Source organism: Erpetoichthys calabaricus, chromosome 11 (assembly GCF_900747795.2).
Source record: "Erpetoichthys calabaricus chromosome 11, fErpCal1.3, whole genome shotgun sequence".
NCBI lineage: Eukaryota > Metazoa > Chordata > Cladistia > Polypteriformes > Polypteridae > Erpetoichthys > Erpetoichthys calabaricus.
Window position 1 is genome coordinate 139113257 of NC_041404.2, and position 72089 is coordinate 139185345.

At 41.9% G+C, this 72089-nt stretch overlaps 2 protein-coding genes across 4 annotated transcripts in view; both read right to left on the minus strand.

Moving 5' to 3' along the window:
• Positions 1 to 5116: 5116 nt before the first annotated feature.
• On the minus strand, positions 5117 to 46004 carry rsl1d1 (ribosomal L1 domain containing 1). Of its 2 annotated transcripts, none has more exons than XM_028814106.2 (9): positions 45885 to 46004; positions 32594 to 32733; positions 27321 to 27459; positions 26556 to 26704; positions 26094 to 26195; positions 19238 to 19331; positions 18700 to 18828; positions 11878 to 11962; positions 5117 to 5626 (listed from the first exon to the last, which is right to left on the minus strand). In XM_028814106.2, the coding sequence occupies exons 1-9, from the start codon at positions 45927 to 45929 to the stop codon at positions 5292 to 5294; spliced, it is 1218 nt and encodes a 405-aa protein (XP_028669939.1). In that variant the 5' UTR covers positions 45930 to 46004; the 3' UTR covers positions 5117 to 5291. The 2 variants fall into 2 exon arrangements, with proteins under 2 accessions (XP_028669939.1, XP_028669938.1); XM_028814105.2 differs by having other exon boundaries at positions 11851 to 11962.
• An 18336-nt stretch (positions 46005 to 64340) lies between these two features.
• LOC114661021 (eukaryotic peptide chain release factor GTP-binding subunit ERF3A) overlaps positions 64341 to 72089 on the minus strand; it is a 67167-nt gene continuing 59418 nt past the window's right edge. For both annotated transcript variants that reach the window (XM_028814107.2, XM_028814108.2), the window contains 4 exons: positions 68788 to 68961; positions 68503 to 68592; positions 68105 to 68273; positions 64341 to 64952 (listed from right to left, as the gene is read on the minus strand). In XM_028814107.2, coding sequence (XP_028669940.1) covers positions 64900 to 64952; positions 68105 to 68273; positions 68503 to 68592; positions 68788 to 68961 — 486 coding nt within the window. In that variant the 3' untranslated portion in view covers positions 64341 to 64899. The remainder of the gene's footprint in view (positions 64953 to 68104; positions 68274 to 68502; positions 68593 to 68787; positions 68962 to 72089) is intronic.

Sequence of the window (72089 nt, forward strand, 5' to 3'; positions counted from 1 at the left end):
GTTAAAAAGTGCAAACATACCCTCCACACATCAGGGTGCTATATAACCAAACATCCTATCAGCCGTCTTGATCGCTTCTGTCCACCGTCAGACAGATGAAAGTGACCAGTCCACTGTGACTCGCTGGTCCTTCTCATAAGCCATCCTTTCAAGTTTCAGACTTCCCCGACATTTTAACGTCCTGTGTTAATACTTCACACATCTACTGGCCTTAGATTTGCATGCTGTACGAGTCCCTCCGTGACTGAGGGTGGTTGTGTGTCGGACGTGTGGCCCAGAGGTGACCTGCCATCCCATCCAGGACAGTTTCCTGACCTCTGAATTTCACGTAGTGCTGCTGCCTCTCAACAACAAGATCAGGGTTCAAGTCCCGGGTGCCCCCTGCCTGTTCTCCTCATGTCTACAAACCAGACGACGTCAGATTGGCATTACTAAACTGGCCCCTGGTGCGTGTGTGTGTTTACCCCGTGATGGACTGGCACCCCATCCAGGAATTGTTCCTGCCTTGTGCCCAATAATTGTTGGGAAAGGCTCCAGCTGCCCTGTATAACAAAATGGATGGATGACACTTTGCTGCATGTATTCACGTCCCCTGTTCATATTTTAAAATGTTGACAGCATGTGGGCCATCGCATTTAAACCCGTTTGGGGGTCTCGTTTTAAAGTGTGTTGAGGACGACACACAGATGAACAGCCGACAAAGACGAGAGGATCAGTTTTCAGTAACAAAGCCTTGAACAAAAAACCCCGCAGAGAGCGCGTCATTGTTCTGTAGTCGGTGCAGCTGCCTTATGTCAACTCAACTGCGTGGCTGCAAATAATAACAAGAATAATAATAGTAATAATAATGATGGAGTCGGGCTGGTACAGGTGGGTATTGTTAGGTCACCCAGCTGCTCCAAACAAAGGCATCTTGAGTGGTGTCCATTAGATTAGATTCGGTGATCGTGGGGTGGTTGGTGGTCCTGAGGTGGATGAGGTTTGACCTTTAGGTATCTAAGCTAAAATAACTAATCTTGATTATTATTTTAATTTTTGTTAATGACCCTTACAATTAAATAAATAGAGACTTTCATGTCTCATAGCAGAAAAGACTTCCATTTTTGTAAGACAAAGCAATAAATACTGGGTGACGGGTGAACATCAGGAAAGAGCCAGGAGGAGGACACAAATATCACGCGAGGCTGCCCAAGGCATTGGACCTACTGTGATTACATTTTAAATGTAAAACAAACCCAACTACACACTTTAAACGTTCTGTAACATGTGAAGAGCGGCACAATTTATTTTGCATTTTGTGTTACTAATTGAATTTTTCAAATGGAGACGCACCATGACATGCATTTATTTATTTAATGAGGATGGACTGTCTGTGGCATTTACTTATTCATTTAAACCGTATTTTGATGTTGTTTTGAAAGGTTTCGGGATCGGTGAAGTTGCATGTGGGTGAATGGGCGTAATAGAAGGGTCTCTGCATATAAAAAGGCTCTTAAATATTTGCTACATGTAAACCAGTGGCGGACCGTGCATTTCACACCGAGGCCTTCAGTAGTGCTCCGTCTGAATCAACCCGCCCCTCAAAAACTAATTTATGGTTATAAAAACCATCTTAATCTTCAGAAATACAGTATAAAGAGCCGTTGCATCGCAGATAGATAACTCCTATAGCCACAATAAATGCCTTTATTGAATAGACAAACCAGGGGTGAACAAGTTCCTTTCTACTGCAGCTACAGCCCACGACACACATAAAAAACATCAATAATAACTCATAAACTTGCAATATTATTTAGGAAAATCGCAACATTTTACTCACCAAAAATTCGGATTATTTGTAAACAAAATCCATCCTCCTCTCTTTCCTCAAAAACATTTCAATTACTCTGTCGTACAGATTATCCGTGCGCTTCAGTTCCATCACGAAGTCCCTTTCTATCGCCATCGAAGCTAATGCTGAAAGTCGAACCTGCCCTGTCGTATTTCTGGCATAAGTTTTAATTCACTTTAGGGCTGAAAATGTCCGCTCGACAGAAGCAGTGGACACGGGAATGCTCACCGCCAAACATACCAATGTGTACAGCTGCCCCATGATGCTCTCATTCAGATTTTTCTATTACACCATCTTATCCAATCAACGGGTCTGAATACGGTGACGTTGCCGTACGCCTGCTAGAGGGCCCTAGTGACAGCAACTCAAAATCTGATTGGTTGAAGCAACAGTTTAATCGACATTCATTCTGTGTTAGACAGCCTGCAGAACAGATTGTGAAGGCCTCCGGGCAGACTTCTTTGACTTTGACCCTGCCTGCCAACAAATGATGGCTGAAATGTGATTGGTTAAATGCTTCAATACGAAAATACACGTCTGGAAGCAGCAAAACCATCGGAAAAGCTATGAAAGGAAGCAGACAGACTATTTGGAATTATTTAATAAGTATTCATGGACAAAATATAATTAACATCAGTTTGTGATTCAGATATTTTTTCAGGCCAGCAGAGAAGGCCTTGCAGGCCCTGACGGGCCCACCACTGATGTAAACATGCTGTGGAAGGACTAATGAAAGGGCTTTGTGATGGTGCATCACCAACTCCCAGCCCCAGCCCAAAGATCCAACTACCTGCGTTACCAACACACAACCCCTACCTAAACATCCAGCTATGTGTGTCTTCATACTGCAGCCCCTCCACAAATGTCCAACCCCACCACACGTTACCAGTGCTCAGCACCACCCTAAACTTCCCGCTCTGTGCGTCACCAACCTCCAGCTACTTGCATTACCAATGTCTAGTTCAAGGCCAAACATCCAGCTACAAGCATCAATGTTCTGCCCCGCCCTAAATATCCTCCCCAAACACCAGGCTACTTGCATAACTAACATCCAGCATCAATGTCCAGCCTGGCCTCAAACATCCTCCTCAAACACAGAAATACTTGCATAACCAACATCCAGCTTCTGCCTAAACATCCAGCAACAGGCATCATCAATGTCCAGCCCCACCCTAAACATCCTTCCCAAACACCAGGCTACTTGCATAAACAACATCCAGCATCAATGTCCAGCCTGGCCTCAAACACAGAAATACTTGCGTACCCAACATCCAGCTTCTGCCTAAACATCCAGCTACATCCATCATCAACGTCCAGCCCTGCCCTAAACATCCTCCCCAAACACCACGCTACTTGCATACCCGATGTCCAGCTCCACCCTAAACATTCCAAACCCCCCTCATCACCAGTGCCCTGTCCCACCCCAAACATCCAGCATTACCCTGCTCCACAAGCTGCAGTGAGGTGTTTCAGTTTCACCGACCTGCACATCGTTCAAAATATGTAAGACAAGTCCATGCAGGCAGAGGGAGAGCGTTCAGATTCTCTACAGACAACCATGAGATTAAACGTGTGAGGTACCAGGGCTAATACTGTGCCCCTCAGTTTCACCAGGTTTCTCCCTTAAATTTGCAGCTCACACCGTCCCCCCCCCCAACCCCGATTCCACACATTGCACTTCATTGCCTTTCGGTTGATACTTTTGTATATTTAGAAGTATTTGGTCTTATTTACCCATAAATTATGCCCTCCTATTCAGCTGGCAGTGCCCGGTGTGGAGTCTGTATGTTCTGAGGATGTTCCGTCGGGTTGTTCTAGTGAGCGTGTGAGTGAGTTATGAGTGTGTGCTGTGATGGCCTGGTGACACACTTCAGGTTTGTACCCACAATGCAGGCAACAGGGTGATGGATGTTTAAAAGTACTGGGGAATGCCCAGTAGCTCCCTTTTTTAACATTTATGTAGCCATGTCCACAGCAGGACAGGGGGTGCCTACCCCTCATTTTTTGTTTTTTTTGCAGAGCTCTTGCGCATCACATTTCCTACCCTGAAAGTGGCATGATATCTACTGTAACATTAAACCAGCTGGTCTAGTGTGTGCTGCTGTCCAGCACCCAGTGATTGGTGGCACAGGCTGCAGCTGCCCTGGCTAAGCAGGTCAGGGAGATGGAAGGATGGCATGGCTCCTAAGAGATTCAGCCCGAGACTCATCTGCAGTATTCCACACTGTACTTTGGAATGTGCACCTTCGCCATCTGAATAATGATGTGCTCTCTGGTAACAATAAAAAGTTATTATAATAAAAACAATTGTACTTCTCAGCTTCCCCACCCATAAATCTCATTGTCACATTTGCTGGGCAGCATGCCGTTTCATTTTGCTGGTGCCTCTTCCCATGCACTCAGCTCTTTCCTATTTGTTCTGATGCCCCATTCCTCATACACATTATGGCTTTGTTTTAGTGACTTCTGCTTGGCACCCACGTTGGCCCTTGCCAGCTCTTTAAATCAGAAACGTGGGGATGAAGCCAAAAGGCTGACGGATAAGGATGAGGTATGCGACACGCCGGGCTGCTTAGCATCAAACTGCAGAATAAGTCGAAGTGAGATCTCTCTGCGCTGCCAGGGACACAGCTGACCCAACGGGGTGGTCCCCTCATGTACTGGTTGAACGGTTGGGGGGGTGGTTTAGGAGAGGGTGGATTTGTGTCCAACCTGACCAAGGGTGCATGAAGAGGATCGAATTGGAAATTCGACAGATGGGAGGTGGGTGAACGGAATTGCAACACCGCAGAACAATCCTGTGTGGCAGAGGGGTCTTACCAACAAAATAAAGTAACTACATGCGATTTGAGGCGGCTTTGCAGAGTCTTTTACAGAAAGCAGATGTACGGGGGTTTAGCATATTTAGCAAGACGCCACTAAAAACCTCGGCACTCAGTGAAACCACAAGAGACTTTCAGGCACAAAGCTGAACAGAAGCCCCACTTGGTTCACACCATTAAATAAGCCCCATGAAGCCACGGCCAAAAACATACAAACTCCAGGACAACACACATCCACCGAAGGAGGAAAGCATCGGCGAGTCTCAGAGAGGTGTACACACGGGCTGAAGCATTTACACAGACGGGGCACAACAAGCACGGCTCAGGTCGCAGGACTCCAGTGGCGGCACATATCTAATCGTTGATAATATTTTACAAAGGTGACATTAAGCTTGGTTATGAAAGGCAAAAATAGTTAACGTTTTGGAAATAACGTTATCTTGCTAAAAAAAATAACCTCACGTTTCAATTTTAATATACATTTATTTATATTGCTAGAAAGGCCAAAAAAGACCTTCTATAAGGCAAACAAGCAACGCACACACTGGCTGTGCTGCTTTCTTGTACAAAGTCCAACCTCCATATTACACGCCGGCCGGTCTTCACAGAATTTTGCTTCGGCCCAACGTGTAAGGGGATCAGCAAGTCTGGGGGACGACGAGCTCCTGCACTTTCCGCTTGGGTGTTTTTGGAGCCTTTTTTGCTGACGTGGTCACATTTGTGCCAGCTGGTGCTCCCCTTTTCGGCTTCCCCGATTCTGTTTTTGGCTTAGCCTCCCGTTTTGGTGTCTTTGGATTTTTTGTCTCCTTTAGGGAGGTCACAACTTCAGCCCACCTGGGGGTTTTGGGGGAATTCAGTGCACTGTTAGAAGTCAGCCTCGCCTTTTTGGCCAGTGGAGTTTTTTCTTTGATTTTGGGATCACTTCTGGGTGACTTCTTAGCAGGTCCACAGGGAGTTTCTTGTTGCTTGTTTTCTTAATAAAAGAAAGAAGGCAAAAAAAAAAAAAAAAAACAACAAAGAAATCAATGGTGAGGGATGTATACAGTAATGGATGTTTTGTCTTCTGTAATCAAGCAACCAGGATAACACCAACTGCAGGACTTCAATGAAATTACTAGCTAGACTCCTGCGATGGACTGACAACTTCTCTAAGGCAGTTTCTGTGTTATATTCAAAGCTTATGGGTCTGTGATTGGGTCTGCACCCCCCCCCCCCCCCCAAAAAAAACTGTGAACAAGTGGTGTTACATGGCACGAGAGAACGAGTGTGTTGAATTTCAATTTACCTCCATGTGATGACACCACCACCCTCAATTGGATTGATCAAGTTTGAAAACTATGCTGAGTTACTTTAATGGCCGTTTTTGTGTTAATCTGTGATAAGTGAATCATCTATGCAGGGTGCTACATATAATACATCTTTCCATTTATCCCATCCATTTTCTTAATTTTGTTAATGCAGGTACAGTGGAACCTCGGGTCACAACCATAATTCGTTCCAAAACTCTGGTCGTAAACCGATTTGGTCGTGAACTGAAGCAATTTCCCCCATAGGATTGTATGTAAATACAATTAATCCGTTCCAGACCATACAAACTGTATGTATATATATTTTGTAAGTATTTAAGCACAAATATAGTTAATTAAACCATAGAATCTGTGGTGGGTTGGCACCCTGCCCAGGATTGGTTCCTGCCTTGTGCCCTGTGTTGGCTGGGATTGGCTCCTGCAGACCCCCGTGACCCTGTGTTCGGATTCAGCGGGTTGGACAATGGATGGATGGATAAACCACAGAATGCACAGCGTAATAGTAAACTAAATGTAAAAACATTGAATAACACTGAGAAAACCTTGAACAACAGAGAAAACTAACACTGCAATAGTTCGCACTATAGCGCTACCAACTGCTGGCTAAAAACACTTATTTTTTTTAATGAGTTTTAAGCACAGAAAAAAAAATGAACATTTGAAAACATTCATAATTTAATAAACCACCAAGAAAAGCAACATTGCAACAATACGCTATGAACTGATCGCTGTAAACAGAAGTGAAAACAAAATCAAGCCCAGTGCATTCTTTAACTGCCTTCCTACCTTAAGAGTCCAGCCCTCTCTCTCGTGTGTTTGTGTGTGTGTATCCTTTAATAAGGGCGCGTAAATAAACGCGAGCTTCAAAAGGGCAACCTCAATTGGGTGCAGCGAATAAAGGCAAACGCAACAAAATTATTACAAAAAATTTATTAGATAAAGGCAATGATTGAACGTATAAAAAAGCGAAAGCAAGAATATTAAAACATTCTTGTTTCGATCTTCGCCACATCTGGAACATGGTTGTGCGTAGATGGTCTCTTGACGAATAATCCATTTTTGGTATGACAGCGAGACGAACATTTTCCAATCCTATATTCAGTGCATTTCCAGATGTGTTTCCCGTTGATAGTTTTCTCCTTTCTGAATGTGTAGCCTTCGACTACGAGTAGATCTGCACCTTTGTTGCTCTTCACATATTCCAGAGCCATTTGAACTAAGTTATCTACGAACGCCTTTATTCGCCGCGCCCAATTGAGGGCGCCCTTTTGAAGCTCGCCTTCTTGTGCACGCCCTTATTGAATAGAGCCATGTGTGTGTGTGTGTGTGTGTGTCTCTCGCTCGCTGCACAGGAAATGCACAATGAGAGACTGAACATGTACAAACCAAAAGGGAAACTGGCCTGTTTGTATACCGAGGCAAAAGTTTGGCAAACTTTTTGGTCGTAAACTGATTTGTACGTGACGTTCGTGAACCGAGGTTCCACTGTATCAGGGAGCTGTAAACAACCCAACTAGACCTGGGGATAGGCCACACCGGTCCTGAAGGGCCACAGCAGCTGCAGGTTTTCGTTCCAACCCAACTGCTTAATTAGAAGCCAATCCTTGCCAGACCTCATACCTTATTTAATTAAATGGCTTGTTAGTTTGAAATGTTAAGTTCTTACATTATAGATTTTTTTTTCCCTTTCCAAGGATATCATCTAAACAATTTGAAGCCTAAAACGGATCTTTTTCAGCCTGTCACATTTTTCTCTTAAGTGTTTTATTAAAACAAATAGTGCATGGTGAACACACACACATGTAAATGGAAATAAGTGAAATAGAGAACTGCTGGCTCCTTTGTCCTTTGCATCTTATTGCTAATAAGGAGCAATTAAAAACAGGGAATGCAGCTACTTAAGACTAAAATAAGCAATTAAGGGCAGGGAAAATACTATAAGGAAGCATCAAAGTGTCACTTTAACAATAAGTGCTTCATCAGCAATAACTGACCTCTCATTAAGAAATTCGAGATGGAACAAAAACCTGCAACCACTGCGGCCCTTCAGGGCCAAAACTGCCTACCCTGAACTAGACTAACAGAAAGGCACCATTTTTGCTTTACTGCTGCCACCATATGGTTACATTAGGTAATGCAGTCACAATGAATGTCAATGTAGAGTCCGGTTCTATTCTTCTGTATGCCACAGCTATTTCTTTCACTTTCCCTGCATATTCTGTACGTGTATTATTATCATCATCACCACCATCAGTATTATATAGTGTATATAGATATAGGGAAAGCACTGTGACCGAGTCACAATACTCTATCATTATCATGCATCTAATTAACATATATATATATATTTACATTATATATATATATATATATATTTACATTTATATATATATATATATATATATATATATATATATATATATATATATATATATATATATATATATATATATATATATATAGAACTGCGACAGTATTGTAGGGGCGGCACGGTGGCGCAGTGGGTAGCGCTGCTGCCTCGCAGTTAGGAGACCCAGGTTCACTTCCCGGGTCCTCTCTGCGTGGAGTTTGCATGTTCTCCCCGTGTCTGCATGGGTTTCCCCCCCACAGTCCAAAGACATGCAGGTTAGGTGCATTGGCGATCCGAAATTGTCCCTAGTGTGTGCTTGGTGTGTGGGTGTGCCCTGTGCTGGGCTGGCGCCCTGCCCAGGGATTTGTTCCTGCTTTGCGCCCTGTCCTGGCTGGGATTGGCTCCGGTGACCCTGTAGTTAGGATATAGCAGGTTGGATAATAGATGGATGGATGGGACAGTATCGTTACAGTGCATCTGGAAAGTATTCACAGCGCATCACTTTTTCCACATTTTGTTCTGTCACAGCCTTATTCCAAAATGGATTCAATTCATTTTTTCCCTCAGAATTCTACACATAACACCCCATAATGACAACGTGAAAAAAGTTTGAGATTTTTGCAAATTTATTAAAAAATAAAAAAAACTGAGGCAGCACATGTACGTAAGTATTCACAGCCTTTGCCATGAAGCTCGAAATTGAGCTCAGGTGCATCCTGTTTCCCCTGATCATCCTTGAGATGTTTCTGCAGCTTCATTGGAGTCCACCTGTGGTAAATTCAGTTGACTGGACATGATTTGGAAGGCACACACCTGTCTATAGAAGGTCCCACAGTTGACAGTTCATGTCACAGCACAAACCAAGAATGAAGTCAAAGGAATTGTCTGTAGAAATCCGAGACAGGATTGTCTCGAGTCACAAATCTGGGGAAGGTTACAGAAAAATTTCTGCTGCTTTGAAGGTCCCAATGAGCACAGTGGCCTCCATCATCCGTAAGTGGAAGAAGTTCGAAACCACCAGGACTCTTCCTAGAGCTGGCCGGCCATCTAAACTGAGTGATCGGGGGAGAAGGGCCTTAGTCAGGGAGGTGACCAAGAACCAGATGGTCACTCTGTCAGAGCTCCAGAGGTCCTCTGTGGAGAGAGGAGAACCTTCCAGAAGGACAACCATCTCTGCAGCAATCCACCAATCAGGCCAGTATGGTAGAGTGGCCAGATGGAAGCCACTCCTTAGTAAAAGGCACATGGCAGCCCGCCTGGAGTTTGCCAAAAGGCACCTGAAGGACCACCTGAAGGACTCTCAGACCATGAGAAAGAAAATTCTCTGGTCTGATGAGACAAAGATTGAACTCTTTGGTGTGAATGCCAGGCGTCACGTTTGGAGGAAACCAGGCACCGCTCATCACCAGGCCAATACCATCCCTACAGTGAAGCATGCCGTGAGGATGTTTTTCAGCGGCAGGGACTGGGAGACTAGTCAGGATAAAGGGAAAGATGACTACAGCAATGTACAGAGACATCCTGGATGAAAACCTGCTCCAGAGCGCTCTTGACCTCAGACTGGGGCGACGGTTCATCTTTCAGCAGGACAACGACCCTAAGCACACAGCCAAGATATCAAAGGAGTGGCTTCAGGACAACTCTGTGAATGTCCTTGAGTGGCCCAGCCAGAGCCCAGACTTGAATCTGATTGAACATCTCTGGAGAGATCTTAAAATGGCTGTGCACCGACGCTTCCCATCCAACCTGATGGAGCTTGAGAGGTGCTGCAAAGAGGAATGGGCGGAACTGGCCAAGGATAGGTGTGCCAAGCTTGTGGCATCATATTCAAAAAGACTTGAGGCTGGAATTGCTGCCAAAGGTGCATCGACAAAGTATTGAGCAAAGGCTGTGAATACTTATGGACATGGGATTTCTCAGTTTTTTTATTTTTAATAAATTTGCAAAAACCTCAAGTAATTTTTTTTCACGTTGTCATTATGGGGTGTTGTGTGTAGAATTCTGAGGAAGAAAATGAATTTAATCCATTTTGGAATAAGGCTGTAACATAACAAAATGTGGAAAAAGTGATGAAGCGCTGGGAATACTTTCTGGATGCACTGTATATGATCAAAATTTCAACTAAGTTTTTGTTAGATTTATATATTTTCAGCATTCCTGAACATGATTTGACCATTTCTGGGGTGCTGTTTTTCCATGTGTGTGTCTGGGCAAATACAAAACTGTGAAGGATCACTAATAAAGAATCTCTTAATCTGAATGGCAATGCAAAATGCTGGAAACACATTGATTTTGAGGAACATTGCTTTTACTCTACAGACACAATGATTTAACATTTTTGTATACAATAGTCCTCTGCAATACTTGGCAGGTAAAACTACAGCATTTAACTGGAAAAGTTAGGCAATGGACATAAAATTCTATTTCTAGTATGTGACTTTAATATACAACATAATGAAATAAAAAAAATTGTTCATATGAGATAGATGAATAAATAACTGGGGAGATTTTCCTGTCTTGTGTCAGTCAGCCAGCTTTGGCTCAGCAGCGGCAACAGATAGAACTGGCATGGAAGGCACTGACTTGTCTAAGTTGTGTGCCATAAAATGACCAGATGGTGAACTTGCCAATCACAGATCACCAATAAGCCATCATAAGGTAACTGCTGGAAGTCACGTTACTGTCATTCCAGGGTGTTCCCTCAATGTCCACTGATCACAGTCTCGGGCGGTTTCAGCTACCTCTACCAAAGGGGAAACCGCAGCCGTGACAAACTGCTGTAATGTCAACAGGTGATCACGACAGTATCGGTGCCCCATGGATTATTTTTAAGTGGAAGGGTGTTTTGAAATAAAAAGTAGCAAATAATGTCACTCCCAACTGCATATCATAAATCTGGAGCATATCACACTGAAAAAATAATTTTTCATAATTCTGGGATGTATTGGGGCGGGGCGGGGGGAGGTCTAGTGGTGGTTATTAAACATTTATTTATTGAGCTTCTGTAAAAGCTAAATATCCCCCTTGGAACAAATGGACATCTACCTATTGTCACACAGGATGAAGCTGAAGCGACCATGAGAAGGTAATTCCACGCCAGGCCAGGGGGTGGCAGGGTGCACTAAACCTAATTCTGTTATCTCTGCAGACCAAACACGGGAAATCCGGTCAGATTCCACTTCGATGATGCCACTTCCAGTTCAGGCACCAAGATGACGTCACTTCCGGTGCAGACCCTTTAAAGCTGCCATCTTTCTTGCCTGAGTTAGTTCGAATCAGGACTCCATTCAAATCACGAGTGCCATTTCAAAACCCATTTGCACTCGGGGACAATATGTGGGTGGCTGCCCCAAACCTTTTTGTGTGTGTCGAGGCTGTTCATTTCATACTATCTAAAACTAACAATCCCAACCCACCTAATGTGGTATTCATGGCCTTCACTCGTAACACAACCAGCTCTCGAACCTGCTGGACAGTCGCTGGGTTACCCCATCTCAACGAGTGGTGAAACTGCTAACACGTTTAGGTAGTTAGCCATACCTGAGGTCCACTCAGATTTGCCCTTACTTGTGTCTAATGGAAGTAGCTCCGGAATTAGCTCTTCGTCCTTCTTCGCCAACGTCTCTGCAGTTTTCTTGGCCTTGTCTGCTTCCTGTTATGAAATAAGAGCAAGTGCTTTAGCAAATGTTTCTGGGCATGTAAAACCGGATTGATTTTTATTTCAATCTGATAAACAGTTCTGATTTCACACCAAAGCAGTACGCTGGGTAATCATTGGATGACGGTCCAGCACAATCCAGAACAAAAGTGAAATCCTCATCCTCATCCTTACTTTGACATCCTTAGTGGAAGCCTTCAAGGGAACAAGACTAACATACACTTACCTTCCACAGGAATGGACTTATTAGCTTTCACCAGGGTTGTGGAGTCGGTAGATAAATCCTTCGACTCCTTAGTTTCCGGTACTCCTCTGTATTTAATACGCTAATGTATTTTCCATGTTGATTGAAGGAAGTCAACATCCACATCATTTAACCACAGAACTACTGGCTAAGAAGCGGACTCTCTACCGTATTGGCCAGTTTAAACAAAAGACAAGAACCCCTGAACACACATCAGGCCGTAGCACACACCTCCACCTACGTCATTATACTTGTTCACACTCAAATGAACTTGTTAAACACATTACATCTGAAATAAAATGAAAACACTTTTTGTAATGTGCCATAATCCAGATTACAATATTTTGATGTCAGGTTGTATAATAGCTCCGCTGAACTTCACACTAGTCGTAACACAACTATGCACTGGGCTTTATTCTTACATCAGAGAAGTACTTAATTAGGACTATTGTTTGTGAAATGAGACATTTGAACTTGCTGCATTTTTTTTCATTACAATTTAAATGTATTAGGAGTCAGAATCAGTACATTTTTGCAGACTCTGACTCCAGGTACCCAAAATTGTCTCAGACTCCTCAGCCCTGGCTTTCAATACCGCAAAGATCTGAGAAAATCTGCTGCAAATCACATGTAGTTATCGTATTTCAGGATGCAAGTGATGTTCCATGACATACAGCATTTACCGTCTAACGTATATACTCGCGGATAAGTTGTCCCGTGGATAAGTCGGGAGTTGATTTTACCACATGAATTTCTGAAATTTTATAATGTCTGTCGTATAAGTCGAATGCGGAAAACTCACGCTGTTGGTCCAAGAGATTACGATATGCTAACACCCACCTGAGTGAGGAACCACAGAGCACACGGACGTTTTCTTTTTTCTATGTATTGTGCCTACGTGACCACACGGTAATACCCACCCATCCATCCATCCTCTTCCGCTTATCCGAGGTCGGGTCGCGAGGGCAGCAGCTTGAGCAGTAATACCCAAACTATTCTATTCCAAAGCGACTGTTTTGTCTTGGTACAGTAATATATTGCTCTACTTTCCCCTTTTGTATTATTAATATGTAGCCTCTGTCAGAACACCTCAAATCCCATAGACTTACCACTGTTTATAAGGTATTATACTATATAACTTCTCCCCACCTTCCCTTCTACATCTATAACCTCAGGAAATTAGGTATAGTAAAAGACGAGCAGGAGTTAAATTACAATTTAAACAATGTATTTTTGGTAATATTCATAGAAACACTCGCCAAACTGGTTTAAGGCACTTCCTTCCCCAATTCTGTCATAAAATTCAAAGAGACCCATTCCTGGTTATGGGGTTGTAAACATGAATGCTTTTCACATAATGTAACATTAATATCCTCTTTAATAAAATCCCAGTGTGCGTCCAGGTGTCCGTGTGTGTGTGTCTTCTGATGAAGTGTGCATGCGCGGGGCACGGTGCGATGCGCGATATTACTGTCAGAGAAAGTTACAAGCGTTTTACGGAAATACAAACCAGTATTACTGCGAGAGGAAATTAAAGGTACACAATACAGTGACTTATATTACAGCCACATACAAGCCAGTATTACTGTCAGAGGAAATTAAAGGCATATTACCGACGTGCACTCCTGTATTAGCGCCAGAGAAAATTAAAGGTATATTACGGGCGTACAAGACAGTATTACTGTCACAGAAAATTAAAGACACACAATACACGGCGGCAGCCCACGAAGAACGGTCAGCTCAGCAAGTAAACATCAATAAAAGAAAGGCTGAAAGACAAAGAAAAATACGACCAACAAACAGAATAAGGTCAAGGTCCCTTGCCATTTAATATAGACTGTTCCTACTAATGTTTATGCACTACTGTTCTAGCATCCGTTATTGTTACGGGCTAAATGACTAGTTGCATTATAAAGACATACAAAATATTTATCAAGTTATATGCAAAATCTTACATCACAACAGCGACGTTTGCACTGTTTTGTGTTTTTGTATCTCACATCCTCATACACCTTTATCGTAAGAGCATCCCTTATCTACGGATGCAGCGTTCGATCAGAAGAAAATACGAAGCTGGTTTTAAGTTAAATGTCGTTGAAGTGGGGAAAGAAATTGGTAACTACGCTGCTGCAGCAAAATTCGATGTGTCTGAAAGACTGGTGCATGATTGGAGGAAACAGGAAGATGTTAAAAAAAATAATTAAAATTAAGGGTCGCATATTTGAACAGGCATATAAGTCGGGTCTGATTTTATGATCGATTTTTCAGGTTTCAAGACCCAACTTATACACGAGTATATACGGTAGTGATTTACAGGATTTCCAAAAAGCATGAAAAATAAATTTGCTAAATTCATTCCATCATCTTACTCAGGCAGACACATCTCCAAAACACAACCCCACGCAACAATCCAAGCTTCAGCCCCAAGGCCTCAACAGCACAACGAGCCCATCTTTTCACCACAAGGCAGCCGACCCACCTGGCTGTTAAAGAGACGCTCAGCACTGCTAAAAGCTTTTAGTCGAGCATGACATCAGTTTGGACTGGAGCCAGCAGAGACGTGCACCTGCCGAGGTACTGAAACAACGAATCCTGCATAGTAAGGTAACACCAAGACTCTGATTTCAAAATGAACAGGGTGGAGCTCAATGGATAGAAGACAATAAAGAACGCACAGAGCTCGGAGGCCCGATGTTCGACTTTGATCTCCCCTCACCTTTCAACCTTCAAATGTCTCATTTGTGTGGCCAACTAGAATTTTCAACTGAAACCCTTGTGTGTCTCTGGATCAGTCACCTCACTCATTCACGCTGCGCCCTGACGAGTTGTGTCATCCGACCATATTACATACAGTTTTTAAACATTTCTTTTGTTTCAGTATTTTTGTGAGAACTTACAGCACTGCGACTCTGAATATGGAGGTTCAGTTCCCTTGATGCTGTTGCCAGCATCCATTTGGTGTGGGGTTACAAATACGAATGAGCATATGTTAGTTTGCACTGCACAAGAACAGAAAAGTGCTCTGCAATTTTTGTGCTCAGAATTTGCTAAAGGACTTGAAACTTTACACTTCTTCATGCACCCTCTGATGAGAAATGAGAATCAGCCAGGACTGCTACTGTCACCAAAAGAGGAGGAATGACAGGGGAAAATCGCAATAAGACTAGAAGAGCTTATGGTTATAACAACTGGCTTGGCAACTGACCACAAAAAATTTATTTTGGAGGTACCTTGCCTTGCAATCACTTCCAGGGTCTGCTTCATGCATGCAGTCAACGCTTTTGGTCACTCGTTTCCAAGTAAAGCTCTACCCAGTCCTCCAGAGAATTGTCTGCCATTACTTTTAACACCCGCATTTCCCATACAGTTAAGCGCTTAGTCATTTTTGATACAAAATTTTACACATACTGTAGGTTTTGGCCAGATGAACTCTGATATTCACACCTACCTTGTGGTTGTCCTTTCTGGCTTTATTTCAATGTACCACAAGCAGTGAATAAAACCAGTTTCACTGATAAAAATGTGATGGTACTCTATTCTTGGGGTGATGGTAGCAAGCCATAATGAAGAATTCTTAAATGTTCAAACTTGGGCGGCATGGTGGCACAGTGGGTAGCGCTGCTGCCTCGCAGTTAGGAGACCTGGGTTTGCTTCCCGGGTCCTCCCTGCGTGGAGTTTGCATGCTCTCCCCGTGTCTGCGTGGGTTTCCTCCCACAGTCCAAAGACATGCAGGTTACGTGCATTGGCGATTCTAGATTGCCCCTAGTGTGTGCCCTGTGGTGGGCTGGTGCCCTGCCCGGGGTTTGTTTCCTGCCTCGCGCCCTGTGCTGGCTGGGATTGGCTCCAGCAGACCCCCGTGACCCTGTAGTTGGGATATAGCAGGTTGAAAAATGGATGGATGTTTACAACGATTTTATGGATATTTATTGAAACATTTTTGGAACACTGCACTTTGGACACAGTTTGATTTGTTTTGGATTTTGTAATAAAAGCACTTTACACCTTCTCCTTGCTTCATTTGGTGTTCTCATTGTCCAGCTCATCCGGTTACATTACTGACGTTGTTGTGTTCAAGAGCTCCCAAAAAGGAAGTGGAGGCGGGAAGCAGAACCCACACCGTCACATGAAGATGAAGGGCCGCACTTCGTGCCGTATCACTCTTCATAGTGGGCTCCATGGTGCACAGAGCCACGCACTGCATCAAAGTCTCCTGTGAAATCCCGCACGCCCCTCTATTTGCACTCTTTGTCGACTGCTACATATTTTGCATAAAGGTTACACAGTTCCTGTAGTGCAGAGGGAATGCAACACCTGAAAGAGGCCAGGGCCTACATCCTACAGGAACTCACTGGTTCCTGCTGTGGGAAAGCACCTATACACACCTACATAGCGTAGGAGAACCAAAACTACGAATAGAGAACTTGAATGATAATATAATTCTACAATAAATATACAAGATGAATCATCAGATGGTTAAGAGTCATCAGATTGGATGGCTAGGGCAGACACCACTATACAGGTGCTGGTCATAAAATTAGAATATCATGACAAAGTTGATTTATTTCAGTAATTCCATTCAAAAAGTGAAACTTGTATATTAGATTCATTCATTACACACAGACTGATGTATTTCAAATGTTTATTTCTTTTAATGTTGATGATTATAACTGACAAATAATGAAAGTCCCAAATTCAGTATCTCGGAAAATTAGAATATTGTGAAAAGGTTCAATATTGAAGACACCTGGTGCCACACTCTAATCAGCTAATGAACTCAAAAGCCTTTAAATGGTCTCTCAGTCGAGTTCTGTAGGCTACACAATCATGGGGAAGACTGCTGACTTGACAGTTGTCCAAAAGACGACCATTGACACCTCGCACAAGGAGGGCAAGACACAAAAGGTCATTGCTAAAGAGGCTGGCTGTTCACAGAGCTCTGTGTCCAAGCACATTAATAGAGAGGCGAAGGGAAGGACCAGCTGTGGTAGAAAAAAGTGTACAAGCAATAGGGATAACCGCACCCTGGAGAGGATTGTGAAACAAAAATGTGGGGGAGATTCACAAAGAGTGGACTGCAGCTGGAGTCAGTGCTTCAAGAACCACCACACACAGACGTATGCAAGACATGGGTTTCAGCTGTCGCATTCCTTGTGTCAAGCCACTCTGGAACAAGAGACAGCGTCAGAAGCGTCTCGCCTTTGGACTGCTGCTGAGTGGTCCAAAGTTATGTTCTCTGATGAAAGTAAATTTTGCATTTCCTTTGGAAATCAAGGTCCCAGAGTCTGGAGGAAGAGAGGAGAGGCACAGAATCCATGTTGCGTGAGGTCCAGTGTAAAGTTTCCACAGTCAGTGATGGCTTGGGGTGCCATGTCATCTGCTGGTGTTGGTCCATTGTGTTTTCTGAGGTCCAAGGTCAACGCAGCCGTCTTACAGGAAGTTTTAGAGCACTTCATGCTTCCTGCTGCTGACGAACTTTATGGAGATGCAGATTTCATTTTCCAACAGGACCTGGCACCTGCACACAGTGCCAAAGCTACCAGTACCTGGTTTAAGGACCATGGTATCCCTGTTCTTGATTGGCCAGCAAACTCACCTGACCTTAACCCCATAGAAAATCTATGGGGTATTGTGAAGAGGAAGATGCAATACGCCAGACCCAACAATTCAGAAGAGCTGAAGGCCACTATCAGAGCAACATGGGATCTCATAACACCTGAGCAGTGCCACAGACTGATCGACTCCATGCCACGTCGCATTGCTGCAGTAATCCAGGCCAAAGGAGCCCCAACTAAATATTGAGTGCTGTACATGCTCATACTTTTCATGTTCATACCGTTCAGTTGGCCAACATTTCTAAAAATCCTTTTTTTGCATTGGTCTTAATTGATATTCTAATTTTCCGAGATACTGAATTTGGGACTTTCATTAGTTGTCAGTTATAATCATCAACATTAAAAGAAATAAACATTTGAAATACATGAGTATGTGTGTAATGAATGAATCTAATATACAAGTTTCACTTTTTGAATGGAATTACTGAAATAAATCAACTTTGTCATGATATTCTAATTTTATGACCAGCACCTGTAGAAAACGCAGGAGAGAGTAGGCAGCCAGTTGGCCGAGGTCTCCAGGATTGAGGCTTTGTTTTTAGACGTTTTACAATTTTAATCTCCATCTTTGCCCACTGTCCACAGTTCATCGATTAATTAACGGACAGATTGTGTTGATTTCCATTTATCTTTAATCGGTTTCTACCTTGTCCTTTGTTTATTTTAAGAAATCTGCATTTGTGTGTGTACTAGCTCTGTATTTAGTAATTAGATATTTTAAATGGAGAATTGCTCAAAGGGCTCTGTCCCTTCCCTCGGTGATGTTAAGTTGTATTGTACTTAGTGTACCCTCCTCCCAAAAAAAAAAAAAAATCACTGTAATACCCAAGAAGCAGCAGGAATCCAACAAAGAAGCGGAGTTGAACTGTACAAACCTTTCTTTCTTTCCGCTGTTTCAATATCTCACTGTCCAGATCATCCAGGTGGTGAAGAGGTGATGTGTAGACAGGCAGAGCTATCGAGGAGCTGCTCTTTAAATGGATGATTTTTATATTTGTTGCTTTCTGCAACACAAAACATCACAATCACTTAAACATGAAAGCAGATAACACAATGCCCATGTAACTGTTAATCTGTGAGCCGATGCCCAGGAATGCAATTGATTTGGTAAATTTGACAAGAACTGTTTCAAGCAACAACTAACTAAAGCACTGGACGTGCTCGGCTAACTGAAGAATAAGACGTCTTAATGTGTCCCCCTGTGTGTGAAGTGTGTGTGTCTGCTCCACAGAGAGGAAAGCAAACCATGGCACTGAAGGTATGAAAACACGGATTATTTTATTAAAATGGTATCTGGCTTTGGTCCACACTGATACAACACGGCCCCGCTCCATCATTTTTAGATGAAACACTAGCTATGGGCAAGCTTAAACAAAAAACATGAGAACTGGAAGAAGGCCAACAAGGACTTACTTTGTAAAGCTTTGCAGCAATGACACCAACTACCACACAGATATTCTCTACCACCTGTTCAATCGTCATCCTAGAATGGGCCACCTTGACGTTACTGTAAGAGACACAAAGGCATTCTGGGTCAGTGTGATTTTTTTAACTTTATTCCCACCCACTGATTCACCGAGACATGATCAGCTTGGATGGGCACAGACAGAAATGACACTGAAAGACAAGACAGAAGGAGATTCATTTGCTTCTACAGCAATAGAGAACATAAAATTAGCAAAAATGGAAAAAACGTCAAAGCTACCGTGGCTGTCCGTTTGTCTGTCCAGGATTTTAAAATTGACCTACTGACTTGAAATTTGGTACACGTATACTACGTGACATCTACTATCTGCTTTCGGGGTGATGATTGACCTCCAAAGTTATTCCTTTTTATTTTTTGTAGAATTAACTCTTGGCAACAGGCAGCGCATGTGTACAGGCGCCGTACTCATTCCTACCACCTTCGCCGTCACTTCCTCTACCTCTTCATATCTTAAATCATTCTTGAGGCAGATTGAAGACTTAAGTGCTAGCTTAAGTGAAAAATGAAAGAAAATGTACTAAGTAATTGCAACAAAAACTCTTCACGTTAAAACTAATTAAGTCAAAGATGCTGACGAAAGAAGAGAAGAAGCGGGCCGCTAGGGCGGAGAAAAGAAGAGCCGCTCATTTAGGAACAAGTGCATCAACCTCTGAGCACACGAATGGTAAACGTACAGAGAAAGAAAGAGGAGGAAAACTAGGAACGCTCACGTCAAGTGTATTCACTGCACGTTATTGTTATAGCAGTGCGTCGTTACAAGTAACTAATAATCCCACAACCATACAGTGCATCTGGAAAGTATTCACAGCGCTTCATCACTTTTTCCACATTTTGTTATCTTACAGCCTTATTCCAAAATGGATTAAATTCATTTTTTCCTCAGAATTCTACACACAACACCCCATAATGACAACGTGAAAAAAGTTTACTTGAGGTTTTTGCAAAGTTATTAAAAATAATAAAATTGAGAAAGCACATGTACATAAATATTCACAGCCTTTGCCATGAAGCTCCAAATTGAGCTCAGGTGCATCCTGTTTCTCCTGATCATCCTTGAGATGTTTCTGCAGCTTCATTGGAGTCCACCTGTGGTCAATTCAGTTGACTGGACCTGATTTGGAAAGGCACACACCTGTCTATAGAAGGTCCCACAGTTGACAGTTCATGTCAGAGCACAAACCAAGCATGAAGTCAAAGGAATTGTCTGTAGACCTCCGAGACAGGATTGTCACGAGGCACAAATCTGGAGAAGGTTACAGAAAAATTTCTGCTGCTTTGAAGGTCCCAATGAGCACAGTGGCCTCCATTATCCATACGTGGAAGAATTTTGAAACCCCCAGGACTCTTCCTAGAGCTGGCCGGCCATCTAAACTGAGCAAAAATCATATCACGATCCTTTTAACACAAAATCACGATCCACAATGTGAATTGCAATCTCTCTTTTCAATGTGGCATACACTTAAGAGAATATCCGGACTCAAACTCATCAAGATCTAAGTAACACTTTATTTTAAATATCAAACAAAGTTGAATTCAACTGTTATCTTGTTCACTAGCTAAGTGGAGTTAAGGATCACGTCCTGAAGCTGGCGAGTGAGTGAGGAAGGCCCCTCCCCTCGGCCCGTTGCGTGTTTCTCGGAGTTGCGCACATAAATCGGTACCGCAAGCGAAATGTGATGCATAGCGAAATGAGAGAAGTCACAAAATCACCTGGAATGTTCAAGCAAATTATAGAAAAAAACCCGATCTAAATCTGTTAAGTAGTTCTCTCATGAAAAGCGGACAGACAGACAGACATTGGATTTTATATATTATATATTAGTAGACCTTCAAAATGATGTGCAGTTAAAGTCTCAACAGCATTTTCAGAATTTCTGGAGCTTAGTAGAGCCAGATAACTATAAGAATCTTCACCAAGCAGCTCTGAAAATGTCTGCTTTGTTTGGGTCTCCATACCTCTGTGAGTCTGACATGAATGTCATGAAATCAAAGTTCAGAACAAGACAGACAGACAGACGAACATTTAAATGACTCCAGAAGAGTCAACCTGAGTGGCTCCACTCCACCACACACCTCAGTGCCAGTCATCCGACTAACTAAAAAACACGACTGGACATGTGAATAAAGTGACACAGTGACATATGACAAATGAAGAAGTCGTATCTGTGGATTTGGTAATTGCATTGTTTTGTTTTGACAGCTTTCATGTTTTAATTCAATAGTGTGAGATACACTAGAAAATGCACACAGACGTACAAAATGCAGTTGCAGGTGAACTCAATTTTTTTTTTGTGATGTTTTAATGCAAATGAGCTGTGCACACCAACATTTTGTAAATGTTCAGGCAAAACAAGCTTATTCAGTTTGTTTGGGTTGAAATAAGCGATGAGAATAAACGTTAGAAAACATGAGGAGCTCTCTGCCATTTTCATTTTGTAAAAGTAGCTCTCAGGCCAAAAAAGGTTGGAGACCCCTGATCTAGAGACTAAAGGTGGACATGATGTCATGGACAGGACAGGCAGCAATAGCCATGATGCCCTCTAATTTTGCCCAAATTCCCTTTTTCAGCATGGATTCCAGCGAGCAGAGGGGTCGCTCTTGTAATACAGCTGGCCCTTCCTGATCAGTTTGATCAGTCATCTGGTGTTCCACAGCAGTAGATCCAAAACAGAAGTGACATTTGCTACTGTGGACAGGTAGAGCATCTCCAGCAGCCTATCACACACATTTAAGGCCTAGAGCCTCCTCAAAAACAGTAGCCTGCTCTGGACCATTTTAGTACAGTAGGTGTGTGTTGTCCGGCCAGATCATCCTACTGTTCAGACACCACCTTGGGTATTTTGCTCCCGATAAATCCATTACTGTGACTGATCCCAGAGAACCTCTAATACAAAAAAAAATCTGATGAAATGAGCTTGAGGGGAGCGGAAAACAATTCCACAAACAGGTAGAAATCTGAGTAAGTTTTCTCCATGGTGCTAAATCATAAACAGTAAACGTTAACATTATATAAAGTTATTGTCTGTTTTTACCTGCATTATTATCAATCTTTAATTTAATATTGTTTTTTGTTATCAGTAAGGTGCTGCTGGAGTATGTGAATTTCCCCTTGGGATTAATAAAGTATCTATCTATCTATCTAAAAGCTGGGAAATTTGTTGTAGCATGTGTGTCAAGTGCCTTGTGACAGAATGATCTACAAAGGGTACCGTCTTATATATAAACATCTACACGTGGAAGAGTGTGTGCCTGTCTGCCTGTCTGGCCTGGAAGTGCGAAGCTACAGCATGAAGTTCAAAGAAATCGACTGTCACCAAAGTGAAAATGCAGAGAAAAGAGAAACTCCCTTAGCCGCTAAAACACAAGCGAGGCGAGAACATTACCAAAATGAAACCTCCGAGGAAAGTGAACCTTGCTTAGCCGTGTCGCAGGTGACTGGGGGGCGACCCAGCTGGTTACGTTAAGAGGATCGGGGGCACCCGGAGTGTTTCTGGGTGCGCAGCCGGCACTTCCGCCACGCTGGGGAGTGCCAGTGGAAGATTGTCAGGGGGCACCTGGAGCACATCTGGGTGTGTATTAAAGGGGCCCTCCATTCAGGGACTTGAGTCGGGTGGAAGAAGGACGAGGTCTGAGAGGAGGCAAGGAGGCGGCCTGAACAAGTGAGGCATTGTTGATGGTGGCCAGGACTGTTGGGGACTTTGGGCTTGTGAGCACTTTATTGTAAATATGGATGCTGTAAATAAACGTGTGTGGGGTGATTTGAACGTGTCTGCCTGTCTGTGTCCAGGGCATGTTCCACAGCAGCTAAAACACAAGCGAGACGAGCACATCGCAAAACGAGACCTCTGAGGAAAGAGACACTCACTTAGCCGCTAATGCACAACTGATCCGATTAACTGACTGAAGTGTCAGAATCCATGGTTTCGAGGAGCTCAGGCTTTATACAGCACGGGCTTACACAGCTAGTATAAAATAAAACTGAACGACTAAACTCCATATCCTCCCAGTGGTTCCCAAACTCGGTCCTGGGGAACCCCAGTGGCTGCAGGTTTTTGTTCCAACCAGATTCACAATCGGTGATAATATCCAATAGCAACTGATCAAATTTAATTAGCTGGTCTTTTTTTTACTCTTCTATTATTCTGCATTCAGAAAAACACAACAGTCTGGTTTTTAACATTTATAAGACATTTAGAAATATTTCTATTTTTTCCTAAAGCTATAAACGCTTAACTCTCTTTTGTTGTTTTCCTATTATTTTCCCCTTTTCCTGTGCAGTTTGCTCCCTTCATTTAACCCTAATAGTGACAATTAACAACCAGCACAGCAGACCCCCAGGATGATGAAAGCAGCAACGACTTCAGTGTCAGACCTGCTAATTAGTAAATAATCAATAACCAGAACACCAGGAAAAGTAGAATTAAAATTAGTTTGAAAATACTGTTAACAACTTAAAGAAATACATATTCCACATATAGCAGCTTATTACATTTTAATAAAAATCTACCAAACTTAGTTTGTAATTTCTACATTGACTCCAAAACACAGAAACTGGGAAATAACGACTCACTTAATTAGGCTAACAGTCCAATGAAAAATGGAAGTTGGTTGGAACAAAAACCTGCGGCCACAGGGGGGTCCCCCATGACTGAGTTTGAGAACCCCTGCTCTAGACCCCTTATACAGGTGCTGGTCATAAAATTCGAATATCATGACAAAGTTGATTTATTTCAGTAATTCCATTCAAAAAGTGAAACTTGTATATTAGATTCATTCATTACACACAGACTGATGTATTTCAAATGTTTATTTCTTTTAATGTTGATGATTATAACTGACAACTAATGAAAGTCCCAAATTCAGCATCTCGGAAAATTAGAATATTGTGAAAAGGTTCAATATTGAAGACACCTGGTGCCACACTCTAATCAGCTAATTAACTCAAAAGCCTTTAAATGGTCTCTCAGTCGAGTTCTGTAGGCTACACAATCATGGGGAAGACTGCTGACTTGACAGTTGTCCTAAAGATGACCACTGACACCTTGCACAAGGAGGGCAAGACACAAAAGGTCATTGCTAAAGAGGCTGGCTGTTCACAGAGCTCTGTGTCCAAGCACATTAATAGAGAGGCGAAGGGAAGGACAAGATGTGGTAGAAAAAAGTGGACAAGCAATAGGGATAACCGCACCCTGGAGAGGATTGTGAAACAAAACCCATTTAAAAATGTGGGGGAGATTCACAAAGAGTGGACTGCAGCTGGAGTCGGTGCTTCAAGAACCACCAGGCACAGACGTATGCAAGACATGGGTTTCAGCTGTCGCATTCCTTGTGTCAAGCCACTCTTGAACAAGAGACAGTGTCAGAAGCGTCTCGCCTGGGCTAAAGACAAAAAGGACTGGACTACTGCTGAGTGGTCCAAAGTTATGTTCTCTGATGATTTCCAAAGGAAATGCAACATTTACTTTCAAGGTCCCAGAGTCTGGAGGAAGAGAGGAGAGGCACAGAATCCACGTTGCGTGAGGTCCAGTGTAAAGTTTCCACAGTCAGTGATGGTTTGGGGTGCCATGTCATCTGCTGGTGTTGGTCCATTGTGTTTTCTGAGGTCCACGGTCAACGCAGCCGTCTACCAGGAAGTTTTAGAGCACTTCACGCTTCCTGCTGCTGACGAACTTTATGGAGATGCAGATTTCATTTTCCAACAGGACCTGGCACCTGCACACAGTGCCAAAGCTACCAGTACCTGGTTTAAGGACCATGGTATCCCTGTTCTTGATTGGCCAGCACACTCGCCTGACCTTAACCCCATAGAAAATCTATGGGGTATTGTGAAGAGGAAGATGCAATACGCCAGACCCAACAATTCAGAAGAGCTGAAGGCCACTATCAGAGCAACATGGGCTCTCATAACACCTGAGCAGTGCCACAGACTGATCGACTCCATGCCACGCCGCATTGCTGCAGTAATCCAGGCCAAAGGAGCCCCAACTAAATATTGAGTGCTGTACATGCTCATACTTTTCATGTTCATACCTTTCAGTTGGCCAACATTTCTAAAAATCCTTTTTTTGCATTGGTCTTAATTGATATTCTAATTTTCTGAGATACTGAATTTGGGACTTTCATTAGTTGTCAGTTATAATCATCAACATTAAAAGAAACAAACATTTGAAATACATCAGTCTGTGTGTAATGAATGAATCTAATATACAAGTTTCACTTTTTGAATGGAATTATTGAAATAAATCAACTTTGTCATGATTTGCTAATTTTATGACCAGCACCTGTATATACAGTGCGAGACTGTCACAGATTTTCATGAAAAATTAACAGCTCCCTACATAATATAATTAAAGTTGGTCCTCGCGTACTAAATGGTCGGCTAGTACCCTTTTCTATTATCGTGACGCAAATCGGATTTTCGTTTTTAGCATTAGGCACCCAAAGGGGACATTAACATTAGGGACTTATAGGCAACTATGCTCCATCCCCACTAACTTTAAGGTTAGTATTTGTGGTTGGGGTAATTTAAACTGGGGTAAATTAAGCAACCGGGGTGCCTCCCCCATGGAGCCCAACACTAGAATGGGTAGGAACTGCCGTCTGTTTAGTACACAAGTAAGTTAAAGTTTAACGGAAATTCGACGCACAGAGCCACATTTAATTAACTCACCAGAAATTGGACAATCCATTTTAAATGAAAATAAATTAATGTAGAGAAAGAAGACAAAAAGCTCTGTGAACAAGGCAGTGGCTCTCCTATGCTATGGGAAGGACATCACTCACCAACAACATCCTTTGTTGGTGACAGTGAGGACAGTCGTCTTCATCACCTTGTTTATCTCATTCTCTAGAAACGCTGGTTTCAGGTTCACAGAGATGGGCACTCTAAGAAAACAAAACATACAAGAGAGATTTAAATCTTAAAAATCCACCAAGCAAACTGCAGATAAATTTCGTTAATGAAAAAAAGAAAAAGCATCCAAAACAGAAAGGCAACAGCGGCAGTAAATGGCTACCTGCTGGCCAATACTCAAGACAGGTATGGTAACACAATGCAAGATGTTACGCAGCAAGTCAATACCGTGATGCTTTGTTTCACAGAGTGATAAATCGATTTATTACATATTTTTTCTCGCATTTAACCAACCATATGCCTTGTCACTACTCTCTATCAGACCTGCACATGACCAACAAATCCCTCCCAGGCTCCCTCCCAAATTAAGACCACTTGTGGCACAGCCTTACTTCTTGCTCTTATAGAAATGCTTCCCAATCTGAGTTGGAAGAAGTCGATAAATCCTGGCATCGGCGAGAAACAGGTCGAAATTACTCAGCAGCCGACGTTTGGCCTCAAATGGCTTGTATTCTTTTTTTAAAGTCTTGTAGGAAATAACCTGAAAATATCAGAAAATAAACACACATAATTAGTTAACAGCATAGAGTTCAATATGGGCCAATAAACTTAAAAAGTGTTTTTGAGAAATGAGTCTGGCACACATTCTATATGTGCAACAACCTTTTTTCTTTATTCCTGTGTGGATTATTTGATTTGAATTTTCACCAAATACTTTTAAAACAAACTTTTGGACTGAGAGATTTCTTTCAGCAGGCGTTTTACCCGTGCGTGAATTCGCCTTACACTCCTGCAGCTACAATTGTCATACTGTATGTGTATGTATTTGAGAGCACATGTATGCCAACCGCAAGAACCTTTTCCACTGGGCAACACAAAAAAAAAAAAAAAAAGTTAATTTAAAGAAAATGCCACAAGTTAAGTTAGGAGAAGCCATCCTTCTCTTGCATGCCCCCCGTTTACAGGCATTAATTAGGAAAAAATCTGGAAGCAGCTCAACATCACTGACGTCAAATTGAAGACATGACTTCATCCTAAACCCAGTGTCACACATGAGACCCCTGGTAAAAGCAAGGCATTTGTGGAGCTCACTGCTGTATACCGGGAGTGATCATCAAGCCACACAAACGCAAATTCAACTTCAGTTCCAAACTCACTTCTGATACATAGCGGATGTTCTTATCTGCCAGTAGCTTCTTGTAGAATGCTTCCGTCTTCTCGGCAGACATATCAGGCTCATCTCTGGTGAACAGACACACTTCTGTTGAACCCGTGTGGATTGTATGGGGCAAGTGACTGCAAGAGAGTAAAAGAGAAGACCATGAAATGACTAACATCACCATTTATGAACTGCATTCCGCTGGGTCACTCTAAAATGTATGATAAATACTGAAGTCAGTTGTGTTTAAATGGAGAGATGCTGAGTATATCGGGACAAGGGTGCTAAGGATAGAGCTGCCAGGAAACAGGAAAAGAGAAAGGCCTAAGAGAGGAGAGGAGAGGACATGCAGGTGATGGGTGTAACAGAACAAGATGATGAGGACAGGAAGAGATGGAAGAAGATGATCCGCTGTGGCGACCTCTAACAGGAGCAGCCGAAAGAAGAAGTCGTGTTTAAACTATCACTTTAAACACCAATCAAATGCTTCAGACAAATGTGATTTGAATAAAAACTGCAATTTGAACCATTGTGACCCAGACAAAATACCTCATCTTGTGAGACACTCCTGATTAAGATCAGCCTAATATAAAAACATAAAGGATCAGGTTTCACTTCTCAAGGTGATTTAAAAAAGTTCTTACTTTACTCCACATTTTATTTAAGCATTCGTGTATAAATATTAGCAGGTCCTGGGGCCTCAAAGTCTAAAATTTGCTTATGCGCACAAACGTGCCTAAGCCACTTCTTACACAAACATCAAGGTTTATATAAAACAAACGTGACGTGGTAATTGGCTGAAAGCTCTGGAAAGTTTCAACCCTCCGTACACCCGATGTGGACTTTTCTGGTGTTGGCATTTTAGCGACTCCAGGCAGCAGGACAATGAGATGACAATTGCACACTTCGATCAGCCACATCCATTTTCTAACCTCAGCTGTTTTGAAATTCTGAAAGTGTTAAAGATTTTAAATCAGTAGGGGAAGATGGGGCAGGTTGTTTCAGGGGTTGTCTAGCAAAAGTTATTATAATCTATGAGGGTGCGGATGTCACTGGATAGTGTGTAAAGAATACAGTGATGAGTAGCAGACAGTCAGGTAAACAGTAGGACTGTTAGTTACATCACGGATTAAAACTTGCATTTTTGTCAACAAAAAGGCATCTTTTCGTGAAGATAATGTGAAAGGCACTATATAATAGAGAGATAAGATAGATAGAGAGATAAGATAGAGAGAGATAGACAGATGTGAATGACACTTACCTGTGTTAAGATTGGTTGAAATCTAGTACCGTATATACTCACGGAAAAGTCAGGTCTTGAAACCCCCCAAAAAAAAAATCGATCATAAAATCAGACCCTGACTTATATGCCCGTTCAAAAAGGCAACTCTTAATATTTTATTTATTTATTTATTTTTTTAACATCTTCTCGCCTCCTCCAATCTCTTCTCAGTTTCTCCAACATATCGAATTTTGTTGCAGCAGCGCAGTTACCAATTTCTTTCGCCACTTCAACGACTTTTAATTTAAAACCAGCTTCTTATTTTCTTCTAATTGAAGGCTCCACCACAGATAAGGGATGCTCTTACGATAAAGGTGTAAGAAGGTGCAAGATACAAAAATACACAAAACAGTTCAAACATTGCTTCGGAAAATAGTGCGGGTATCACTGTGTGGTCACGTAGGCACAATATAAATAAAAAGAAAAAAGGCCGTGTGATCCGTTTTTACTCTCTCAGGTGGGCGTTAGCATATCGTAATCGCTTATACAAATAGCATGAGTTTTCCGCATTCAATTTATACGACCGACATTATAAAATACAGGAAATCATACGATAAAATCAAGCCCCGACTTACCGGTGGGAGAACTTATCCACGAGTATATACGGTAACTGATTTGAAAGTTGGAGTGTTTTCCTTTATTTATTTGGTTCATCAAAAGGGACAACTGTCAGATTTTTGGTTTCTTGCAACAGGGGGTGCGTATGATGGGTAATGGAGATCTGCTCAGACCCTCACACAGTGGTCTGTACAGGTAGCCATAAGCCACAGCCACGCTCACCGCCGACTACTGTGGATCTGATTTGCTGAAAGGAGCGCCTATCAGACGTGTAACAAGAGGAAAATACTGAATACAGCAGACGTTTACAACAAAACTCTCTCAAGCTAAATCTGAAACATTGAATTAACCTGTAAATGAAAACTGTACAAACTATTTGTCTGTTTTAAGGGTAAGTGCCATCCAGGGGAGCTACTGTGGCAGGACGGATTATAACATTTGTTGATACAGCCGTCCTCTAAACTCGCAACTGGTGCAGGCAGGACCAACATCTTTACAAGGCACCAGCCCAGCACAGGGTGAGAGCGCACACACACACACACACACTATTATATATATATATATATATATATATATATATATTGTGATATGTGGCCGGCCTTTCATCCCGGCCAGTACCCACAGGGCGCCAGGTGGAGCCCTTCCTGCAGCATGGAGGTGACCTGAATGCCAGCAGGGAATACTGGACAATGTAGTTTATATTCCCAGCCCTGTTGGATACCTTGGGGCCCACTAGAGGACGCTGCAGGGAGGCACAGAGACTATTTGCCTTACACCCAGGAAGTACGTCAGAGTCATGTGGACAAAGGGAACGATGTGCATCCTGGGTGAAGAAAAGAAGGATTTTTATCTGACCCGGAAGTGTTCCAGGTCACATGGACAGAGAGGGTGAAACGCTTCCGGGTCAAGGACTATAAAAAGGACAATGAAACACCAGAGCATTGAGCTGAGTTGGGTGGAAGGGTGGCAACACGTCTGGGAGTGGAGGATTGTATTGATTGTTTATTTGATTATTGATTTATTATATGAGTATTGTGGAGTGTAGGTGCTTTGTGCACTTTAATATTGTCCAAATAAATAATTATTGGACTTTTACCTGGTGTCTGAAGAGTGGTCAGAGGGTTCAAGGGGTCGAGAGGACAACAAACTGTCACAATATAATATATATAATATATATATATATTGTATATAATCTCAGGGGACGATTCTTCATCACCAGTTCACCTAACCTGAATGTCTTTGGGCTGTGCAAGGAAAACAAAGCAAACCCACGGGGACTTGTGCGGGGAAGTTGATTTGAGATTTATTAAGGAACTTGGTATGGGACGTGGGGTACGTACAGTTTTCTAAATTAGATTTTTGTGTGTGTGTGTGTGTGTATTCTATATTTGCCTTTCTAGTTAAGCAAAATTTTAGTATGGAATCCAATCACGCGAGGCCCCAATTTTCATATATATCAGCCTATTTAAAATTTAAGAAGCACACCTCCCTCTACAATTTCCAAATTACTACATTCAACCTTGAGCAGTCCAGCTTGTTGTACAATTTTAAGTGTCAATCCTGACTGTGTCCTCCACACTGTGGAAATCATAGGGCCCTCCATTCTTGCCATCTTACTGCCTGGAGCTCATTTTATTCACTGGAGTTATTAGTTTTTTCAGTGTTTAAAGCTCTTTAAGCTTTAGATGGCTTTTGCTGGTTTCCAAGTCATTATTTTGGAAAATGCAGACACATAAAGGACAAGTGTGGTATGAAAGACAAGGCACTGGGGTCTCTAAACCCTAAGGCTGCTGGTTCACGTCCTGCATCCAACCTGCTGATGATCCAACTATAAAAGGCACGTGAACTGATATACTATGGGCCTGCAGGCGTCTAGTGTCTTGGGATGTTGCTCTCTCTATGAAATTTTAATTTCTAACATATTTAGTAGTAGGGTGCATGAGTACCAATGTATTATTATGTATTTAAAACATAAGCAACAGGATAGTTCTAATTTGTTACTAACCCTCACTGTTATTCTGTTTCTCTTCTCGATACTCAAATGTGGCACTTGGTGCCACGGCCCACCTGCCAAGTTGTTTTGCCTGCCTAAGGTAAAGTCATCCCTGATGGAGGATCACAGGAATCGTGAGAAAGAGGGGTCCTTTCATCAGATTAGAGCTATTTCAGCTGTGGAATGGCCAAATAGGGGAGGCAGCTTGATGAATGAGGTCTCCAGGACTCTAAACAAATCCAAATCATATTATGTGATATCATCTACTGTTAAATTGTACTTCCGTACTTCTAAAATTTTTATACTGTATTGAGGATTTGTTCTGTTCTGTGTATTGTACTGTGTTGTATTGACCCCCTTTTCTTTTTGACACCCACTGCACGCCCAACCTACCTGGAAAGGGGTCTCTCTTTGAACTGCCTTTCCCGAGGTTTCTTCCATTTTTTTCCTACAAGGGTTTTCTTGTCTTCTTAGAGAGTCAAGGCTGGGGGGCTATCAAGAGGCAGGGCCTGTTAAAGCCCACTGCGGCACTTCTTGTGTGATTTTGGGCTATACAAAAATAAATTGTATTGTATTGTATTACAGATCTGAATCTGTAACATGTCATCAGATTGTGTTCACTATAGAATGGTGCTTTATGTATTTTCATTTCGATGTGAACACCGGATTGCAAAACTTTACAAAGCAGCCTGATTGTCCAAACTATTCAAAATTCTTCACAAGCTTATTATGTTTAAGCATTACAACAAAATTTATCTTGGGGTTGGCAACTCTGTTCTTTGGTAAAGAGCTACTGGGCTAATTCCAGGGCTATGGGGTTGAATTATGAGGGAAGATTAAAAGAGCTGAGCCTTTACTGTTTAAGCAAAAGAAGATTAAGAGGAGACCTGACTGAAGTGTTTAAAATTATGAAGGGAATGAGTTCAGTGGATTGAGACGGTGACTTTAAAATGAGTTCATCAAGAACTCAGAGATACAGCTGGAAACTTGTTAAGGGGAAATTTCACACAAACATAAGGAAGTTTTTCTTTACACAAAGAACGACAGACATTTGGAACAAGCAACCAGGTAGTGTGGTAGACAGGAGGACTCGAAACTCGACTTGATGTTTTTGGGAAGAAATAAGTGGACAGGACTGGCGAGCTTTGTTGGTTTGAATGGCCTGTTCTCATCTAGAAAGTTCTAATGACTGCTGAATCAGATGGCAGAGAAAGTAGCACTGGCCATCTGCAGGGCATGCTGGGATGTGGAAAAGAGATGCAATTCTGATTATAGTGTAAATGCTGCAGTTATGATTCAGTAGAATTTAATCTTCATTGAGCCACAGTGTAAACTAGCGCAATTCAGAGGCAACAAAAACCCAACAGAAAGATGCCTTATCGTCACAGAAGAAGACCACACTGTGGGGTCAAACCACAGATATTCAGTGCTCACTCACATTTTGATGGATTGCTCATTGGGTGGGATCTTCCAAAGAGTGATGATAAGAGAGATGACCTGCTGTTCCTCTAAGAGCTTAGCCTTCGATGCTGAAACACTCTTCAAGTAGGCAAAAAGGGCCTTCACCGCCTTTGTGACCTGCCAGCAAAAGCACACGTTTAAGTGAAACAGTACAAAATAATGGGAAAAGAAACAGGATCTAACCTTAGAACACTGGAAATGCTACAAATCGAGGAAAGTGGAAGAAATAACAAGAGTCTGATGGTTATCAAGAGTTAAAGGAGTTGATGCATTTCAAAGATACCTCTGAATTGAAGACAGGACTGTTGACCAATTAAAGAGAGGGAGAAGCAGCTGTTCAATTGTAAAGTGCAGCATTATAGGATGAGTGTTTTGTTTTAGATACTCCCTGATTTTTCCAGATGTTTCTATTCCACAATGTCTCTCTATTATAAAAAAAAATCTTGGGAGACTAGGGAGACAAGATCTTCTCGGAAGACAATTTGACGTCCCGCGAGACAAGGCAGTGAGACAACATTTAAAAGAAGTCCAAAGACATCTAACCTAGCAGTTGTTGGAATGCTTTTGGCAGACATGCTTCATATGCTCCCAGCTCTTAAAACAACGACAAGCAGAACACGCAGCTCGCCAGCAGCAGCAGCAAGCCAGCAGATGATCCGACCGCAACTCCTTAGCATGCGTTCAGCCCCCCTTCACAACACAAGCAGCAGAGACGCGAAGTGGCAAAAGGACAGCTGCTGTACAGGCTTTTAAATGATCGACGCGCACCGCGACAAGCAGAATACGCAGCTCTCCAGCAGCAGAAAGACAGCAGCTGATCCGACAGCATCTCCTTAGCGTGCGTTCAGCCGCCCCCCCCCTTCACCAATTGGAAAAAATCGAAATTTGCAACATACGCAAGAGCTCTGGAAAGGCAAAAGTCTTGCAACATTCAAAGATAATAGTTTGGGAAGAGTGCACCACGGCACATAAAAGAGCTTATGAAGCCTTGAACCCAACAATGCAAGATCTCAGAGATCCTAGCAAAATAATGGGAGGTGCTGTCGTTTTACTCGCAGGAGATTTTCGTCAAACATTACCAGTTATTCCACGAGGGACACCAGCGGATGAACTCAATGCGTGTTTAAAATCCATGCTTCTCCCACGGTCAATTATATGTTGCGTGTTCTCGGGTAGGTACACCAAAAAATTCACACTTTTATGCACGTAATGGGCAAACAAAAAATGTAGTATACCTGAAAGCACTGCAGTAGTACTCAATGTATCTTTACTTTTTAAATGCTAATGTTTTACTGTTTAATAATTTATACGCTTCTTATATGTTGTTCAAATTCTTTTATCAAAATATTTTACTGTTTAACTAGTCATTTAGCCCGTTACAATAACGGGCGCTAGAACAGTAGTGCATAAACATTAGTAGGAACAGTCTGTATTAAATGGCAAGTGACCTTTAACCTCATTCTTTTTGTTGGTCGTATTTTTCTGTCTTTCAGCTTAAATTTTGTTGATGTTTACTTGCTGAGCTGACCGTTCTTCGTGGGCTGCCACCGTGTATTGTGTGTCTTTAATTTTCTGTGACAGTAATACTGTCTTGTACGTCTGATCAGGATGCCTCCTGGATGCCTCCCTGGTGAGGTGTTCCGGGCACGTCTAACCAGGAGGAGGCCCCGGGGAAGACCCAGGACACGCTGGAGGGACTGTGTCTCTGCTCAAGCTGCTGCCCCTGCGACCCGACCTCGGATAAGCGGGAGACAATGGATGGATGGATGGATGGACATCCGCTGGCTTGTACGTCTGTAATATACCTTTAAATTTCTCTGGTGGCAATACAGGCGTGCGCGTCGGTAATATGCCTTTAATCTCCTCTGACAGTAATACTGGCTTGTATGTGGCTGTAATATGCGTCACTGTATTGTGTAACTTTAATTTCCTCTCGCAGTAATACTGCTTTGTATTTCCGTAAAAATGCCTGTGACTTTCTCTAACTGTAATATCGCGCATCGCACCGTGTCCCGCGCATACGCACTTCACCAGAAGACACGCACACCTGGACGCACACAGGGATTTTATTAAAGAGGATAATTTATATTTACAGTAATCCCTCGCTACTTCGCGGTTCACTTTTCGCGGATTCACGACTTCGCGGATTTTATATGTAAGCACATCTAAATATATAACGCGGATTTTTCGCTGCTTCCCGGGTTTCTGCAGACAATGCGTCTTTTTACTTCTGGTACTTGCTTCCTCAGTTGATTTGCCCAGTTGATTTCATACAAGAGATGCTATTGGCCGATGGCTGAGAAGCTACCCAATCAGAGCACGCAGTTAAGTTCCTGTGTGCTGCTGATTGGCTCAGCGATGGAGTGCTACATTAACCAGGAAGTCTCATCTCACTCATTCAGCATTAACGTGCTCTTGCTACTGCATTCAGGGGATTATCACCTTCAATCGTCATCATTTTTACTGCACAGCATATTCATCACCATCATCACGTCATATATAGCTACGTGTACTTTGCTATACAGTAAGTGTAAACTTATCTACCGATTTCATATTGCTTAGCAGTTGTTCCTGTTATTAATAGAGTAAAGGGTGGGTTGTAAACAATACAGGGAGGGTTTAAAAACGTCCAAATACACGTTAAATAATTAAATAAATATGGTGTCCCTACTTCGCGGAAATTCAGTTATCGCGGTCGGCCTTGGAACCTATCTCCCGCGATAAGTGAGGGATTACTGTATATGCAATGTGCTTCTTATATATTACTTCATATTCTCATATGATAATGATATTAATAATGCTATTTATATTGATTTCTATGTTATTGTAAATGCTCTTTATTTGTTGAAAAATAAAATTGGCAATGAACAAAGTTATTTTATTTTTTTCCCTTGCACTCAGTGAGCGAAGCCACTGGGTAATCAGCTAGTTTACTATAAAAACAGTAAGGCACTAGAACTTTCCACTGCTCAATTGCAGAAATAGCAGCGTGACTCCTTAGTCGGCCCGAATACTTCCAGCTGTGCTTCAGGGTGTGTGTTTAGTATGTCGGGGCTTATCTGAAGGCCAACAAAAGCACACCACAGCCTCACAGAAGAGCACGTTGACATGCTAGTCCTTCTGGAGGTTACAAAGGCATCATCGTTAATTTACACAAAAACACAACGTGTGCGGTTTGTATTTACGCAAAGCCTTTAACTGTCTTTGTGGTCTGCTTGTATGTTACTGTCCTGAGCAACTGCTTACAAAACACACACTAAATTAACTTTTTTTACTTAAATATTTCATGTTTTTAAATTTATATGCATTCATAAAAAAGTTTGCAATAACTTTTTAATTAACATAATATTTGTAACTTTTCATTGTCCTTCCTTAGTAAAAAAAAAGACCTGACTGGACTTAAACTTTACTTTTTCTTGTAACTTTATTCTTAACCTTTTACAAAAGTCTGCACTACTTGCAGTATTTGCATTTAGTGACCACAATTTGTATTACAGTAGACCCCCACAAAGTCGCGGTTCAGAGTTCGCGGCCTCAGTCATTCGAGGATTTTTCCTTAGAACCTAACTAATAATTGTTAGTGGAAACCGCAAATATCCTCCGCAATTTTTGTGGCTTTTTTCGTGGCAATAATGTACTGTAGAGAGAACAGGAAGCAGCTGTAGAGAACACCGACGTGGGATGGTGAAAGTAGACAATAGAATTTTGAAACTGCAACTCCCAGCAGTCGCTGCAGTGGCTCTGATTGGTCTTCTGCTGAGGGTGCTGGTCAAAGGATGTCAGCGCGGCCGGTGACCAAAAGCAAAAAGTTTTTGTAATTTGTGTTTCAAGTTCCTGTCTGTCTGCCTTCTGTTGGGTTACCTGTATTTATTCATTTTGTCCTGGATTGTTACGTGCGTCTGGATTGTCTGCCGTCTGCCTGTATACATGAGGACACATGTAGATTCATGGCCATCCTGCAAAGAAAGGAGCGCTCCTGAACCCATCTTCCCCATTTCAGGAACTACCGGTAGGACTATCTTTACATTCCCATTCAATGCGGAATCTCTGGACTGTCCATTTTCATCATTACATTTTATCCGTTAATGTATTTCATGATTTACTGTGTGTGTTTTGTTTGTGCTTTGTTGTATTTAATGTGTAATTGCCGTAAGGTGAACGGGGTGGTATCGTTTTCTTATTTCATTTGTTTTCATTACATTCTAGAGTTAAAGCCCCAAGATGCCATCCAAACGCCCTGCACCGTCTTAAGGCTTCTGGCAATGAAAACGTGTTTGTGTGAATTACAGTACATATAGCGGTAACATCGGGATTTTACATTCTAGCACTGCGGAAGACATAGCAGTACAGTATACAGGTTTACCTTTACATTCTTTATTTTTAGGTAATGTATTAAGCTGAGTTTGAAATTAAAGTGTTTTGGGGGCATATTTAGGGTTTAAACTTATGAAAATAGGCATTTTTTTAAACCATATCCAAAATTCCCGGGTGCTCTAGGAACATAACCTGCACGAATTTTGGGAGTGTACTGTAGTCGTTTCCATCAATGTACTGATTTTAATGCATGCAGAACTGCAATTAAAATAATTGTTACCGAGTTATATTATACTGGCGGAGTGGTGGCTCTGGTAATCAGAAGGTTGCCCGTTCGAATTCCATAAACGCCAAAAGTGCCTCTACTCTGTTGGGCCCTTGAGCAAGACACTTAACCTGCAATTGCTCCGTCCTGGGTATGACGTTCATCTGCACCCAGCCCTGTATGTTGGCCCTTCAACCTGCAGGGAAAAAAAAAAAACCTGGGGGTTGGTGGCAGAATTGGCACTCCAGCCACCATTAAAAAAAAACCTCCCACTGGTTCCATTCCATCTGAACTCATGTGGTGCTGAGGTGTCACCCGTTGCGTGGCTGCTCTCGGGTCATAATCTGGGGATCCAGAGTTGGTTTGTCACGTGGTGGGTGCGGCAATGCACTGTATCAGCGGGTGCTCCTAACAACTCTACATTATATTGGTGTAAAATGTTATTCAAATTTCAATATTTTTCTTAGCATTGTACTGAGGTTTTAAATTTTGGTATCGTGACAACAACCCTAGGTGATAGTTGGGTGAGCTGGTGGGTACGCTTCAGCCAGCGTGCTTACAAGGATAGAATGGAAATGGCACATTCAGCACTGGCTGCTACGGCTCAGTCGTGTCATACTGGCTTTGCAAAGCATCATGGGGTGCTGGGTGGCCATTGAGCAAATTTTCTGGGAAAAAAAATGTGACAAATAAGGTCACTGGCAAACCCAGCAGCAAAAACTGCTTTGGAGAATTTTACCAATAAACACAATTCGGCAACATCTTTTAGTACATAACGGGTGCGGCAGTGAACAAATATTTATTTTCCTTATGTCATGTAGATGTAACATCAACTGGCATTGTACAGAAATACAATATACCTGGCTGGATGTCTTGGAATGAAGACCTTCTTCAGGTCATTTAGTGAGGTAATGGCTACCTGTGGTCCATGGTGGAGATTAACTTTGATTCCAACAGCAGAATCATTTAAGGAATCTGGATAATCAGCCCACGTGTTTTCACTCTGACGACTCCCAACTGTATACCTGCTAGTGCTTGGCGGTATACCGGTTCATACCGAAAACCGTTTTTTATTCTTGTTATGATATCGCTTTTTCTTATACCGCAACACCGGTTTAAATTGCCTTAACGACGTTTGGAACGTGGCCCAGCAGGAAACTGTTCAAGTGGGGACCTTTTTCACTGCTACACCGCTAAATAGGTAGTGGTAGTGTAGGTATTGCGCGGTGAAAATGGACAGAGAACATTCTGAAACTGAAGCTGTACCTGACGATAAAGTTGAACATGATGACACAGAAGAACTTTTGCCGAAAAAAAGGAGACACGTCCGTTGCCTGGAGATGCTTTGGTTTTAAAAGGTCAGATGTGGACCATTATGTTCAAATGTGTACATACTGTTTCTATTCTACTGGATAATACTGCAAGCCAAGTTGTACTTGTTTTATTTGTTTTCAATACAGTGTAATGTACCTGGGTACTGTGTAATAGTGTGACGACATGTTGACTTTATTCTCGTACTTTGTCATTAAAGTAGGACAGCGTAAACTAAACATCGTAAAATGAATATTTAATTTACTAGATTTTCTCAAACCCCGTCATAAGTTATATAGCACATTAAATTATTTGTGTTAAGTGTTCCCTGAGCTTCTTAAACTGACTTCCTCTGCGCTAAGAGGAGACAGCGATCGCCGCACAGAATCCATTCACTTCATGATATTCCTGCTCTCTGAACATTTAGAATGCTAAGATAAATACTTGATATCATTTTCATGATGAAAGCATGCATTAATCATGTGGGGGCACGGTGGCGTGGAGGTTGCACTGCTGCCTCGCAGCAAGGGGGTCTCGGGTGTACCCTGCCTTGCATTTGCATGTTTTTCTGGTGGGTTTACTCGGCGTGCTTCACTTTCCTTTCAAAGTCATGTAGGATGTAGGGTTTTGTTATGCTATATTGACCCTGTGATGTACTGGCGACTCATTCAGGGATGGGCACAACCCTGAATGGATGGCATAATTAAACATGTATAACAAAGATATTTTTAAAGTTCTGAACACTCCGTGGGCTAAGTTTAGAACTAGTTTTAATTTCACAAAGATGTTTATCGTGTGGTGATTGGCAATGTGGAGAAAGAAAAAGGAAGGATAGGAATTAGGGTTTTGGTACGTCAGATAGAGACAGCCCGCGTGCAATAAAGAAAGCCCGCTCAGAAGAACATCCATTGAATTCTGTGTTCGAGTCTCCGACCACCAGATCACAAACCCAACATTTACACAATATTTAAGTTAAACCTGTGCGATACCCATTCATACATCCAGTTTTTTGGAGCCTCGTCACACCTGCCATAAAGTTCTCTACACTGAACATACACCTGGGGACCCCTTACTTCGAGGGAGCAGCACTACCGCCTCACTACCGTGCATGTGTAATACCTGCTTTAATGCATTTCATCATGAAAATGGTATTAGCATTCTAAATTTTCAGAGAGCAGGAATATCATGAAATGAATGGATTCTGTGCAGTGATCGCTGTCTCCTCAGTGCGGAGGAAGTCAGTTTAAGAAGCGTAGTGATTAACAACTGGCTATGGGGAACACAACACAAAGCATTTAATGTGCTACGTTAACTTATGACGGGGGTTTGAGAAAATCTAGTAAATTAAACAATGATTTTAGGATGAAGTTTAGTTTACGACATTCTACTTTAATTATAAACTATGAGAATAAAGTGGAAATGTCGACTTTATTCTCGACGTATAGTTTTGTTTTTTTTTTTTCCACCGTGGCCCTAATACGATTCCGTAGGGCTTTACCACAAATAGCATTATAAATGCAAGTTGCAGTTTTATTATTTATGCATATAGCCTAGCTTGAAGCAAGGTCCATATTAATGCAGTTTGCCTAAATGATGGTTCAGTTGGTAAGATGTCATCACCAAGTTGCACTTGTTTTATTTTATTTTAATTTGGTGAATACTGTGTAATGCACCTGGGCTTTTGAAGCCTTGAAGTAATAGTGCAACTATCAGTGTAAGAGCCATTTTCCTTGTTCTAGAAGATTCATGAATATTTCTTAGATGACAATGCATAAATAATGGGAGGTTCCTATAACCCCCGTAAATAGAATCGTAGTGGTATATTCTTACCATTTCTAACAGCTTGGAGTAAACATTGTTCTTCAGTTAGCTAGTGATAGCCTTGCCTTGTATAAGGTGTAGAGGCATACGGTTTTTAACCGCAATTACACGTCACCGTGCCTGGGCACTTGCCTATGTGCCAACCGGCTTACAAGCCTTTTAAGTGTGTGAAGTAAATATGCACTTAACAGCACTTAATTTCTTTTTCTGTACGCTTTGCGTACGGTACAACACATAAATTAAGAACCTTTAAGTAGAGAAGAAGATACGTGACCGCATGTAACAGTGCTCGATGGCCTACAGGCTCATTGAATGTGAGAAACAACAAGTAAAGAAAACTTGTTTACTTAAGTACCACACCGTACGCTAAGGCGTACAGAAGAAGAAATTAAGAACCTTTAAATACAGAAATAACTAAAGTCTTTCAAGAAAAGCTAAGTTTAAAGAAGATACATTTTTTTCCCTTTTTTTTTTTTGCCTTTTATTTTACGTGTGTAACTATTTTTTCTTTTATTCTTGTGTGGATTATTCGCTTTTACCTTTCACTAAATACCTTTAAAACGAACTCTTGGACTCTGAGAATTCTTTTGACACGCGTCTTACCCGTGCCTGACGACACCTTATATATTTCAGCAGCTACAATCAGTAATAATACTATTATTTATTTTATTGTTATTATTTATTAGTTTAAATATTATGCAGTTTAATGATGGTAAAGTTGTTTAAAAAGTCCCTTTAACGTGTCAGTGGACAGAGATTGTTAACATTAACAGAAAGTGTAGTTGGTTTACAAAACATATTTACTGTTTATTCCTTTTCTAAGACGTGTTCAGTGCAATACAACTTTTCTCAAGCACCTCTGGATATTTTACTAAGTCTAAACGCCTCTTTGGATGGTTGAAAATATGTTGTCAAAATTATAGTTTAAGTCTTTGCAAAATTTGTTCAATAACAAGGTTCTATAATTTGACTGCACCTGTCATGCAGTGTGATTTCCTTCTCTTCTTTAGTGCCACCCCCTTGAAAACTATCACTTTATGGGGCCATGCAGACCTGGATTAATACTTGTGTGCACATTGAAATGTCTTTTTGTACGATGTCCAATTCTCATAACAGTCGAATAGGTTATTCTTAGCCAGTCTACTGCAGTGGAAAATGTGGTTAACATCCACTCATGCATAGGGAAAAAAATACCGTCAAATACCGTGAAACTGGTATAATTTAGAAAAATACCGTGATATAGAATTTTGGTCATACCGTCCACCTCTAATACCTGCATACACCTCTAACACCATCACTACCATCACTATCCACAACCTCCATATCTGTCTGACCTCCTCCATGTTGCCATCCCCTCCGTACCCTTAGATCCTCGTCCTCTGTCCACTTGATTGTCCCCTTCGTCTGTCTTACCACAGTGACCGAATGCTCTGCTCCCCAGCTCTGGAACTCACTACCATCTGAGCTTAGAAATATTGAATCATTCTCACTTTTCAAATCTAAACTTAAAACTCATTTGTTTAGGACTGCTTTTTCTCTTTGACAATTGCTCTGTCTGATTTTAAATTTCGTATTTTAGTTGTGTTTATAATCCGTGTTTCATCTATTGGTCGGTGTCCTTCAGTGTTTAGAAAGGCGCCTACAAATAAATAAAATGTATTATTACTATTACTAGCGACTTTGCGCGCGCTACGCTGCGCGTTGGATGACCACAGTTGAAGGACTCCCTGTTTAAATGCGCCTGGCAGTCGTGAACTGAGTCCTTCATCGCACTGCATTTGATTTTTGCATGGGAAACAAAATTTCAAAACAAAACCCATGATTCACGAAGTGTGGGACGCAGACTAATCAGAATCGTATACATTGTGTAAATGGTTGTAAGGAAGAGGAGTGGAGACGCGTCGTTGCGGTAATGTCTGTGAGTGGTGAGTGTCAGTTTGTTGTAAGCGAGAACGGTGAGAGCGTTCACTCGGAGTTTCTTGGGAGACCGTACATTTCTGTATATGATGGTTGTTTTGCAATCGTAAGGACCTGTCGTCGGGTGTCTCATTGGCACGCTTTTGCCTCTTTCTTTCGCGATCACGGCGTAATCGGTCTTCTCTCTCTGTAGGGGTTTCAGTTGCCTTTCATTGTGCGGCAGAGACGCGTCGTTGAGCTAATCTGTGTGAATGCTGAGTGTCCGTTTTTTGCGAGCGACTGGCACGCCTTTGCCTGTTTGCTTCGTGATCACGCTGTAATGTGTCCTCTCTCGCAGGAGCAGGTTCAGTTGCCTTTCGTTTCAGCATTGTTCGATTAGGTCTCCTCCGTACAAGTGCACATGGGTAGCTGAAGACGGAAAGGCATAGTGGGCTGGAAGGGAGAAAATAGAAAATCGCGGCTTGAAACACCCATCTGACTCAGATGCGGGGCTTGAAATACTCAAGTGCACATGTAGCAAAGTGTAAATGTTATTTATAATTTTATTTTATTTTTGTTATGAACTTCCCCAAAAGAGTTGATCCCTGTAAATAGTTAATAGTATATCAACAATATAATCTGTTGTAGTACGGGCGTTAATTAGCGTCACACCTCATAACCTGCATACACCACGTTTTTGGCTCTAACGGCAGAAGCGCGGTGGACGCTGTAAGGGTAAGTTGTGGTTTCTGTTTCTTTCGTGATTAATTTATTTCATTTACTTTGTGTTAATAATTTACAATCGATTTCATTTATTATTTAATAGGCAGAGGGGAGAAGACGTTAATGTGACGCTCTGTCTATTTTCTTTACTTTTGTTTTGAAAAGGTATGCTATATATATATATATATATATATATTTTTTTTTTTTTTTCTTTAATTTTCACTTGTTGAGAGTATATAATTAGGATTTTTTTGTATAAAGTCTGTGTATTGTAAATAGTTCTCTTTGGAAAATTGGATTAATTTTTTTTTTTGTAAATAGTTTTTATATGTAATGTGTTTGTATAAATAAAAACACGAGAAGCGCGGTGGACGCTGTAGGGGCAGAGGGGAGAAGACGTTAATGTGACACTCTGTCTATTTCTTTACTTTTCTTTTGAAAAGATTTTCGGGAACAGGAAAAATAAAAGCAAAGGGGAAAGAACGGAGGGGGGTAAGCAGGAACTCTGAGAGGAGAAGGACTGGGGGCTTTTCTACGGGGCGGCTATACAGCCAAAAGGAACCCAGACACGGACACCGCACTGGGCTTTTATTATATAGATTATTATCATCACGTGTGTGGACGACTAACCTGTGGTGAGTCGCGTCAGCAATGGCAACGAGTCGGCATGCAGAAGGGAGACACACCAGTCCGCCAACTGTTGCAACTCAAGTAGCCAAGGCAAGAGAGACAGAGAGGATTGCGGACTTCAGGAAGGCCCATTCTGTCCACACCCCACTACACATGGAGGTCTCTGCTGTGGAATTGGCCCAGACCACCAAATTGCTTGGTGTGCACCTGGCAGCTGACTTTACTTGGTCAATTAACAAACACCAACTCCACAGCCAAGAAAGCGCAGCAGCATTGACACATCTTTTGGCAGCTGAAGATGACAACTCTGACTCCCTCAGCAATCTACAGGGACACCATTAAAAGAGTTCTCACTAGCTGGCTTGGCAACTGCACTGTGCCCGACCATAAGGTCCTACAACGGGCACAGCACCTCTGTGTCCTCCATTAGGACAGAGTGGTGGCTCAGATCGTAAAGTTGCTGGTTCGAGTTCCATAAATGTCAGAAGTGACTCTACTCCTTGAGCAATTGCTCCGTCCTGGATATGACGTTAATCTGCATCTGCAACTTCCAGTGAACACCTGAGGGTTGGCACTCCAGCCACCAAAACTGTTCCAGCATGGTGCGGAGGTGTCACCCACCCGCTGCACTGTGGTTTGTCGTGTCGTCAGGTGGGTGTGTGCGGCAGCGTGTGCTATCAGCATTGTGGAGCACCAATCATTGCCAATAGCTGCGGTTTGATGACTTAATGTTTTCATTTGACATGGCAGGCCATTCTTTTTATTTCCAAGGGTAGATTGAAGCAGAGGAGTTCCTGCTCATTCCTCACCATCAATCAGTACACACAGGTGTGTACAGAGAAACAAATTAAAGGAGGGCAGCTGGTTGCTTTGCCAAGTGCATCTTCTTGCTAAAAAGCGGCCATTGCTAATTGTGTGAATTCAGCTGTTTAAGACTAAATGAAGCAATAAAGGCTGGCGAATCACAACAAGCTGGACAACCAAAACGAAGCATTCAAACGTGGAGCTGGAGCAATAATTGACTTCTCTTTAAGAAACTGGGGTTGGAACAGAAACCTGCAGCCACTTCGACCCTTCTGTACCGACTCTGCCCGCTCCTGATGTAAAGGCTCGGACGTCTTCCTCCACGGCCACTGCATTAATCAGCCGGACAGGCACAGAGAGCCCCGAGCTCGGGTCGCTTACTAATAATAATAATACATTTTATTTACAGTGGGGCAAAAAAGTATTTAGTCAGCCACCAATTGTGCAAGTTCTCCCACTTAAAAAGATGAGAGAGGCCTGTAATTTTCATCATAGGTATACCTCAACTATGAGAGACAAAATGAGAAGAAAAAAAAATCCAGAAAATCACATTGTCTGATTTTTAAAGAATTTATTTGCAAATTATGGTGGCTCAATTGGTGGCTGACTAAATACTTTTTTTGCCCCACTGTATATAGCGCCTTTCCCATGCTCAAGGCACTTACAGAATATAAGAAAGAACGGCAGGGTATACAGTATATAGCGTTGTAGAAACCAGATAAATAAATAAAGATGATAACAGTGAATTCAGAGAAAAAGCCTAACAGACAACATAATTGATGGTCTCGCACACACACACAGGTTACAGGAGCATCTTGACAGAGAAGTAAACTGAGAGAAGGGTAATAAAGTCAAGTAGAGCTAAAAGCCTTCTTGAACAGATGAGTTTTGAGCTGTTTTTTTAAAAGACTTAATGGAGTCAGCTGATCAAATTAATTTCGGTAGGTCATTCCAGAGTCTGGGCGCTATACAGCTGAAGGCCCCGTCACCCATGGAGTGTAGATTAGTGTGGGGTACAACAAGATTACCAGAATCAGAGGACCTTAGTGGGCGGGCAGGCACATAGTGATGGAGAAGGTCATTTAAGGCATTGCAAGTTATTAGTAGGATATGATATTTGATTCTGTAAGACACAGGGGGCCAGTGAAGAGTCTTCACTGAAGACGGAGCATGATGGGTGTGATGTGCTCGCTGCTGCTGGTTCGAGTAAGGACTCTTGCAGCTGTGGAGCTGTGATATAAGATTAGAAGGGGCGCCTGCCAGTAGACTGACCGGGAAGGCCTGAAGCTCAGTGCCGGTCTGTGGAGCACCGTGTTCACCGAAGCCAGTGGAGGTGAGCACCACACGGTGACCCGCCATGCCAGCCTTCTGAGATACCAAGAGGTAGCGGCAGCGCTCGGAACTCCAGCGGTCAGTTTCGGCGCTACCAGACACGTCTTTGACAGAACAACTCAGTGCCCCCGAAATAAGGAATGGCTGCGGAAGAGACCACCGCGTTGCTCACCTGTGTTCGGTCCAAATGAAACCCCAAACCGTTCGATTCTGCCATACCGTCACCCCGCGTTTTCCACGTGCGCCTCCACCAAGAATGATGGGAAGTTCAAAACGCATGCGCATGATGGCGAGCTGAGCCATAAACGAACCCTCGCAATCTGACGAGCGCGCCCCCACGGCTCTCGGAGGCGTGGAGGACGTATTACGATAATCGCTTCAGAAAGCATCGTACACCGCTGTGGAGTGAAGTAATGGATAAAGGTGCCTCACGCATCTGCTGCTTGTGCTTGTAAATTACAAACCGCTGTACGCTCCAAACCAGATCCCGGGGGATTACATTTCATAGGTAAGGCTGAACAGTTGTTTTGGTTATATTTGGCCATTAGAACAGTACAGGAGAAAGCTGGAGCAGAATAACAGCGGGAAGGAAGAGTGGGATGGGATGAAGATCATCACTGGCTGCAGCTCGAAGCAGGGTGCCACCATCGAGAGAGACGTGAAGAGAGCAAACCAAATGAACAACTTCTTTAACAGGTTTGACCACCCTAACCCACTCTCACTCTCACCTCACAGTACTGCACTCTCCACACATCCTTCTGCTGATACCAGCATAGGAGAGACATCCCCACCCATAATTACAACAGCGCAGGTGAGCAGAGTGCTGAGGAGACTTCGTGCCAGCAAAGCAGCGGGTCCAGATGGAGTATCGCCACGACTGCTGAAGGTCTGTGCATCGGAGCTGGGGAGTCCTCTACAGCGCATCTACAACCTGAGCCTGGAAGAGGGGAGAGTCCCGAGGCTTTGGAAAACATCTTGTATCACCTCAGTCCCAAAGGTATCACATCCTAATGAGCCTGTCGCTCTAACGTCACATGTGATGAAGACCATGGAGAGGCTGCTGCTTCACCACCTGAGGCCACAGGTCCACAACACCTTCGACCCTCTGCAGCTCGCATAACAGGAGAAGGTGGGAGCGGAGGATGCCATCATCTACATGCTACACCGATCCGTCTCCCATTTGGACAGAGGCAGTGGTGCTGTAAGAATTATGTTTCTGGACTTCTCTAGCACCTTCAACAACATTCAACCTCTGCTCCTTAGGGACAAGCTGACAGAGATGGGAGTAGATTCATACCTGGTGGCATGGATCGTGGACTATCTTACAGACAGACCTCAGTATGTGTGTCTTGGGAACTGCAGGTCTGACATTGTGGTCAGCAACACAGGAGCACCACAAGGGACTGTACTTTCTCCGGTCCTATTCAGCCTATATACATCGGACTTCCAATACAACTCGGAGTCCTGCCATGTGCAAAAGTTCGCTGATGACACTGCTATCATGGGCTGCATCAGGAGTGGGCAGGAGGAGGAGTATAGGAACCTAATCAAGGACTTTATTAAATGGTGCGACTCAAACCACCTACACCTGAACACCAGCAAAACCAAGGAGCTGGTGGTGGATTTTAGGAGGACCAGGCCCCTCATGGACCCCGTGATCATCAGAGGTGACTGTGTGTAGAGGGTGCAGACCTATAAATACCTGGGAGTGCAGCTGGATAATAAATTAGACTGGACTGCCAATACTGATGTGCTGTGTAAGAAAGGACAGAGCCGGTTATACTTCCTTAGAAGGCTGGCTTCCTTCAACATCTGCAATAAAATGCTGCAGATGTTCTATCAGACGGTTGTGGCGAGCGCCCTCTTCTATGCAGTGGTGTGCTGGGGAGGAAGCATAAAGAAGAAGGACGCCTCACACCTGGACAAACTGGTGAGGAAGGCAGGCTCTATTGTTGGCATGGAGCTGGACATGCGTGGCGGAGCGACGGGCACTGAGACTGCTGTCACTGTCCTGCTCCAGTGACAGACTGAGGAGATCGTTCCTCCACCACACTATGCGACTCTTCAATTCTACCCGGGGGGGTAAACGTTAACATTATATAAAGTTATTGTCTGTTTTTACCTGCATTATTATCAATCTTTAATATTGTTTTTTGTATCAGTAAGGTGCTGCTGGAGAATGTGAATTTCCCCTTGGGATTAATAAAGTGTCTGTCTATCTATCTATCTAGAAAATCCCGTTTTATAATCTTAACTTTAGCTACGACAGGCAAAACTAGCAAAGCTATGCATTTATGTGCTCAAGTGAGCCTCCAAACAACGTTTTGGCTAAACTTACAGTTGTGCTTGAAAGTTTGTGAACCCTTTAGAATTTTCTATATTTCTGCATAAATATGACCTAAAACATCATCAGATTTTTCACTCAAGTCCTAAAAGTAGATAAAGAGAAACCAGTTAAACAAATGAGACAAAAATATTACACTTGGTCATTTATTTATTAAGGAAAATGTTCGAATATTACATATTTGTGAGTGGCAAAAGTATGTGAAGCTCTAGGATTAGCAGTTAGTTTGAAGGTGAAATTCGAGTTCGGTGTTTTCAATCAATGGGATGGCAGCCAGGTGTGAGTGGGCACCCTGTGTTATTTAAAGAACAGGATCTACCAAAGTCTGCTCTTCACAACACATGCTTGTGGAAGTGTATCATGGCACGAACAAAGGAGATTTCTGAGGACCTCACAAAAAGAGTTGTTGATGCTCATCAGGCTGGAAAAGGTTACAAAACCATCTCAAAAGAGTTTGGATTCCACCAATCCACAGTCAGACAGATTGTGTACAAATGGAGGAAATTCAAGACCATTGTTACCTTCCCCAAGAGTGGTCGACCAACAAAGATCACTCCAAGAGCAAGGCGTGTAATAGTCGGCGAGGTCAGAAAGGACCCCAGGGGAACTTCTAAGCAACTGAAGGCCTAATGTTCATGTTCACGAGTCCACCATCAGGAGAACACTGAACAACAATGGTGTACATGGCAGGGTTGCAAGGAGAAAGCCACTGCTCTCCAAAATAAACATTGCTGCTCATCTGCAGTTTGCTAAAGATCACGTGGACAAACCAGAAGGCTATTGGAAGAATGTTTTGTGGACGGATGAGACCAAAATAGAACTTTGTGGTTTACATGAAAAGCATTATGTTTGGAGAAAGGAGAACACTGCATTCCGGCTAGGGCAGGGCAATATGGCCAAAAATATTTATCACGATATATATTTGAACATTTGCGATAACGATATAACTGATGATATGATTGACGCGAGAGAAAATACTTTACAACTCCACAACTTTATTAGTGCAAAAAAAAAAAAAAAACCCCTTCAATTTATTTTCACTTAAACAAGCAGCTGTTTTTATGTGCATTAAAGCTATATAAAAATTTAACAGTGCAAATGCAAATTCCTTGCTGACAGTTTAACCAAAAGGCATTTCCAGTGGAAATGGGCTGACATATCCTGAGCATACCCATGTATAATATCCACAAAACTTAAAAAGAGTTGCTTTGCAACATAAAACTGCAGTGTGCCAAATAAATAAGTCAAATAATAAAATTGCACAAACTCTTGAGTAAAAACAAAACAAACAAACTAAAAACATGGATAAATTATTGCTACTGCTCATGGAAGTTTTCTACTGTACATTTCAAGTTTTAAGATTCTTTGTCAGAAATGCTAACATGTTCACAGATGTGGACTTAAGGGAGGACCTCTGACAAGTTCCAACATTTCCACCTGTGCTGAACAACCTTTCAGATGCAGAGCTAGTTGCTGGAATGCACAATTATTTCCTAGCTAATCTGCTGATGTGGGGAAAGTTTACTGTGTGAACTTTCCACCACAAAAGAGGATCACACTCACTGTCTGCTGGTGGACTATTCACATAACTGCTCAGTTCAGATAATAACCTTTCTGCAGTTACATCTGTCTTGCCACTAACTGGTCCCTTCAAAAAGCTCCCGAGACTCTTCTTTGGCTTTTTAACAGCTCCCTGACTTGATAGGACATTTCATAGGTGAAGCTGAACAATTGTTGTGGTTATATTTGGCCGTTAGAAAATCAAATCCAGCATCGAAGCGCACGCACACCGCCATATTGTGAGTGGCACGGCTGCAGAGTGAAGTAATGAATAATGTACTGCTTGGGATCGTACAAACTGCTGTACGCTCCAAACCAAATCCCGGGGGATGACATTTCATAATACAACCGCTGCCCGAGACAAAAACGAGCACGTGCTTCTCAAACAGCAGAAGCAAAGCAGTCACGGCTCCAAACAGAAAGAGCTCAACGATTGGAAGAACGACAGACAGCCGCTGAACAATTCCGCCAGTTAGCTGACAACGCATTCTATAACGTTAGGTCACAATACAACCTATAAGTAATAATCTTTAACAAGTCCTTTATTAAGATCGTTTTCCAGAGTACACGTTACACAGCTCCCCAATACCCATAATTCCGTATTACTAAGGAATCCCCAAAGGTACAGACTAAAACTGAGTGCAATTATAATTCCACACAGTGAATGCAGCGTCTATCTATACAGTAATCCCTCCTCCATCGCGGGGGTTGCGTTCCAGAGCCACCCGCGAAATAAGAAAATCCGCGAAGTAGAAACCATATGTTCATATGGTTATTTTTATATATTTTAAGTCCTTATAAACTCTCCCACACTATTATAAACATTTCACGCACAATTATACAGCATAAACCCTTTGTATTCTCTTAGATATTAGGTAAGATTCGTTGAAATTATGTATGTAAACACAGTTTATATACAGTAAAACCTAAATATTATTTCAAAGATATCGAGCGTCTCTGATATCACATATGTTACAGCCATTACGACAGACAGGCCTCCAGCAATAAATACGTACAATGCAAGATAAATTGTATACAGTAAAATGTGTGTACAGTGACACTAAACTATGTACATGTAATAAGTACTGTATGTAAATAATTAATTCTGGTTACTCACCAACAATGACACAATGACTTGTCCAATAACAATGAGTTTAATTTTACTGCACAACTGAGGATAGCGTTTCAGCTCTTCTAAAGGAGCCTCTTCAGGTGATTGTGTAGCACCGCCGTTGTTCTCCTTCCAGCACTCTTCAATCCAAATCCCTAAAGCAGATTCCATCCAGACTACAGTACTGCCTTATCACGTCCACTTGCAACTCGTTTTGCACCCTGGTTAAAGGACACTGCGGCCGTAGATCTTATATGCTTTTCCTCCTTTTTAAATAAAAAGAATCGTGGACTCATTGATGCTGTAATGGTGTCCTGCAGCGGTGTAGCTGTTCCCTTCCTTCAACATATCCAAAACTTTTACCTTTTCTGCAATCATTTACATCTTCTGTCGGCGCTTGGACACGGCTCCTGCAGCAGTAGCAGTAACGAGCATTAATGATGAATGAGTGAGATTAGACTTCCTGGTTAATGCAGCACTCCGTCGCTGAGCCAATCAGCAGCACACAGGAACTTAACCGAAGGCTCTGATTGGGTAGCTTCTCAGCCATCCACCAATAGCGTCCCTTGTTTGAATTCAAATGGGCAAATCAACTGAGGAAGCACACGTACTGTAGACCGCAGACATCCGCGAAGCAGTGAAAAATCCGCGATATATATTCACATATGCTTACATTTAAAATCCGCGATGGAGTGAAGCCGCGAAAGACGAAGCGCGATATAGCGAGGGATCACTGTATATGTAGATGTATTTATGACGAGTCATGGCTCCAAACGGAAACAGCTTTACTACAAATATATTTCTTTCATTACATTAATACTTTCCCAGGACGCTCCCACCCTCCATGATCTTACATCCCTACAAATATTGGAGAGAACAGAAAGTAATTGCCATTCTTGGATTTGCGATTCTGTACAGAATCGCGGGCTTACTGGTATAAACTAATGCAAGAAATGCTTAATCTGACGTTATAATTAACTTACCTATTGCAATGTGCAGGCGATGTCCGAAGCATGAAAGTCTGGTCCAGTTGTTGAGTGCGACGGCTTTCACAACGTTGGCCCCGTTGTCGGTCGTCACACACACTTGTTTTTCCTCCTGAAGATTCCACGAACTGAGGAACTCTTTTAAGCCTTTGACTATATTTTCCCCTGTATGGTCCTCGGGGGGGGGGGGAAAAACTTGTTTCAAGGCACTTGTTTTGTAGCTTCCAGTCTTTGACCACGTAGTGTATTGTGAGGCTCATGTAGGGGTCTGATGTTCGGCTTGACCACATGTCCGCGGTGGACGCAAAAAACTCCACCGAAGATAATGCATTTGACACCTCAGTACGGACCTCTTCATATAAAGCAGGCAAGGCGAGTTTAGAGAAGTATTTCTTGGTGGGCAGCTTGTAGCGTGGATCGAACTTTTTAAGCATCTTTGTGAAACGTTCTCTTTCCACACTCTGAATGGGCGTCATATCCCTGGCTAAACAATGCGTCACTGCATTAGTTAGTTCCCCCCAGCGTTTCCTACTTTTGTCATAAGGCGTGCAGCTATCTAAAGCTACGCTGATTGTTTGTTGAGTCAGCTTCTTTGGTCTCACCACCACGCTAGTTGAAGTTCACGTGCGTGAACAGCTTTGTTGTACTCCAACAAGTGCTTCTGCTTCAAATGATGAAATAGGTTTGTGGTGTTTCCTCCCTTCGCCACGACGGTCCACTTGCATGTTCTATAAAAAAATTGTGCTTTATTGGGTATCTGACGGGCGAAAACCAAACCAGTTCCACACCACTGAAGTTGTACCATTTTTACAAACCAATTCTGGTTCATCTGTTTCATTCAATGATCCGCTTTCGCCCTTCTCATTCTCTGTTGCCGCCATGCTTTTTCCGCCATGTGTGTATGAAAACAAAGGCACTGCGCATGTGCGTTTTACCCATATTCTATCGCAATATTTCATTTTCTTATCATTGCCTAACATGGTACCGGTATTACCGTGAAAGGTATAATATGGCCCAGCCCTAATTCCGGCATAAGAACCTTATCCCTTCTGTGAAACGTGCTGGTGGTAGTATCATAGTTTGTGCCTGTTTTGCTGCATCTGGGCCAGGACGGCTTGCCTTCATTGATGGAACAATGAATTCTGAATTATATCAGAATTCTAAAGGAAAATGTCAGGACATCTGTCCATGAACTGAATCTCAAGAGAAGGTGGGTCATGCAGCAAGACAACGACCCTAAGCACACAAATCGCTCTACCAAAGAATGGTTAAAGAAGAATAAAGTTCATGTTTTGGAATGGCCAAGTCAAAGTCCTGAACTTAATCCAATCGAAATGTTGTGGAAGGACCTGAAGCGAGCAGTTAATGTGAGGAAACCCACCAACATCCCAGAGTTGAAGCTGTTCTGTACGAAGGAATGGGATAAAATTCCTCCAAGCCGGTGTGTAGGACTGATCAACAGTTACTGGAAACGTTTAGTCACAGCAGATACCGAAAGCAAAGGTTCACATACTTTTGCCACTCACAAATATGTAATGTGAGGTGACGAGTGCATTAACCAATACTTCAGTGCTGTGTTGCATAAGAACAGGACAAAGTCTAGAAATGTTTCGGAGATGGAAGAAGGCAGTCCGAGAAATGTTACTTATAGGGTGATCCAGGTCTAACTATGCAACTTTTAATGCAATGCAGAAAAAACAATGCAAGACAAAAGAATTGTTCAAAATATCTTGCAATAAACGAATGTAGGGCAGGTGCTGCCATCTATTGGCAACAAAAATAATTTTTTGTGAATTCTCTATGTAATAAACTTAAGTTATAGTGTAATGAAAATTGCATAATTAGATCTGAACCACCCTGTATATGGGAGGAATTATTTATTAATAATAATAATAATAATATTACTACCTGTTAATTTAGCGCCAAAGCTGTCAAACCAATAAAGTGCGCTGTGAAGCATTGATGACATTTGAAGCTTCAAACGTCACGGGTCACGTGACAGCGGTGTTTTGACACACTACGCTTCAGATTGACTGACACAAGCTTCGACGCTTCGCTATCAGTTTCCCATCTCTACTGGACCGTCACTGATTTATAGAAATCTTTGAACTGAGAACCAAGTGAGGTGGTGATTTGGAGTCTTAAGAGAAAATGAGAGAGAGATTGGCAGCAGGCGCCAATAGCACGTTGCAACACCCACCACACAACAAACCACCTGGACTGGGACACCTCAGCACCACACTGGACCAGTGTCAGGTGACTGGGAGTGTCAATCCTGCCACCAACCCCAGAAGGAGGAAAGGAATTCCAGAAAAAATGGAATTTGGGTCATAAAGGAGCTAAAAGTGACAGAAGCAGAAATGCAAATGTGGCATTCTTTGAAATCCTGGTGGTCTTGTCTCAGCCCATTACTTTTTATCATTGACACGGATGCAGCGTGTGAATTTGTCGACGGCGAAGTTCCACTGGACATGCTGTACACCAACAATCTGATAATATTGGAAGACTCGGCCACTAAACTGCAGGAAATGATCAGGCAATGGCAAAGGGCACTAGAAAGTAAAGGACTCCTGATAAACGCCAGTAAATCTGAAACGATGGTATGCTCACAAATAACATGGGTCCTGAAGAATCGCCTTCAGAGAAAATACACTGAAAGAAATGGAATCATTTAAACATCTGGGACTACTGCCAAAGGACCACATGAGGTGCATGTGAGACATGGGATTAATGGCTGCTACGCAGGAGTGGAAAGATCTGACTGGAGTGGCGTGTGACACGTGTGAACGAGGAGACCCATGTTGCCTTATTGAGAAGAAACGGACATCGAGAAGAAAAGAGGAGGCTCTCCTGGAAATACCAGAAATGAGGATGTTGAGATGGACTCTTAAGAGTCGCGCTCAAGACTAAGGAACGAGAAGTTCAAGGCATGACTGGTGTTACAAACCAGGTGCATGAAGCATGCATGAGGTGGTATAGAACTGGGCAGTAATGTCTGAGAAAGCAGAAAAAATATTATTAACTATAATGATCCATCCATTATCCAACCTGCTATATCCTAACTGCAGGGTTGCGGGGGTCTGCTGGAGCCAATCCCTGCCAACACAGGGCACAAGGCAGGAAACAGACCCCAGGCTGGGGCTAGTCCACCGCAGATAAGTATAAGTATTTAACTCACAAAATACCAATGACTGTATTTTGTATTAATCACTAGACAAAGAGCCCATTTCGACAACGTAAGATGAAACTGGCACGAGTGGAATAGTAGTAAGTATAAGCACCACAAACCTGATATAGGTGTATTGAATGAATGCGTAATTAGGCCTCGAGCTGTAGTCGAAATCGCCTTTCAGGCCTCTAGAGCTTTAATCGAAGTCGCCTTTCTCTTTGCATTTTCGCGGCCGTAAATCCGTCACCTGCCGCGATGTCGGTCTCGTAAGGTTTTTCAGGCAGCCGCGCAGGAGACTGCGGATTCGGCTTCGGACAGACGTGAGTGAGTGAGTGAGTGAGGAGGCAGGCGAATTATATACAAGATGCTGCAGAGAACTATATGATTTTATACTTCTATATGATTTGATCTGCATTTAGGTAGGAAAGGAATTACAGTGGAACCTCGGTTTGCGAGTAACTTGGTTTACGAGTGTTTTGCAAGACGAGAAAAAATTTTCAATAAAATTTGACTTGATAAATGAGCGTGGTCTTGCAGTACGAGTAGTACGTATACACTTTGTCTGCTGAGCGTCATGTGATCACAACTGAGCTGATGGTTCTTCTCTCTCTCTCTCGCTGCAGGATTGTGGGTAATCGTCTCCTATTCTCTGTCTGAGTCAGCGTGCCTCACTCATATAGTCAACATCCGTACGAGCGTATAGTGTTTACTGCAGCATTAGCATTGTGACTGTGTGTGTGCATGCGTACGCTCGTGTATGTGTGTGCTCGCGTGTGTGCTGTGACGTGCGAGTCCCCGTCTTGCACCCTAAAACACGAAGCTGAGTCTCAGTACTTTATGAACACCAGCTTTATTCAGCTTGAAACAGGAACAGCGCGGTTAGTTATTGTAGCGGGATCTGCCGCTCTCATATACACAGACACAGCAGTCAGGCAGGGCCCTGCACATTTATAATGTTCCTTGTTCTTTGTATCACCCATCGATGGCTGGCGCTTATAGCATGTCCGCAATCTTTTCGGATTCGCTTTTACGGCGAACTGCTACAGCGCTGGGAGACTGCGATTGCTTTGGGACACTTTTCCACGTATCGTCCCGTTGGGTGCAATCCCACAAGAGTTTAGAAACTCACTCACACCAGCCATGATTCTTTTCAAAGGTAAAGTGCAGGTGAATTTGTTTTATGTATTTTTACTTTATAGTTTGTATTAATCGTTTTTATATGAATAGTTCTGGGTTGTGGAACGAATCATCTGAGTTTCCATTATTTCTTATGGAGAAATTCACTTTGATATACGAGTGCTTTGTACTACAAGCGTGTTTCCGAAACGAATTATGCTCAAAAACCGAGGTTCCACTGTATGTTTATGCACAGAATACGAGACTGATTTAATTCTTCTATGTGAAAGTGCTAACCTCTTGATAATAACAGAACACCCTGTGATATTATGAATCAACTAGACACAGAGCCCGTTTCGACAGCGTAAGATGAAACGGGCACGAGTGAAATAGTAATAAGTATAAGCACCACAAACCTGATATAGGTGTATTGAATGAATGCGTAATTAGGCCTCAAGCTGTAGTCGAAATCGCCTTTCAGGCCTCTAGAGCAGGGGTCCTCAATCACGGTCCTGGAGGGCCGCAGTGGCTACAGGTTTTTGCTCCAACCTAACTGCTTAATAAGAAGCACTTATTGCTCAAGTAACACTTCTGCTTCACTTTAGTTGTCTCGCTCGTTAAGATTTGGAACTCTCATTGCTTATTTTAGTCTTAAACAGCTGAATCCTTGATTTTTAATTGCTCGTAATTAGCAATAACATGCAAATGACAAAAGAGACCAGCATGTCTCCATTTAGCTTGTTACCATTTACACCCCTGTGTGTATTTATCATGCACTATTGGGTTTAATTAAATACTTGGAAGGAAAGTGAAGAGAAAAAAGTGAAGGACTGAGAATTACTCCTCCATTTTAGCCTTCAAATCATTTGGATAATATCCTTAGAAAGGGGAAGAAAATCTAGGATATGAGAATTACCTGACATAGCAGAGTTAGAGCACTAACAGGCCATCAAATTAAATTATTGGCAAGAATTGCTTTCTATTTAAGAAACCGGTTAGAACAAAAGCCTGCAGCCACTGCAGCCCTCCAGGACTGGGATTGAGGACCCCTGCTCTAGAGCTTTAATCGAAGTCGCCTTTCTCTTTGAATTTTCGCAGCCGTAAATCCGCCGCCTGCCGCGATGTCGGTCTCGTAAGGTTTTTCGGGCAGCTGTGCAGAAGGCGTCTGCGCATTTGGCTTCGGATGGACGGACAGACGTGAGTGAGGAGGCTGGCAAATTATATATAAGATGTGATTGTTTTCTTCAATCTTGCTTAAAAATATAAGACAAAATTGTCATTTATGAATTAATATATTTGTTTGATTAGATTAATAATCCTTAATCTAATGAAGATATTAAAGTTATATGAATGTAATCTCTTTATACCTAATGCAATGAACTTTAAGAAAACTGCTTGAAATGGGTTTGTGTGGGTACTGAGAAGGTCACAGTCTTTAGATAACGTAGGCGCCTGGCACTGCTTTGTTCATAAATTAAGATGTAACCCTAATCTATGTATGACCTCAAAATGAACTGTTATGTTTTTTTCTGGGCGGCACGGTGGCGCAGTGGGTAGCGCTGCTGCATCGCAGTTGGGAGACCTGGGGACCCGGGTTCGCTTCCCGGGTCCTCCCTGCGTGGAGTTTGCATGTTCTCCCCGTGTCTGCGTGGGTTTCCTCCGGGCGCTCCGGGTTTCCTCCCACAGTCCAAAGACATGCAGGTTAGGTGGTTTGGCGATTCTACATTGGCCCTAGTGTGTGCTTGGTGTGTGGGTGTGTTTGTGTGTGTCCTGCGGTGGGTTGGCACCCTGCCCAGGATTGGTTCCCTGCCTTGTGCCCTGTGTTGGCTGGGATTGGCTCCAGCAGACCCCCGTGACCCTGTGTTCGGATTCAGCGGGTTGGAAAATGGATGGATTGATGTTTTTTTCTGTTCTCTCTTTGGCTAATAAACAAGCAAAGTGATAAAAGGGTGGACAGTTTTTTCTTTTTCCAGTCTGCCCAGAACTCAAATCAGTTAGCTGAGCTGGGGGGTGGGGGGTGCAGTCTCACAATTTCTAACTCACCAAGAATAAAGAAATTGCTTTTAATTTTAAATTGGTGTTTATCTCGTCGTTTTCCGACTTCAGCGCTCACATGTCAAAGCAATGATGAAGACAAAACTATGTAGACATTTGAGATGCGACAGGCAGGAGAAAAGGTGGATGCGTACAGTCAACCAAGATCGGAAGGCACTCCACATCACTGCAGATGTTTCAGCAGACCAGAGGCGAATGGAGAAGGAGAGCCCATGTGGATGACCCCTCGCCAGGATTGGATTTAACAGCCTGAAGGGGAGAGACAGAAAAAGAGAGAAACAAGTAAAGGCAAAAGGACGCAGGCTCAAGCCCACTGCTGACTCCCTATGAATCTCCAGTCACGTGACCTTTTAACACTTACATTGTTCGCATATACAAACCACCAGATGGCCTGCTTGCATCAAATTATCTCAATAAAAGTTATGCTAATATTAAATAATTTGTTAAACACTCAAAAATAACACTAAGGAACAAGTATGCCGAACATTTACATTAAACTCCTAGAAGCCTGGGCTGACACAGCGTTTCACTTGGCGTGACAAATGACCGATTGTCCTGTGGCGCCAGCCCCACTTCACAATGACACAGTGAACTCAGGGTAGAACAATGCAACTAAATGGAGTGCAACTCAAGGGTGCTGACGTCTGCGGAGGCCCTTCAGAGGACACAGGACAATGTGGCACATTATTTAGGGACAGTAGCTCTCGGCTCCAGAGACCCACATTCGGTTTTGGTTTCTGTGCTCTTCAAATCTATTCGGAGTTGGCATGTTCTCCCTTTGTTCACATTCTAGACCCGTGTAAAAGTGATTTTTACTTCTACTTCATTCTACAATGCGTCTTCACCCCAAAGCTAAAGACAGAATTGTTAGCTTGCATTGCCACTCTGAATTACCCAGTTTTACGCAGTGGTGTACACCATGAAGTCTTGGGTTGGATTAATCAAAACTGCCCGATTTCTACCAAGTGCACCGTGTTGTTGTAAAAATTGCAGTTTCAAATTTGGCTAGCACGAAGTCGTCAAAGCTTTTTAGAAATATCCCCCTCCATTACAAAACTAATTTAAAAAGCACTTCATCACAGTTGTGGCCATTCAAAGGTAATTCAAAAGTATAATAATTTGTATTTTCTAAAGCAAGAACCACACATGGTAAAGGGACTTGGGCACACACAGAGATGATGAGATGAGGACAGATCTCAGGTGTTACTACACACAGCGTTATTCAATTAAAAAAATATATATATATTTTTATATATATATATATATATATATATATATATATATATATATATATATATATATATATATATAATACACACAATACTGTGGAAAAATTTTAGGCAGGTGTGAAAATTGCTGTAAACAAAGAATTCTTTCAACAATGGAAGTGTTAATCATTTATTTTCATCAATCAACAAAATGCAGTGAATGAACAAAAGAGAAATCTAAATCAAATCAATATTTGCTGTGACCACCCTTTGCCTTCAAAACAGCATCAGTTCTTCTAGGTACACTTGCACACAGTTTTTGAAGGAATTCGGCTGGTAGGTTGTTCCAAACATCTTGAAGAACTAAGCACAGATCTTCTGTGGATGTCGGCTTCGTCACATCCTTCTGTCTCTTCATGTAATCCCAGACACACTCGGTGATGTTGAGATCAGGGCTCTGTGGGGGCCATACCATCACTTCCAGGACTTCTTGTTCTTCTTTATGCTGAAGATAGTTCTTAATGACTTTGGCTGTATGTTTGGGGTCGTTGTCCTGCTGCAGAATAAATTTGGGGCCAATCATAGGCCTCCCTGATGGTATTGCATGATGGATAAGTATCTGCCTGTATTTCTCAGCATTGAGAACACCATTAATCCTGACCAAATCTCCAACTCCATTTGCAGAAATGCAGCCCCAAACGTTCAAGGAACCTCCACCATGCTTCACTGTTGACTGCAGACACTCATTATTGTACCTCTCTCCAGCCCTTCGACGAACAAACTGCCTTCTGCTACAGCCAAATATTTCAGATTTTGACTCATCAGTCCAGAGCACCTGCTGCCATTTTTCTGCACCCCAGTTCCTATGTTTTTTGCATACTTGAGTCGCTTGGCCTTGTTTCCACATCGGAGGTATGGCTTTTTGGCTGCAACTCTTCCATGAAGACCACTTCTGGCCAGACTTCTCCAGACAGTAGATGGGTGTACCTGGGTCCCACTGGTTTCTGCCAGTTCTGAGCTGATGGCACTGCTGGACATCTTCTGATTTCGAAGGGTAATAAGCTTGATGTGTCTTTCATCTGCTGCACTAAGTTTCCTTGGCCGACCACTGCGTCTACGATCCTCAACGCTGCCCGTTTCTTTGTGCTTCTTCAAAAGAGCTTGAACAGCACATCTTGAAACCCCAGTCTGCTTTGAAATCTTTGTCTGGGAGAGACCTTGGTGATGCAGTAGAACTACCTTGTGTCTTGTTGCTGTGCTCAATCTTGCCATGACATGAAACTGTCCTCCACAACCTCACCTTGGTAGCAAGAGTTTGGCTGTTCCTCACCTAGTTTTAAGCCTCCTACACAGCTGTTTCTGTTTCAGTTCATGACTGTGTTTCAACCTCCGTGTGACATTGATGATCATTAGCACCTGTTTGGTAGAATTGGTTGATCAGACACCTGACTAGAATCCTACAAAATCCCTGACTTTGTGCAAGTGGACCTCTAAGAATTGATGCTGGTTTGAAGGCAAAAGGTAGTAACACCAAATATTGATTTGATTTAGATTTCTGTTTTGTTCGCTCACTTTGCATTTTGTAAATTGATAACAATAAACAATCATTATTTATATTTCTGAAAGCATTCTTTGTTTACAGCATTTTTTTTTTACACCTGCCTAAACCTTTTGCACAGTACAATATACACAGTCATATTAAAACGTTTGGGACCCCCTCTCAGCCTGCATAATAATTGACTCTCCTTTCAACAATAAAGATAACAGTGATATGTCTTTCATTTCCAAGGAATATCCGAGTACTGCGGTGTTTTCTGAACAAAGATTTTTAGTGACGCAGTATTTAGTTTATGAAATTAAATCAAATGTGAAAAACTGTCTGCACAAATGTGGGTCCCCTTGTCATTTTGCTGATTTGAATGCCTGTCACTGCTCAATACTGATTGGTTGGATGAGCTCGTTACGCCTTGAACTTCATAGACAGGTGTGTCCATCATGAGATATAAAGGTATTTAAGGTGGTCAATTACAAGTTGTGCTTCCTTCCCTTTGACTCTCCTCTGAAGAGTGACAGCATGGGATCCTCAAAGCAACTCTCCAAAGATCTGAAAACAAAGATTGTTGAGTCTCCTGGTTTAGGGGAAGGCTACAAAAAGCCATCTCAGAGGTTTAAACTGAAAGCTCAGCCAATGAGAAACAAAAATCCAAAGAATTAAGAGGGGTTCCCAAACTTTCATATGACCTAAAAACAGACACTTTCTACATGGATTTTACATATTTTCCCTGTGCTCCTTCAATTCAGCATCTAGGCTGCCTTTTTGCAATAAAACTTTTAATTGCAGTGTCTGGCCTGCCCAATGCGACCTCAAGAAACTCATCCCCAAAACTGTTTTAGTTAGGAGGCTGAGTCCCATCACTTGTCTGCTCTTTGAAATACGACTACCATATCACATCCTTTCATTTAGTCATAAAAGCAGAGTCCGGTGTAAAGACATATTTTAGCTTTGTTCCCCTCCGCCGCCCAGCCAACCGTAACCGATCATCTATGGGTGGGAGCAAAAGCTTTAGACTCGTCAAAAATTTAAATCTCCGGTTTTCAATCTCAATGTTTTAGGGTCCCTCGATACCAAAAACATTGATATCTCTATGATGTGTGTGTGTGTGTGTCACAGTTTTTTGAGGATGGTCGAGAGCTAAAACGGCCATATGTTAAAATACCAAACTCAAAACTTAAGCCTGTTATGAGTTGACGATGTGCCGATTATTTTTTGAGCCAAATCGTGCAAGAGAAAGTGGCCCTCTAGAGTAATCCTCAAATATCGTAGCTCTGCAATGAATGACAAATTCTTCTCATCAATTGCTATCGTAATGATCTATTTTATGATCAGAAAGATCAGCATCAGAGTGGTAAATAATTACTGAAATGTTATTGAATAGTTTAGGTAACTTGATTCCTAAGGCACAAAGCCTACCAACAGGTCTGAATTTTTATATTTAACAATAATGAAATTCACATCCACACTGGCTCAAAGATGATTGTAGGATTCTCAGAATTTACCTTAAACAAAACCTGCCTCTTTTTTTGTACTCTCAGACTACAAGGCCGTACTATAAAAACTGGAGGCATGAACAACTTTTATACAGCAGTTCCCCACGGCAGTGATGCAGCCAACCCGACACTGTCAGAGAGCTCAGATCTATTTGTGCAGAAATGTTTAATTTTTCAGGTAAAATCTGCACTACTTTTAAATACAGCACAGCTTTAAAACATCAGCACAAATATCTGCCTTAATCACCGTATCTGGGCACAGAATATGAACACCACTGTACAAGCAAGGTCCTATTGTGACTCTGTACACACCTTAACAGACGTCTAAAATCCCACATACCACTCTATGATCAGGTTACTTTAGCACTTTCTCCTGAAAAAAGAAACAGGCAGGAGTTAAGTTACACATTTAATTATGTATTATTGATAAAAATGCCCAAAAATATGGAAGCAGAATACAATGTGAATAATGGTAAGACATGGCCTACAGCCTAAGTAGCAGTGCATCTTACGTCCATAGGCGGCTCTCGGCTTATCTTCAGTCTGGCTTGTTTTGCCACCACATGGCCACTGAATGGAGTATTGAAACGGGCCACATGTCTGTCTCAATTTGGCTGCTGAGGTAGAGTTGTCTTCATGACCAGATGGTGACAGAGGGAGAGGAAAAGGGAAGGTGACCAACTTTATACCATTCTTACAACAAAACACAAACCAATGGGGTGTCGTAGTTGAGAAGCAATCATAAACAGCTATACTTTACACCAGGGGTGCCCAACTCCAGTCCTGGAGGGCTGCAGTGGCTGCAGGTTTTCATTCTAACCCTTTTCTTAATTAGTGACCTGTTTTTGGTGCTCATTAACTTCTTTTGAATTCATTTTATTTGACTTGCTTTTGAAGACTTAGACCCCTCAATTGTTTCTTTTTCCTTAATTAGCAGCCAAACAATAATGAGATACACAATGAGCCAAACCAGGACCAGCAAACTGTGACCATCATACAATATCTGAAAATAAAGGTGAAGGTCTCAGGAATGCTGATCTGCTCTTAGAAAAGAGAAAATCCACAATTTCGGAAATGTCTGCTATTGCACAAAAAAAGGAGCAGGCGGGCCATGGAATTAAAGAACGGGTTTAATTAATGACAAGAATCAGAGCCTCATTAAGCAACTGGTTGGAGTTAAATTGGTTGGAGTTTGAGGCCCTGACTTAGTTGTTCTCCTGTTGGCTCACTCACTTCACATTTCACTTCTGTTTGGGTGCCATTTAAGGAAAGAAATGAAACAATTCAGAGGAATGATGAAGAAATTCAGGGAACATTTCTTAAAAACCAATTCAATTAAAATGAATTCAAAAGAAGTTAATTAGCAGCAAAAACAGATCACTAATTAAGAAAAGGGTTAGAATGAAAACCTGCAACCACTGCGGCCCTCGAGGCCTGGAGTTGGGCACCCTTGCTTTACACCAACAGAATTGAGGCACAACTCATCCCCCCGTTGCTGTGTTTAGTCAGTTTAAGGCCTTCCTACAGGTGATGGCTTATAGGCTCCAAGTTCAAACATACCACACCCTTGCCAAGCAGGTCTGATCCTCCTCTTGATAAATATAAATTTCTAATCCTTAGGTTAGTTAGGTAAACATCAAAGCACCGTTGTTCTCATCAATGAAGTTAAACATACCTCCAGAAGCACTAATATCACACTTGCTTTGTCTAGTTTACAAATAAAAGACACAAAATATTTATCAACCTGAATGCTGTAAATCAGTCTACCACAACAATTAATAACACTGGTCAATAGCCACACCACCAAATCATGTATTACACAGGATCTTTGCTGCACATCTCTACGTTAATGACATCATCATCGTCAATGAAACTGCTGCATTACTTTTGGCGTAGCCGATCCTTAACTAATACATCAGAAGGGATGAAGGGGCGCCCTGTAAAAACACCACCTGCGTATCCCTGAATTGCCATATTTCAGAGTTTTGCTGTCACCACCCCCAGAAAAATAGCACACACTATTCCAGCCTGTGTTTTAGAATGTTATATTTTATTGTCATTGAAGTTGTCTTAACATGTGAACAACACTCTTGCACACTTTTGTCGTCTTTTCAAATTATTTTGTCACGAAATCAACCTTGATGCCGTTGACCTTAATAAAAAGGAAACACACAACCAGGATATTATTTTGGTTTCACTGCGTCGGTTTGTTCCTCTCGCTTTTCTCAACTCAAAAGTTACCCAAGTCCACATTTTTTTTAAGGTACCTACTGCCACTTTCTCTTTGAAGGAAGCAAAACTTGGAAGAGAAATATTTACCTGTTTGATGTGTTATTCAGAAGTGTACAAGGAGTGAAAATTGACAATTGGCATAGCTGAGCTCTCAATATGAGAAAGCTGACACATGTGGACTTAATATTATTTATATATATTTTTTAAAAACAGATTTTTTTTCTTTCGTTCTTTTACTTTCAAAGAAGTTTATTTTTTTTCTTCGCTGGGCAGAAGGTCATTAAAAGAAGAAGGCGCCTGTAGTCGAGTCCACTTTATTCATTACAGTTAACTGTGCTGGTCAATCACAGCACCCCTTCTAATCCTTCTCTGGTACCAGCTTCAGCACCTTGCCAATGGCAATAGTCTTGCCTGAAAAAAGAAGAAAAAACTTTTATTTGTTTCTCCCCCTCAAAAAACATGCAAAAACACAAGTCACATTTGGAGAAAATCAAACAGACTTTCATTAGAATTTGTCTCAGCAGCTGAGCTATTACTTTCCAAAATTGTTTGTTCAATTTCTGGATTACATTTCTTTTTTTTTTTTTTTTTATAAACAGTTTTTACCTTTTGCAGTTGTATTTTAGCACTGCCACACTAATGAATGCCCTGTCCACACTAATATACAGGTGCTGGTCCTAAAATTAGAATATCACGACAAAGTTGATTTATTTCAGTAATTCCATTCAAAAAGTGAAACTTGTATATTAGATTCATTCATTACACACAGATTGATGTATTTCAAATGTTTATTTCTTTTAATGTTGATGATTATAACTGACAACTAATGAAAGTCCCAAATTCAGTATCTCAGAAAATTAGAATGTCAATTAAGACCAATGCAAAAAAAGGATTTTTAGAAATGTTGGCCAACTGAAAGGTATGAACATGAAAAGTATGAGCATGTACAGCACTCAATATTCAGTTGGGGCTCCTTTGGCCTGGATTACTGCAGCAATGCGGCGTGGCATGGAGTCGATCAGTCTGTGGCACTGCTCAGGTGTTATGAGAGCCCATGTTGCTCTGATAGTGGCCTTCAGCTCTTCTGAATAGTTGGGTCTGGCGTATTACATCTTCCTCTTCACAATACCCCATAGATTTTCTATGGGGTTAAGGTCAGGCGAGTTTGCTGGCCAATCAAGAACAGGGATACCATGGTCCTTAAACCAGGTACTGGTAGCTTTGGCACTGTGTGCTGGTGCCAGGCCCTGTTGGAAAATGAAATCTGCATCTCCATAAAGTTCGTCAGCAGCAGAAAGCATGAAGTGCTCTAAAACTTCCTGGTAGACGGCTGCGTTGACCTTGGACCTCAGAAAACACAATGGACCAACACCAGCAGATGACATGGCACCCCAAACCATCACTGACTGTGGAAACTTTACACTGGACCTCACGCAACGTGGATTCTGTGCCTCTCCTCTCTTCCTCCAGATTCTGGGACCTTGATTTCCAAAGAAAATGCAAAATTTACTTTCATCAGAGAACATAACTTTGGACCACTCAGCAGCAGTCCAAAGGCGAGACGCTTCTGACGCTGTCTCTTGTTCCAGAGTGGCTTGACACAAGGAATGCGACAGCTGAAACCCATGTCTTGCATACGTCTGTGCGTGGTGGTTCGTGAAGCACTGACTCCAGCTGCAGTCCACTCTTTGTGAATCTCCCCAACATTTTTGTTTCACAATCCTCTCCAGGGTGCGGTTATCCCTACTGCTTGTACACTTTTTTCTACCACATCTTGTCCTTCCCTTCGCCTCTCTATTAATGTGCTTGGACACAGAGCTCTGTGAACAGCCAGCCTCTTTAGCAATGACCTTTTGTGTCTTGCCCTCCTTGTGCAAGGTGTCAATGGACGTCTTTTGGACAACTGTCAAGTCGGCAGTCTTCCCCATGATTGTGTAGCCTACAGAACTCGACTGAGAGACCATTTAAAGGCTTTTGAGTTAATTAGCTGATTAGAGTGTGGCACCAGGTGTCTTCAATATTGAACCTTTTCACAATATTCTAATTTTCCAAGATACTGAATTTATGACTTTCATTAGTTGTCAGTTATAATCATCAACATTAAAAGAAATAAACATTTGAAATACATCAGTCTGTGTGTAATGAATGTATCTAATATACATGTTTCACTTTTTGAATGGAATTACTGAAATAAATCAACTTTGTCATGATATTCTAATTTTATGACCAGCACCTGTATTTTCATCTAAAAACACAGACATTAGTCTCTATTTCTAACTTTCATTCACAATACCCTGGCATTTTTCAACCTACGAAAATTAATGTTTAAAAAACCTTCTCCAGAGCTGAATACGTCTGAAAATGCAGCCTCTGGCTCTAACAGCGCTCCGATTGGTTTGTGCTTATTATGTGGCCCTTCCCTGATTGGATCCTGATCATTACAAAGTCACATTACCTGACTGGTCAGTCTTCATGAAAGTAAAACACATTCCTACATGGTGCTTGTTGTGTTGCTTACCTGAATGCATCTAAATTACATTGTGTACAGTTTAAATGCTGCAAAAATAAAACACAAAGCCATGCGATCTCCATTGACAAACACTGGCAGTAACTCGGACTCTCCGACACATGGCACTGTCATAAGATGCCACCTTTGCTAAAAGTCAGCACATTCCTAGTGTTCTAGATCTGCCCAGTAAACTCCAAGTGACATTATTGTAAATGGAACAGTGTTCTCTGAAATAATTACACTTCACCATCTAGTAACTGGAAGGATGAATCTGGGTTTGGCGGATGCCAGAAGAACCGCTACCTTCCAGACTGTGAAGTGCCTATTATATAGTTTGATGGAAGAGAGAGGGATGATGGTCTGGGGCTGTTTTTCAGTGCTTGGGCTAGGTTCCCTGGTTCCAGTGAAGAGTACTGTTAATTCTACAGCATACAATTCCTCCGAACTCTCTGTGGCAACAATCTGGGGAATGATCTTTCCTGTTCCAGCAAGCCCCTATGAATAAAGCAAGCTCCAAAAAAGAAATAAGAGAAACTCAAGTGGCCTGTACAGAGTCTTGACCTTAAACCCTACTGAACACCTCTGGGATGAACTGAAGCACCGACTACAAGCCAGGTCTTCTCATCAAACATCAGTACCTAACCTCACAAAGAGCCTTTTTGACTGAATAGGCACAAATTTCCACAGATGCTCCAAAATCTCATGGAAGGCCTTCCCAGAACAGTGGAGGCTGTTACAGCTACAAAGATAGGAGGGGGCAACTCCATATTAATGCCCATGGTTTTGGAATTTGATGTCCAGCAAGCTCATATGTGTGATGGTCAGGTGTCCACATATTTGGGGCCATATAGTGTGCATATTATACACAGACAGCTTTACTTGTCTACGTTTGTTATAAATGCATAAAAATGTGTGCAGTTATGCAAAATATGGATACACAAAGAAATTTTTTTAATGTTTAAATGGAGATGAAGATTATACTCATAAAACAAAGCAGAATAAAATGTATACAGTCTAAGTTTGTGCAAGATTTGAACAAGTGCAAAATCAGTACCTTCATCCCGCAAAGTAAAGCGACCCATTTGAGGAAAGTCTTTGAATGTCTCAAGGCAGATTGTTCCCGCCGTTTTTAAGCGGGCGATGCACACTTGGTCTTGTTTCACAAAGCGAGGTCTTGTCTTACTCTTCTCACCTGTCTTTTTGTCTACTAGGCAGATTAAGGCCTGAATTTGAGAAGAAAAACAAGACAATTTATTTGATGTGCTACCTGACCTTTCTTCTCCAATTTTCCAAAAGGTTACTTTAATGAGATTAAAGTAATGGTAACCCTATAAGAGCAATTAACACAATGGGGTGGGGGGTGAAAGGCTCTGAAACAATAAAACAAACCACCCTGGCACATTCAGAGGCAGACACATTATTTGGGACATTAATAACTTATAGGTCACTTACTATTATTTGGACTTCTTCGATACAGGTATGGATATGCAGCACTGCATTATAACCTGGACAGATAATGGATTTGTGTTCGATGATAACAATCTGCAAATGTACAAAAAGAAAGGTCAGATACCATATATTGGAGCTGACAAATGAGATTAATATGTTGGAGTCCAGAGATCCATCAGGGTACATGCGGCTATAACGACCTAGGAGCCTAGTTGCGTCAGTCCAACTCAGGGAACCAAAATATCAAAGCAAAATGGTTTAAATGAAAACACTTTCAGTGCAGCTCACCTGAGCATCAAAAGTACGACCAGAATGACAAAGGTTCTCTGCATTACAGAGAATAAATCCTGGCAGAATCTCCTCCTCTTCAATGCCCTTCAGTCTCAGTTTTAGATTCTCTCCAGGTCCAGCATATTCCGTCTCTACATCATCTGACAGCAAGCTCAGGACCTCCACATTATGCTGGAAAAAAGATAGCAGTACTGAAATTAAGCCAGTTTATATATTTCTGATTGTTTGGATGCACCTTCTATTAACTGTTGAAACCAGCGACAAGACATGTGAAATGCAAGCTTATTTTCTCCATAATATTGTTCAGTATGACCCTCCCCAATAAATTACTTTCCGTGTTCCTTCTCTGTTTTCTTAACAAAATGAACTCAAGAGTGAATCAGAATGGTGGAGGGCATATTATGCACAGAGTAAAATGGCCCAATCTTAAAGAGTTATACTTCAGGGCAGCTTTTAGTGACAACCAACATTAATTCCCTGAAATCAGCGGCAGGACTTTTGCTTTTTTAAAACAGTTACAGAAAGAGGAAGTCATATATAAGAGATGACTAAGTTACAGCTAAAAAAAGTCAAAAGACTCGTGTTCCACATATTCAGTCAGTTACCTAAGAATAAGTACAAGATTCATCACAAGCGGTCAAGAAACAATGTTACAAAAACTTGTCACTACTTTGTTTACTACAGAAAAGAGTTTATCAAGTCTTGCAAGAGAGACAACAAAGTAACGAAATACATTGTTAACAGTGTAGCCAAAAAACGTTACTGTATGTTTCTTCTGCTGTTCTATATGCCAACAAAGGACTAAAATTCTCTAAATTCCAAAAATGATGATGATGTTGTTCATTTTGACCTGTAGAGGTGTTAACAGACCTTAGAGTCTTCAGACACCTCGCTCTGAGGGTATTTGTGGAAGTGGCATGAGCCTCTTAACCAATTTAAATACTGATTTCTGACACTTAAATGCAATTGAATGCATAAAACAATATGCAAAAATGCTTGTAGAGTTTCCTCCAATCATTTATTAAGAATAATCTACACATTTACAGTAGAGTTTCAATTTGGAAAAACTGGGATTTTTAAATTGAATAAAAAAAAAAAAAATCAGAATGAGTAGACAGCAGCACAAAACAGCATCTTAGCAATATGCTACAACAGGGGTCGGGAACCTATGGCTTGCGAGCCAGATGTGGCTCTTTTGATGGCTGCATCTGGCTCGCAGACAAATCTTTAATAAAAAAAATAATAACGTTAAAAATATAAAACATTCTCATGTATTTCAATCCATTCATTTCCTACCGCTCATGTTCATGGTTGCGGGTGGCTGGAGCCAATCACAGCTGTCCTCCGGGACAACACCAAATTTTTATTGGATAATGCGTAATGTACACGGGTCGTTGTGAGGTCAGGAAGTAAACTTCCCTCCTTTTAATCAAGTAGTCAGCTAGCTAATTGCAGAAATCCTTTTATCGAAGAAGATGGCTAAAAGATAAAAAAAGATGAGGAGTATCGTACTTTTCAGCAGGAATGGACAGAGGAATCGCCTTTGTGGAGAGAGCAGGTTCTGCAGTGTGTCTAATATGCAATGATAAAATTCCATCAATGAAATGGTCAAATATAAAGCGGCACTTCGACACATGCCATACTACATTTGCATCGAAATATCCTGCGGGGGAGAGCAGGAAGAAAGCATGTCAAGAGCTACTGTGCAGAGTGCAAGCTAGTCAGCAGCAACTCCGTGTTTGGACCCAACAAGGTGACTGGAATTCGGCTAGCTTTGCTGGTGCTTTAGCAATTGTGAGAAATGGAAAGCCATTCACAGATGGGGAGTATGCCAAAACATTCATGCTTGATGTTGCCAATGAACTTTTTCATGACTTTTCGGATAAAGACAACATAATCAAACGAATAAAAGACATGCCTCTGTCGGAAAGAACTGTTCACGATCGTACCATCATTATGGCAAATCAAATTGAGGCAACACAAGTGAAGGACATAAATGCAGCACCATTCTTTTCTCTCCGACGTTTAACGGATGGAAGTCTCAACGCCTGCATGAAGCTAAACCTCACCATGTATCAACCAGACTACAAAGCCATCAGCAAAACCATGCAGCACCAGAAGTCACATTAAAGTACTTTATTCATCATTTGTTAGCAACAGCATAAAAAGAATTCAGAGACATTGTACTTTAAAAGTGTTGGTCTTACATAAAATGCACACATTTACTTGTATTTAGTTTTAAACATATTGTATGGCTCTCACGGAATTACATTTTAAAATATGTGGCGTTCATGGCTCTCTCAGCCAAAAAGGTTCCTGACCCCTGTGCTATAAGTAATAAAAGGCTAAAAGCCTGTGGAAATATATATTCTATCTAAAGGAGAATCTGGAATTTTCATATTCCAGCATTTCTTTGTCTCCGCGTTAGATGTTTACATTTATAATTACATGAAAGACTGCCAGATAAACTCATGGCACAGTGCAATTTTATTCTAGATAGAACTCAAATAATGACAAGAATGTAAAAGTTAACAAATCATTCACAATGAAACACATGAATCAGAGCAGAGTCTATTTGCTATTTTTAGAAGTTTTTTTTTTAAACCCAGTCAGTTATATTCTGCTTTATTTATGTAAAAATCAAGGAAGTTCTACTTATAGAAAATTAGGAAATTTAAGTTAGTGACAGAATCTTGTAATTGTGTGACTGGAGTCTGCAGCTATTAAACACAATAGTATGTAGTGTACAAAACAAAAAGACAACAGAATTTCAAGGTAAGGCTGTTATACTCACTAATGATGGCTCTTGCATATGTTGCATGTAAGAATACACATGACAATAATGACCCTATAAGTGGAAAAGAATGACCTCTTTGCTATCCCAGCTCATCCATTTATTCAACAACCCAACTCATTTCAGGTCAATTCACTATCGCTAAGTCAGTAAGCAACTTGACCAGCTACCCTTCACTGATCAGGTTTAAATGGTCTCTCAATCTGGCAGATTCAATTATTACAGCATCCACAAGATCAGACCACATCTGGCGGAGTATGCAGCACAACTCCTAGTCCAGGTCTTGGTCTTGGTCTTGTCATATCCTGACTATTGCAACTCTCTGCTGGAAGGAGTACCAGCAAGTGTTACCAAGCCATTTCATATGATTCAAAACGTAGTGACAAGTCTTGTGTTCAACCAGACGAGGTGGGCGCATGTCACTCCTTTTTTAGATCACACTTGCTCCCTGTAGCAGCACATATTAATTTCAAATCATGCATGCATGCCTACAGATTAGTCAGTG

Bases quoted from the DNA above. Each gene is read 5' to 3' on its own strand.
- rsl1d1 (XM_028814105.2), bottom strand. From the start codon at position 45,929: ATGGCAGAATCGAACGGTTTGGGGTTTCATTTGGACCGAACACAG. The intron at 32,734-45,884 runs GTGAGCAACGCG...TTTTGCTGGCAG, and splicing joins TTCATTTGGACCGAACACAG to GTCACAAAGGCGGTGAAGGC. The intron at 26,705-27,320 runs GTGAGTTTGGAA...TGATATTTTCAG, and splicing joins ACATCCGCTATGTATCAGAA to GTTATTTCCTACAAGACTTT.